This window comes from Calonectris borealis, chromosome 3 (genome assembly GCF_964195595.1).
Source record: "Calonectris borealis chromosome 3, bCalBor7.hap1.2, whole genome shotgun sequence".
Classification (NCBI taxonomy): Eukaryota; Metazoa; Chordata; class Aves; order Procellariiformes; family Procellariidae; genus Calonectris; species Calonectris borealis.
The window spans coordinates 5,799,801-5,857,014 of NC_134314.1; the positions used below are offsets into that span (position 1 = coordinate 5,799,801).

The window sequence follows — 57,214 nt, forward strand, 5'->3', positions numbered from 1 at the left end:
TTCTAAATATGTATACACTTTCTCATGTAAGTCAGCATAAAGCAAGCAAGTACTTAGTCTGGTTTTCCTGATCCTACATGTAGCAACTACAGAAAAGCTTTTAATCTCTCATAGGAGAATAGAGACAATCAGCTCATGTCTCATTAAGAGTACCAGCAGCTTGTAAACAAAAGAACAAGTGTTTGCACGGTAAGTCTTGCTAGAGCCTATACTGTGTGGTAAAGAGCACTGCTGTCTTCTAGCAGGTAATTTGACTGGAGAAAGCACTTTGTAATAACTGAATCTTTTAAGGGAGAAGCTCCATCATGGAAAAAATAGAGGACAAATTAAAGAAATGGGAAAATAGACTTTTGACTTCATTTTCTTCCGCTGAAGAATATCTGACAGTTAATGAAATATAAGGTGAGTACACAACTTTGAAAGTAGAGCTTTGCTCTACAATGTTCTTTTCTGCTTTCCCCAACCATCCGGATAAACCAGGTGTGAATGTCTTTTTCTTTTTTTTTTTTTTTTTTTAAGCAGTGAATATGAAAATGTAAAAAAAATCCTGTACATTTGATTAAAATTATTCAATTTCCTGCCATGGAGGTTTTTTACTAAAAAATGGTAAGAAATTTGAACAAGGGATTTGCAACTGAGCATTATATAACCACATTTTTATTATGTGTTTCAGGTTTTAACTCCAAAACAAAAGTTAGTTTGGTAAGAGATACTGCCTTTGCCAATTTACAGATGTGATATAAAAGTCCAAATATAATGGAATATATTGCCTTATTCTATAAGAATGCCCAAACAAACCCAGGATCCATTCCCCTCCCTTCTCCTAAGACAGTATATATCATCATTAGAAGTCATCACAGGTCCAAAAAAAAACCCCAAAAAACTTTGACTGATCACTTAAATCACTAAAGTCCCAGAATGCATCTACAGATCTATATACCAATATTCATAGAAAATGTTTTAACAGAAACTCAACAGTCACAACAGAAAGCCATTAGGAAGAAAACACTCTTTCCATGATCAGCATGCTACATTAACACAGAGTGCTGGCCTAGGTTATCTTCTTCAAAGGAGACTCCATATATTTCGGTTTCTCAAAGGAAGTCCACCTTCTCATAGGTCTTTTCAATGAGGGTTAACATGTTCTTCAAGTCAGCTGACTGCTGAATAGTGTTCATGTCCTTTAAAAGACCTTTCTGATTTTTTATCTTCAAAATTTCTTCCTAAAGAAGGAAAGAAAGAATAATAGACAACAAATAAAAAACAGCTTTCATTGAGTCCAACAGAAATTTCACTTTCATGCAGCCTAACTGTACCTAAATACAGATAAAATAAAAAGGATTCAAAGACACAGAATGAGAAAGTGTTCCTTTCATCGCTTACAGAGATATATTTCAGAAATGATTACAGGTTCCCTAAGACCATAGAGTTCCTAGGAAAAGACATGTGATCCTTTAAATGGCAGGGTTTCTAGGGTTTTGTTCTGTTTTTAAGACGTAAGCACATAGTTCTCAATGAAAAGGAAAAAAAAAAAAAAAACAAACAAAAAGAGAAAAAAGAGAAAACTCTCAACTATTTCAGAATTTTCAGAATTGCTCCATCTGGCAGAGGTGAAGTGATAAAAGCACATTCTGTTGCCTTTCTTCTCATAGCCAAGGTGTCTCTGAAAATGTATTCCATGCTCACCTGCAAAGTGGGTGCCTGTAAACTGCGCTTGGGGAGTTCTGGAAGGTGGAGTGCTCCACTGCCATTTTCCTGGAATACCTAGAAGGGGAAAAAGAGGAACAAAACAAAAAAAAACAAAAACCAAACATCAGGCACACACGTAGGAAAATAAACTGGCTGTCATTATCCAACTTCTGAAAACTAAACTTCTTAATTTTGCAACTGAAGTAGGAAAGATTGAAAAGATACATTCCCAAAGGCAAATAAGGCCTTCCTTATATGACGCTCTCTGCAGAAACAGCTTGGACACAATAGCTCTTGAAACACATTCTCTTCAGAGGAATGCAGCAACATCCATTGAAAATACCTTCCTGGCCTTTTTTTCATCTTCCTCTAACTGGTTCTTGAGCACCTGGATTTTGTACTGCAGTTGCTGTATAGTTTCTTCAATGCGTTCTGCTGATCTCTCAGCTTCATTTATTTCTTCCTAAGTCAAAATAGAGACAAAAACAGAACAAAATTTACTTTAGAGACAGTGAGCCTTTTGCATATAAGATACTGGTAATCAGCATCAGCTGAGCCACTGAAAAAACATCCAAAAAGACACACTGCTTTGTAGCGAAGGTGGGTGACAATGATGAACAGTGGACGACAACTCCACAACAGCACAGGCATAGCCAGCAGTCCATCTAAAAAGCTACAACACACTGAGCAAAAGCAGATGGGTCAGATATTTTCTTCCCTTCCTTGCCTTTCGTACCTGCAATTGTACCAAAGACTCTTCATTTGTCTCAAGCATTTGTTTCTCTGCCATTTGAAGGCTCGGGACATTCTTCAGGCTGCCCAGCTTCCCTGGAGGCACCTTCAAAGTCTTGAAAAATCTCAGCACCCTTTATTATAGAAAAAGGAAAGCATGACTTGTTTGGAGTTCTTTGCAGAACAAAAAGAAAACTGACTAATGACTTCTATGGGGAAAAACTAAACTCAGTTTAGCCCAATTGCTGCCAGTGAAGTAAAAGGATCCAGACAGGAAGAAAAGCTGTCGTTAATTGTTTTCCAAAATCACGTGGAATAGATGTCTAAGGAAGGAACCAGGAACAAGAAATCCCACCATTCTAACCTTTGCTATTTCGTTGTGTGGTTTTTATCCCATTGGCCTGTACACTCCCTGACTGTAAATTGACATTAACTGATATTTTCCCCATTCTGACCTTTCTGCTTTTCAAAGTAAAACTAAAGTTCTAAAAGCAGTATTTTTAACTGCTTCCAAACAAAGATCATTTTAGTAAAATCTGTAAATGCTTTTCTGAAACATGAATAGTTTTATGCCAGAGGAAGAGTTCTAGCTTGCTCTCAAAGGTCCTTCTGATTCTGAGGAAGACTTGAATTCTTCCAAGTTGGACCTGTCTGTTAGATACACCAAACTGCCACAATTTCCATGCATCTCAGCTGAAATTGCAGGAGTTTGGCAACTCAGAAATTAAACGTGTCACAAATTAAACATTAAAAAAAAAAAAAAAGAAAACCATTTATGAAAAACTAGCTCCTCATGTTTGAATCTTGAGGTACTGCAAGAACAAAGAAAACAATGTATAGGCTCAGGTTCTATGTTGGTAAGAGCCTGGTATACCAACACACATGTACACAAAAATTCTCAGACACTCAAGCATACGTAATTACTCCCACAATGACATAAAAATGCTAGTTATGCCCCAACATAAAATTTCAATTCTCTTTGAAGTAACTTCAACAGTCAGAAAATGAATTAGCATTTAAGAAAATTTAGCTATAACTGCTCCCGCCACTTTCATAAAATGATAACAAAATAAATAGCTGCCCACAAATTTAAACCCTGTATGAAGAGTACAAAGCTGATTCAAGGAGCTCTTAGGAATACCTTCCAGGTTCTGTACCTCATATAGAAGTAGTTCAAGTGGGTCTTTCAACAACTTTTGCTTGTCCACATCAATCAACATACCATCAAGATATTTCCCTCCTGGACTTTGCATCAACTCTCCCTTCCAAGATTTCCTAAATGTGATTGCTCCCAGGAGCAATTCTGTAAGCACGGTACAAAACAACTGGGTAAACTAAATCCCTTCTCTCCCTCTTTTTTTTTTTTTTTTTAATTATAATTTCTTACCTTCCTTTCAGTAAATTGAGGTGCTTCTGAACATCCTCTTTTCTCTCACTTTGTTGGCACAAAACAGATCTGTAAAGGAAATAAAGGCAGAATTTTCATCACAAAGCCTGCAAGCACAGAGAACACATGAAGTGATTCATCACGTCACACATCAAGTGAAGTGAACAGTCAGAACATCTCTGGCTAAAAATTTCCAACTTCAGATAAAAAGTGTTATATTATACCGGACAAAATATACACAGCCAGCCATATTGCCTGAAAAAGCTCCAAAGCTTTTCCAGTTCAAGCAATGTTATGATTTTCACTTTATTCCATATTGCCTGAAAAAGCTCCAAAGCTTTTCCAGTTCAAGCAATGTTATGATTTTCACTTTATTCCTTGTGGAAACAAAGAAGAACCACCAGGATATTTGGCACTTACAGTACTACTGAATCCATTACAGTTTCCAGAAACTGCCTACTGCTTTCTGAGAGAGTCTGCCAAGATCCTATTTTAGCACTGGTTAGCTTCACCTTTTTTGAAGAACCTTTTTCTCCTGTTAACACAAAGGAAAAAAGGAAGAGATATGATTTGTCAAACCTGGATAGACAGGTTTGTGACTCAATTCAGTCAGATTGTAGTGAAAGGTGTAACAGTTAAGATTTTTCCATGTCACAAAACTATCAGGTCAAATCTATCCACATCAGGTGGTACTTATTATTTGCAAGTCACAAGTTGTTTAAAAAGCACAAAATAGAACATGTTCTTTCTCACAGCAGTTTCATTCTAAACAGATACTTTCCCAAAATCATTGGTGATACAAGTGAGAAAACCCAGAATGAAATTAAAAAAAGAGTGGGAATATAGGTAAGCGAGAAACTCAATGCAGCAGAGGCCTCATCTCATTTGTATGTTCAATACAACACATGCCAGTCTTAAGACAGAAGGTTAAGAGAGAAGACAATGACCTCTGAAGAGAAAGTTAAAATGTTCTGGGTGCTTGTGGTGGAATTTTACAAAAGAAAACTACTTGCAAAAAAAAGTATATGATTAATATGTGCATATACAATACATATGATACAAATGCACACTGGGTAAGACTGTACTGCAAATACTTGCTGTTGCTGTTCAGAAAGAAAACTTTGAAACTTATTTCAGTGACATCTCAGACATCTATGATTTCAACATAGCAGTTACTACTTTTACTTTCAGTGTTTTTTCAAAACACTGAATTTGCACGAGACAAACATAAAGAAAGAATACAATCCTACCTGCAGGGGAATAGTCCCCATGTTCCTCAGCTTTCCTCTTGACTGTCTGAGTGACCTGCTGAAGAGAAAAATTTACAGCAAATGTGGTAATTTTGAAACATCCTCTGCTGTGCAATCGTTCATCTACTACTAGCAACCCACTATAAAAGCATGTTAGCACTTGACAGAGGTCTATGGACGTTGACCACAAAAAAAGGCTTTTTGAACTGTGAAACAGTAATTCATCTCAAGCAGGTTAAGGAAAGCAATTCACTCTTCTCAATTCCTCCCATTCCAAGAACAAGGTCATGAAATAAGAAATGCACAAGATGTTTGGCTATCCAGCCACATCTTGAGATCATGGCATCCATAAGTTCAATGGTTAAGCAAGCGCTCTCTAACAGAAAGCTGCCTAGGCCAATCCTGAGACATGCAGAGAATTTTTTCCAGAACTGAATAAACGTCACCTGAGCTAAATGAACTCTGACTTTATCACTCTGTTCAAACAGATGCTATGCAGCTCTTCAAAACTGCACAGCCAGATTGCCTTTTTATTAATCATCAGGCAATGCTTCCCTCTACTTGTCACAGGCCCAGTAGCACGCAACTAGAAATTCTGGAACCCAGGGAACCTAGAAATTCTGGAACCCCATCTAAGGCACTAGGTCTCAAAAGAGCTGTTACACTGGACATTCCTCAAGAGGCCTACATTTAGTTAATGAAATATTCTCTATAAATGCCAGTAAAAAACTGGGAAAAAATGCCTCTTTTTTTTTCCTTTGGTTGCTTTTCTAATATTTTTGATTCAAAATAATGATTACCTTTCTTTTTTGACCTTGTTTTCTTCCTTCTCCCTCTGTTCCTTTTTTTTTGCTGGAAGGCCCTTGTTCATTTTGTGATTTAAATGTTTTTTTTGCTGATCCCCCACCAGTGGTCTCCCCCATTTTATTGGAAGATGCGTGGCGACGTTTCATTATCTGTAAACCAAATGGAACAGAAGGAAACAAAACCAAAATTAAAATCCGGCAATTATAATCTGTACAGTACAAACCACACATTAACAAGCAAAACGACGGAAATAACCAGGGCTAAATGAGCCCAAATGTTTGCGTATTTGCTAATCCAAAGCCAAAATCTTACAGATTTATCTAAGTGCAGAACCACTAAAAAAGCATCCCCATTTGCCTTTTAGACAAGTCTTTGCATGTTGTGCATCTCATTTTAAACTTAAAAGCCAGCATGCCTGTATGCCAAAGAGCGGCAATGGCAATGCAAGGGTAACTGCACTGAGAACAGCCTAATTTGTTCTTAAAGGCCTCCAATAATAGAAATTCTGTATCTTTCTAATGCAGTTCAGTGCAGTCATCCTATTAGCAGAACTTTTTACCCCAGCACCTAACCATAACGTTCCCTGATGCAGTTTAAACCTATAGTTTGTTTTCTTACTCACTATAGAGGTGGAGGAAAAAGAAGTCGCACAGAAGAGAGTAATCATTACACCCCACTAGCCTTCTCTTTTCTAAGCACAACGACTGAGATGTATTCAGTTTTTCTTCCATCCCCTCAGGCCACTTCTTCCCTCACGCAGAGGCCCCCTCTGGGCTCGCCAGGCGACAGTCGCGACGACACCAGGGAAATAAGCCCTGCCTCTGCCCCGCCTCCAGTAACTACCATCATACGGAGGCCGTGGTCTGCTTCTCAGGGCGCACGTTAACGGGCAGCGCGACGCCTCGCCATGTCGCGACAGCGTCCGGACGCGACTCGGGTGGGACAGCATTCGCAGCATACCTCAGCGTGCGAGGCGCGGACTACAACTCCCGGCATGCAACGCTGCCCGCCACCGCTGCGGCACTGGCCCGCCGAGCGAAACGCATGCTGGGAGTCGTAGTCTTCACCACTCATGCCCCCCCGTACCCCCGAACTCCTGCTCCCCGTTGCTGCCGGCTAACACCGCGGGAACCTCCACAAAACCTCCCACCAGCTCATCCCGCCCCGAGACTCACCGCCCCGGCGCCTCCTCAACGCTCCCGCCGATTCCGCGTTAAACCGCCCAGCCGTTACTAATCCGTTTTCCCCGCGCATCCGGGCGCATGCGCACTGTCCTAGCCCCGCCCCTCTGAGAGGTTGGAAGGGCGCGGGGCGGCCCTGTGCGCATGCGCCCAGCCGTCGGGGGCGCATGCGCGCAGTGCCGCGCGGGGAGCGGGTGCCGGCGGAGGGGCCGACAGCAGGTAGCGGGGGGGCGGCCGGGGCCGGGGCCTGTCCTGAGCCCGTAGCCCGCCCCGTGCCTCCGTCCCTCGGGCGGGCAGGGCCGCGACCCTCCGGGGCAGCCCCCATACCGGTCCGCCGTCCCTACTGGTCGGCGAGGGGGCGTGTTGGGGGCGGGCTGTGGCGGTGGGGGGTGCTGGGTGCTCGGCGCTGCGCACGGGCGGGCCTGTCAGGGCCGTGTGGGGCTGCCAGCGAACGGTGCTTTCTGGTCCCTGCCTCCGTCCGGCTGTGGGTGCTGTGGTGTGAGGGTTGGAGGGAGAGGCGCGGTGACAGGGCAGCTTTGTGGTGCCTTGGGGCTACGGGGCCGGGAGATCGCGTTGGGACCGGTGCAGCAGTGGAGGCAGGGGTTACCTTCCATTCTGGCTGCAGGATCAGTCTCTGAGGGAACTGAATGCTCCTCTGGTGCTCCTTTGTGCTTGTATATGCATACAACACGTAGCATATATATTATTAAAGCACTTGCATGGAGCATGTTGCAGCAGCACCGTAACAGTGATAGAGTTGCTTTCCAGTTTTATGCAGACTTTCTCATAAAGGTGTCAGGGAAGTGTGTGTTTCCAGGGAGTTGTGAAGGAGATGAGGCAGAGAGGAGCTGCCTGGCCCTTGGAGCCAAGCTGTAAAGGTTTTGGATTGGGGAGGAAGTGCAGGGATAGGGTACAGGGAGCAGAAGCAGAGGAGCTTACAGCTTTCAGGAGTTACTGAACTTATCTAACCACCTCAATCTCCTGCACGGTGAGACGAGCTCTGCAACTAGTATTATCCCTGTGTTCTTGCATACCGCATTTTTTTTCTCTCTTTCTTAGTATAGCTCTGATTTTCATCCAGCCCAAGCCACCTTTTCCAAAGTGTATGACATGTCAGCAGTTTTCTGACAGTCTACTTCCTTCAGAGTCTCTCTTTGATGTTGAAGGTCCCTCTTTGACATAAAGGAATTCATAGATGAGAGAGAGGTGGGAAGGTGAGAAGGTAGCTAGACATCGCATCTTCATGCATAACACTGACTTTTCAGTGACGGATAAATGATGGTGCTGCTTAGGGACTGAAATAAGTTACACATTTCATACGTGGATATAGATGAGTTGTAGGAATGTTTTCCTTAGCTAGAAGAAAATGTAGGATTTTTCCTGAACTCTGTTTTATGCATTGTCTGGTTGAAAGTCTGTCAAATGAGTAAGTGAATAAATACACTTAGTTTTTTCCTGAGTAATCATTTTGGCTTTAGCAAACTGCTTAACCTCTCCATGCTCACTTCTCCCATGTCGGATATGTATGATAATGCAAAATACATGTTTTTATTTTCTTCAGCTTACCCCGCACTCGCCAACCAGTGGGGCAGACATGCTAAGAGCCAAGGATGCTCTCCTGCGCCTGCGGCCCCAGCACTGCACATGCCTGGCACAACTTCCAGCTTGCAGGCTCGCGTGGCGTTCGCTACACGGGCAGCCGCTGCACCCCGAGTGGGCTGCCCTTGCTGAAAAGCAGCTGAAGGGCAAGAATCCAAAGGATTTAATTTGGCATACCCCAGAGGGGATCGACATCAAGCCCTTGTACTCCAAACGGGACACGAAAGACCTCCCTGAGGAGCTGCCAGGGGTGAAACCTTTCACTCGAGGACCCTACCCAACCATGTACACGTACAGGCCGTGGACTATCCGCCAATATGCTGGCTTCAGTACAGTGGAGGAGAGCAACAGGTTCTACAAGGACAACATTAAAGGTAAGACAGCTGATTTGGGAAACAACGTTGCCTTGCAAAGCAATGGGGAACATTCATGTGGTGAATTACATGGCAAATGTGATTATTCCACCTTGTGAGTTTTGATTTCTGATAGGCTTTTCCCAGTGGTGCTGTATTTCTTTAGTACTGGGAAATTGGATCATTTCTGAAACTGTCCTTGCTTCATTTTGCTGTTGAGGTGGAAAAATGAATGCATTAAATGCTATTTTTAGTTATGCTGCCTTGACACTGACAGAGGCAAAATTTGGCTGCATCCCAGGGTCCAACCAGCAGAGTTTTTCTGTTGCTTGAAACTAGGCAGAAATTTAAATTTTTGTCTTTGTGCTTCAGAGCTAACACCTAGCTTTTTAGATCAAAGTCAATAGCTGATATCTGACAGTTAAGAACTCTGCTAACATTGAGAAGCAGACTTGCAAATGCAAATGCGGTAGATATAGTTACTTCAGGAACAGCAGTGCTGGTCAGAGGGTGAATGCGTGGGGTTAGTAGAGTTTCAGGTACTGCTTTCAGGTCGGAGCAGCAAGTCTGTCAAGAGCTCTAATTGTCCTGTTCCCTGCTTTATATGAGTAATTTTCTCTTACTGCAGATTTAGTAACGCATCACTTCACTTTAGGAATGAACAACGTATGTCAGTAGAGCCAGAATAACAATCAGTGTGTGTGTGTGTTTAATTTGTGATAAAGAGAAGGTCATGTGACATAGTTTATCACACTTTTGTTTCCAGCTAAGCTAAGTAGAGTTCCTGTGTATAAGCTCTGATACTGTCTGTCTATGCACATTTGTAACTTGTGGCTAAACTGTTATGCAGTAATTTGTTAAGCATGGTAAGCTGATTGTGTGGCTGAACTAGAACAACTATGATTTTTTTTTCTCAATTAAAAGTTTTTTCATTTAAAGTTTAAGACCAGAAGACCTTGGACAAGTTTGGGGAGGGAACAGCGTTTAACATCAAAAATTGGTTTGTCGTCCAAGCCTGGATGACTGGATGATGTAAAATAAAATTAATACATTCAGATCCAGTCCTAATGCAAATCTGTTTAACACTTCTGAATCTCTCTCTGTTGTTTTTTTGTTGTTTGGGTTTTTTTTTTCCTTTTTCATTTAGCTGGCCAGCAGGGATTATCTGTTGCTTTTGATTTAGCCACCCATCGTGGCTATGATTCCGACAATCCACGAGTTCGAGGAGACGTTGGAATGGCTGGAGTTGCCATTGATACAGTGGAAGACACCAAAATCCTTTTTGATGGAATTCCTTTAGAGAAAATGTCAGTTTCTATGACGATGAACGGGGCAGTCATTCCCGTGTTGGCAACATTCATTGTAACTGGAGAAGAACAGGGAGTGCCTCAGGCCAAGCTGACAGGGACAATCCAAAATGACATCTTGAAGGAGTTCATGGTCCGAAATACGTACATTTTCCCCCCAGAACCATCCATGCGAATTATTGCTGACATCTTCCAGTACACCTCAAAGGTATTCATTGTTTAAATGTATTTACTTCTGTTATTATATCTAGTTAACTATTTATGAGGCACTTTGGAGAACAAAGCAGAAGACGGGAAGACCTGTCATAGTAAAGAATGATGTGGTTGTGGAAAGGGCCGGGAGGAGAAGTTAAGATCCCAAATCACTTACGACATAAATTTTAAGATTTTTGAGTCAATCTAAATCACAGTCAGATTAAGATGAGCCTAAGCCTGAAAGGACAGCAGGAAACTTGGAGAAGAGGAACAGACAGTATTTTGCATTATCAAGAAGCCATGTACTTAAGAAGCATTATACAGCTGTAAGCATGATAAGAAATCTTGAAGGATTTCTGCTGCGAAATTGAGTGTGAGAAGCAGATAATGAAAGGAGTGAAGTCCTGAACTGATGAGTGGAAGTTCAGTACTACCAGTTGTTTTCTTAGCTGCATTTTCATTGGAGAGGTGGAAGCACTGCTTGACCTAGTGCTCCCCCAAAACAGTCCCTGAGGACAGTTCCGCAGTTCCAGGGACCATCATCGCTGGCAGTTAGCCTGCAGTCACCTTGTTTGGAGGCTTAGAGACAGTTTATTGGCATGAATGTGTATCGTTCTGTAGCAATTAGCATCAGTGTTCAAGAACATTCCCATGCTAGCCTGTAAACCACAAAGACTTATCATGGTGGGTGATAGTTTAAGCACAATGAATAGTGCAAAAAGATAAAAGCATGTAAAGTATACATCTGCAAACACCGTTTAATAGAGATGGGTTGTATTCGCAATCTACAAAGAACGGATTGTTTGTGAATGTTGGTAGAACAATTATCTGATCCTCCCCTCTTCTGCTGTCATAGAATCATAGAATGGTTTGGGTTGGAAGGCACCATTAAAGGTCATCTAGTCCAACCCCTTGCAACGTCGTACCATGTTGTCTTTTATTTTTGCAGTATATGCCAAAATTTAATTCCATTTCGATCAGCGGATACCATATGCAAGAGGCAGGAGCTGATGCCATTCTGGAATTAGCTTATACTATAGCAGATGGCTTGGAGTACTGCAGAACTGGACTTAAAGCTGGCCTTACCATTGATGAATTTGCACCAAGGTGAGCTAAAGAAATTTGCAAGTATAAAACTCACTTTTGGGAAAACCTCTAGAGTTCAATATCAAATTCAGTATTTTTACACATACAAGCAGTATTGGCAATGCTCACATTGCAGATAGGTTTTGTTTTGGTTTTGTAACACAGTTCCAGCAGTAGGAAAATATCTGGTCCAACAGACACTTAGACTACAGCTACGCTAATAAACTGAATAAAGCTCATGTACAAGCCCAAGCACTGTCAAGGACTGTTGTGACAGTTGGACTCCGGGTCAGAAAGAAGATCCCTAAGCTGTAACATGTAATACAGTTCTAGCTTTAGGACTGCAGAATGCAGCAAGAGCTCTCATGGTTCTTTTATATTGTAGTATTATTGAATTTTTTTCCATTAGTATTATTTTGAAATATTTGGGAAGAAATGCTTACCAAGGGGAAGTTCGGGTAGTTCAATTTACAGTTGCAAATTTCCTAAAAATAAAATTTATTTTTAAGCAGAATATTGTATTGTATAGTTACTGCCAAACTAAGCAGAGTCACAGTTTCAGTGGTCTAGTTGATTTACAGATTCCGTAACTATATGGTGAGTCTAAAAAGCGAAAGGCGTGGTTCATGTAGCCTGTTGTGCATTCAAACTATAGGAGTCAGCTGAATTAACCTGTTTCCAGGATCTGTGGCAAATCAAAGTGGATCATGTAGAAAAAGATACAGCCTTATTTTCAGACTTTCTAGTGATGGAGAATCTGTAAGAATCTTTGGCAAATTGTTTCAGTAGCTAATTCACTGTTAAAAAAGTGCATCTTTAGTATAGTGAGTTTTACTGGCTTTAACTATGCATGTTTACATTTATAAATCATAGAAGCTATAAGTAGGAAAAGGTAGATCAATCAGTGCCCTGATATGCTATTCAGTATTGGACTGATGTTTGATTTGGATTTTGATTAAAATCGTCAGGAAAAGAATGAAAGCATGCTTATAATATGTAATGTCTTCTCATTATAAGTAGTTTGTGAGCGTAACTACACTAGTAGATTGTGTCCAGGAGCATTCCCTGGCACTAGAGTGTTATTGTCTTTATTAGTGATTTGCTGGAACACTGCTTGACCTACTGCTCCCCCAAAACAGTCCCTGAGGACAGTTCTGCAGTTCCAGGGACCATCGTCACTGGCAGTTTGCCTGCAGTCACCTTGTTTGGAGGCTTAGAGACAGTTTATTGGCATGAATGTGTATCATTCTGTAGCAACTGGCTTCGGTGTCCAGGAACATTCCCATCATCTTAGGTTTGGGTTATATCTGTAAAAGTAAATTAATCAGAAATCTTGCTGTAGGACGTCTACTGAAACAGAGTTATTAGAATGATTTAATGTTTTATCCTGTTCATGTGCTCTTGTTACAGGCTCTCCTTCTTCTGGGGAATTGGCATGAACTTCTATATGGAAATAGCTAAGCTGAGAGCTGGGAGGCGGCTGTGGGCTCACTTGGTAGAGAAAATGTTTAAGCCCAAGGATCCCAAATCTCTTCTGCTGAGAGCTCATTGTCAGACTTCGGGCTGGTCACTCACTGAGCAGGTTAGAAATTGGACTCTCATCAACTTCATCATTTAAATATGTTCTCATGGTGTATATCTTGAAGGGGGCTGCTGGTTCTACTCATAAAGATGCAGCTTTCTGAAGGAGACAACCTGTCTTACTCTCAGTCTGACAAATGCACACACTAGCATTGGATACGTCTTTTTGCTTACGTAACACAAAAAGTCTTGCTAAGTGCCAGCAGCATTGCTTCCCGAAAGGCTGGTTTACGAAATACCTCAGTATTCTGGACTGCCCTGTAGCACTCAGGTAAAAGGGCAGAAACTAAAGGCTTGAGACTGTATTCACAAAAGGATTCCAGTAGGATGATAGGCAGAGTCTCTGTGCCTAATTTTTCATTGTCTGGCTTCATTTTCATTCTGGAATCATTGCCCTAAGCGTGTGTTCTCTCAGTCTAGTGGATACTGAATTGAGAATAGGATCCAAACCTGCTAAGTAGAGACAGAATTGCGGAGAAGTGCTTATATTAATTCAGGACTCAGAGGATGAAGCGCTCTCTTGAATTTGTTCTGTAAGTTATCGTTTCAGAATGCAGCTGAATAAGGAAGTAGAGGCTCCTTTTTCTCAAGATCACTGGCTTGAGAATTCATTTGAGCATCCAAGGAAGTCATTCATGCCCCTGTCTGTCACTGCTGAAGAGTGAAGTAATGGTTACAGCTCGTCTGCTCTTTTGAAACTGGGTGCACTTTCTGCTTTTCGTGTTGGTTTACATCACTTCACAACAAGAAAATAAATCATTGGACTGCGTATATAGTTTCCCAAGTGCGGTCAGAGCTTGGTTCTAGCTCTTACTCCAAGGCCTGCTCTGAATCAGTTCCATGCAATATGAGTTATTTTTAGATTGTGATTGCAACCATTGTTATTTGACTTCTGTGCCTTGGTTTTATTCTTTTTTTCAGAGCAAATGTAATGTTTACTTACATTACAGGAATGCAGTAAAACTAAAACAAGGGAATTTTTTGAACAGTAGCCTTTGCGGGTCCTCCAGTTAAAAGTATTGTATGAGTGCAAAATATTAATATTACAAAAATATGATAAGCCGTCTTTCAGTGTCCAGTGTAAATATATTTCTGGCCAAATCATAATGCTTTTTTCCTCTCTAAACATTATTTATCTTAATATAGCTCCTCAGTGCCCGGTGTTTGCTCCTTACAGGTTTCAGAAGGCAAATATATTTTCCTTTGGACTGCCTTTAGATAGGTATCCACTCAGAAATTAGGTTTTATGTTCTTGCTCATCCAAATCACATTTTTCTATAATTCTTTAAATTGAATACTTGAACCAGAGTTAGACTCCAGTGTGAGGAGAATTACCGTGTCCTTGTAAAATAGTGATATTAATTCAATTTCTTTACGGAAAATGATTTAATTCACAGATCTCATGATTCCTTTTGCCTTCTTGAAGGTCGTATTACATTGGTAGCTCTTAATTATTTTGGATACATTTCATCCCAACTAAGCATGTCAAGAACTAGGTATGCAATCTGAGCTGCTGTTGAGTTTCCTCAATAAACAAATGAAATAAGATGAGCAAATGCAGTGGGTGAATTTCACTCTGCCTCAAAACACAAGTCAACCCGTGGAGATCATGATAACTCTTCTTTGACTGTAAAGGCACATATATACAACTCAACTATCTAGATGTATGAAAAGAGCAGATAAAAATGTTGACCTAAAGGCTGAGATTATGTTTTGTAATACTGAGTCTATTTCTATACCTTGTACTCCAGGTTATCCATTTGTTTTGATTAATATCGCAGTTCTCCCATAGATATCTTCCAATTTTATAGCACCAGCAAATTTCAACAGTAATTCCTACCTTTGTGTAATGCTGTCATTAATGAAAATATTAAGCACATTTAGATTCAAAACGTATCTTGACTAGTAATCTGTCTGCCAGATGTGCTATTCACTGCTGCGAGACTTCTGGAATCCCAGGATAGAGGACATCGGGACTACCTGTTCCATCCTTTCCAACTTGGATTCATTAAGTTCTTTGAAACACCAGTAAATATAAGTCAGGCTTTGCTTTGTAACTCATACACTGATATTTTTTACTTTCTTTATGGATTAATCTTTTTGTCCGAGATATTGATAAGTGATATATCAGTTTGCTTGGATGTTTATTATTGACTGTTTTCTTTTTCAGCTTTTGTTATGTTTACAGTGTTTCTATTGGGAATCTTGCATTCATTTAATTGCAGTAATATATGTGTGATGAGTCTGCCTCAGCCCCATGGCAGAACTGTTGAGCTTCAGAGCTCTCCTTTTCCTTCCAGGATCCCTTTAACAATGTTATCCGTACTACAATTGAAGCAATGGCTGCCGTGTTTGGAGGGACACAGTCTTTGCATACAAATTCATTTGATGAAGCTTTGGGTTTGCCTACAGTGAAGAGCGCTCGCATTGCTCGGAACACGCAGATCATAATTCAAGAGGAATCAGGTATTCCTAAAGTGGCGGACCCCTGGGGAGGATCTTACCTCATGGAGTGCCTCACCAACGATGTCTATGAAGCTGCTTTAAAGGTCAGTTTGCATAACCTTTTATGTTTTGTGGGAAAATTTTAGGTACAGGAGTTTTGAGAATAGTCTTTTAAGGGACTATTTGATATGTTGGCAACTTCTAAAGAGGGAATTAGTTTACACTTATGCTTCAGTGATTTCTTTGTAAATGAACTTTACAAAAATGCAATGTATATTTAGAGAAAAAGAGACTTCAGCCTTCTAGTGGACTACATTCCAAAGGGAAATACCCCAATGTGGAACAAATAACCAAGCCCTGCAAATGGCTTGCACACTGAAGACTCCCAGTTTGCTGGGATCTCTGTTTTATGTGTAAGGAAAAAAAAGGGTTCAACAGAAGAAAGAGTCAAACCAACTTACTTAGTTACGTGCCTACTCATGCTTGTGGTAATCTGCTTGAGACTTTAAACTAGGGGTTATTGAAAGCTAAGTTTTATAGCCAAGCATGTAGGCAGACAATTGTCTGGCCATACTTGAGTATTATGCAGAATTTAGGAGAAATTTTTCTGTTGGATCAGAATATTTTTATTTTAATAATGTTTTCAACTGCCAGTCATTACTTGCATGTGAAAAGTACTGTGCAGGAGTAGTCTTACTGGTGGCAATCCTGCATAAAGATATATGCCTACATGTCTAGTGTACAGCTAAACCCAGTGATTCTCCTTTTGAGCAAATTCCTGCTCTTATGCGAAGTCCCAAATTAATAAGCTAATACAAGCCCAAACACTAGCCTGGGACTGTACAGACACTGTTAGCACATTGTCTGATGTGTTTTTTAGGTCCTTGGATGTGTTTTTGGTCCTAAGATGCTTCTAGACAGTGCCAGGCATGGTCTGATGGCCATTTTCAGTAGGCAGTTTGAATGCGGTCACCATGTTTTGGAGCTGAATAGGCTTCTGCTGTGTGAGAGCTGAACCATGCCACGCCACTTGTCTTCAGGATCAGAGAACTGACGCTGGTTTTTTTTCCAATTTATTTGTATTTGTATACATGTAATCATAAGGGCTGGTTGGCAGGCAGAAGTGAGTGCAGAGTCAAGGTCTCAAATTTTAAGCTTTTTCATCCACGGGTGTTACTGGTTGAACAATATGCCATGCACTGTTACTGAATTCATGGAGTTTTGGTAATAAAAATGCTCTTTTATTTGAGATGTCTCTTAATTTATACCAAAACCTGTAGTCAGAGACTCGGAGATAGGAAACACACTTTTAGAGCACCAGACTGTATATATAGCTATAATAAAAATTTGGACGGTAGTACAAGTGCAAAGCTCGTTTTATGAACCTTGTTATTACTCTACTTTCTAAATCCTCTTCATTTCTCAGCTTGTTGAGGAGATAGAAGAAATGGGTGGAATGGCCAAAGCTGTTGCTGAGGGGATTCCCAAACTTCGTATTGAAGAGTGTGCAGCTCGAAGACAAGCCAGGATTGACTCTGGTAGGGAGCAGGGAGATGAAAGAAGGGAAAACTGCCAGTAGAATACCTTTGTATAAAGGTTTTTTACACACATTTTCATTGTTTTTTTTCTTCTTAGTTTAGGAGTAGCAGATTGTGAGTGATAAAATGGTAATAGTTTTATGTCAGTGAAAGCTTCTGGAAAGAGATAGCAGTATGTGTGAAATACAGTACCAGAATGAAAACAGTCTTGCTTGACATATTTAAGACTAGATTAGACAAAGCACTAGAAAGACTATTTTAAAGGAGTATTTGGGGCGTTCAATAGTTAATTGCTTAATTTCTGATAGTATCTTTAAACTGATTCCTGAATTTAAAAGCATGATTGCCAGCAGATGGCGATACTGAATGTTTCTGGCCAAATTCCTGGTTTTGCTTGAGAACTGCCCATTTTTCCTGAAGACCAGAAAAAATGCAGTCATCTCAGATTAGAGGATTATGCAGCTCTTTGTTTGTGATATATATATGTATATGCATATGTACACATATAGTAAGCATATGTGGAGATGTGTATACATGTGTGCTTATAGCTCTGTTGCGCTTTTTGTAGTCTGCATTGCAGTAGCAGTAACAGAAACTAGGGATAATTCGATCATGCAAGAAGTTATATGAACTTTTTTGCTTGGAGGATAAATTTGAAGCAGGTCTTTAATTAAGACCAATAAAGAGTAATCAATAAAGTGTTTTCTCTCCCAAGGTAAATTACTTCATGTTGCTTTGGAGAGTGTAGTAATGTTATCAGGCACTGCAAATAAAAATGTTTGTTAAGTCCATACTGGCTTAAAGCTAAAATACAGTTTTCCAACATGATAAATTAATTTTTATTCACGTGGAGTAGTTTTAGGTAGGAACTTCACTTTCTTGTTTATCTGGTAAATCAGAAAAGTAAATGCAGAGCAGTGCAGGAGACCAGCACTTCTGCTTAATTCTGTAAGATTCAGTTATGTAAACTTAAAAAGAGAAAAATAGCTAATGTATATTAGTGACTCATGACTCAGTGACTCAGTTTGTAAGATAAATGTTGTTCTATTTCAAATCTTTGTTCTGGCCCAGTATTCACTGAGTTCAATGTTCGTACATCTAATCATCTCTCCTCATAAAACACGGAAAATACAGACTTAAGTCCTTCCTATAAGAACAAATTTTAAGTATTTGAAATGTATATAGTTATAAAGCAAAGCACTGCATTAATGCTCAAAATTTTCTTGTCCTATTAATATTGTGTCTTTTCACAGTAGTTTGCAAATGTATTCTGAGTTTCTGGTGTTTCCACTGGAAATAGGGTCTGAAGTAATTGTTGGAGTAAACAAGCATCAGCTAGAAAAAGAGGAGACAGTCGAAGTTCTGGCTATTGATAATACTTCAGTCCGTAGCAAGCAGATTGAGAAGATTAATAAGGTGGGAATTACCTTCTTAAAAATGAAAGTTCTTGTAATTGCAGATAGAACTTGGGTAAAGGTGGCTTGCCAGAAACTTGACCCCCACATTTCTAAGAATCCGGTCTAGTCTTTAGTGGAGAAGCTAGATTTCTGTTCAACTTCAGTGGAGGCTGATGGAAAATCCCAAGAAACACAGTATTAGAATCCAAACAAAAATGTTTTTGTTATGCTCATTTGGTTTTAATCATTGTATTTCAGATAGTCTCGTGAATATATGTCAAAATTGAGAACTTTACATTTTCTGAAAATAAGATAGAAAATAGCTATGCAATGTTTTGCTCTAAAAGTATGTAACAATATTTAATTGCTCAGACTATTTGGTGCAGCTTGCCAAGTGCTATTAAGGGACAGGGTTATGGAACCAGAAATCAACATCCACTTTCATAATTAGTAAAAATGTAGATAAAATTATTTTAGAGTTACTTTATGGACTTGTGCACATTTCAACGTCTGAGATGCCTTTTTACTTCTAATCTTGTTGAAATATATAGCATATATTGATAATGGACAATTCCATGCCTCCAGAATTAATATTTGAAGTCAGAAAGTCTTACACACACTTCTTCCCAGTTCACTTTGTAGTTTGTTTCAACTTAATATTTTTCTCCTCCGCTTTAGGTGAAGGCTAGTAGAGATCAAGCAGCAGCCCAGCAATGTCTCGCTGCTCTAACACAGTGTGCTGCTACCGGGGAAGGCAACTTACTTGCGCTGGCAGTGGAAGCAGCACGTTCAAGGTATTGGGGGTGGGGGTGAATATGCAACTGCTGTTTAAAAATCAATGGTTCATTTTCACCTTTTAACTGTTCTTGGGTATGGTGTCAGTGAGGTTGGTGTCTTGAGATGTTTTGGGTTTTCCTTCAGAGGTGGAAGTAAAAGATGTCTGCAATTTGGCATTCTCAGATAGACTTACATTTTACAGTCTCTTAAGGCTATGCTTTATTTCTCACAAAGAACAATATGGGTACAAAGAATCTCATATGAAATGTTGTTGTTCATACGCATTGTGTTGTTTACAGCTCAGACTCTTACCAGTTTCAGGACGTAACTAGGTTTATCCATCACCCTGCTGTTTCATAGGTCAGGGAGCTTAAGAAGTGTCTGAGATGTGAAAATGGATATTCACAATCTTATCATGGTCTGTTGCTTCATCCTTTCTTGCACCACAGATTGTGTGAAAACATTTTTTGATTGAAGGAGAAATAAGTTTGCTTAGTCAGGCAAAGATGTAAAAGATGCTCTTGAGTAGAGCAGTGAGGCATCCTTTAGAGTCTGGTGGAACATTTACTTTTTCACCTATCGTGCTTTTGAGACTGTTTTCATTCTTGCTTCAAAGTAAGCATCCATCTCTAGAATAGATCCTATCTGTCTGTTCCTTAATTAACTAAATGCCCCAAAAATGAGCAAACCAATTTCACTCCTTATTAGGGTGCTGTCCTGTTTCTACTGTGATGTCTCCAATTCCTTCATTCCCTTTCCTCGAACACTTTGAATACATTTTCTCCCACAGAGAGCTTGTCACGATTCTCCAGCAGCATGTCTACACCTGTCCTTGAACTGTAAAGGTTATAGGAGGGTAGTGTTGAATTTACCAGGGATTCATATATTCTGTACCAAAATTGACCAGTTAACTGCTAGCTTCTGTCCATGGTGACCTTGTTTTTATTATTTGTAAAGGCATTAATGGACTGCAGATCCAGTTTGTAAGTTGCAAACACAAAACTTACCTCTGCCCCAAAACTACAGGTGGGATGTGACCACAGAAAGAAGTTGTCATGGCATCTGATAAAGAGTGTTTGAAGGAGGATTGTGAGTTCTGTGAACATTTACGGGGGGCCCTTCTGTTAGGGGCAACAAGGGAAAAGGTTTTCAAGTGATCACGTTCATCCTTTACAAGTAGTAGACAAGTAGATGAGCATGACCATGCCTGTCTCCTACTGAATGGAAAATGATGGGATTTGAACATGAAGACAAGTAATGTAATTCAATTGAAATAAAAAGAGTAGCACAGAACTATGGAAAAGACTCCATGGACTAATACGGAGATTTCAGTGCTGACAAGCACAAGTAGAAAAGTCATTTTATTATCGTAATCAAAGCAGTAAGGCAGGCCAAAGGTGATAGGGAATGGGAGCAGTACAGCCTCCCTTCTGTGCCTCATTTCTCATGAGAAGCCACGTTACAGGAAAATGGGTGTAATTAGGTAGGGCTATGAGACAGATGATGCTAAGTTCTTTCTCCTTCATCTGCGGAGATGTTTTTCTGTCCCTCTCCAGACTTGCAGTTCCTGCTGTGCCAGCTATCGGTGATGGAAAAGGAAGGCATGAAGTGCAGTGTAGCATGTAGCGCTGCTTCTTTGTCTGCCCAGTCTGTGTCCTCATGGTACTTTGTCACCTGATTACGCAGTGCTACCTCTCATTACTGGTGAAATGCAGGGGCAGCGGCAGTAGTGTGAGACTGAACAGACACAAGGTGACAGTCCTAACAGGCACATTATGGTCATTGGCTTTCTTTCTTCAAATTCGTATTTGTGCAGCGTAGCCTCTACAGCTGGTTGTGAACCACTGAGAGAGTCATAGCACAGATTGCTAAAGGAGGTAGATTCTGTGCCTGATAGGACACACTGAATTGAGCAATATCCTCTCTGGCCATCACCGTGGTTGTATTTCATCCCATTGACCTTGTTGAATTGCCCAAAAGGAGCCAAGCTCCTCTTATTTGGCATTCCCCTGCTTTTGAGGAGGCTCAGGGAATCTCTGAACAGTTGAGGGCTCTGATATAGCACAGTTGGTCAGTAATTCTGAGCAGAGCGGAAGTTCATAAGATGCAGGCTACCGTTTATGTGCAAACTGTCCTTGTCACAAGACAATGCTGTCCTTGTCACAAGACATGTTGTAGGCTGATAGAACACAAAACGGAGAATATAGCTATCTTTTGGTCTCCACTTCAAAATTTTAAGTTTACTTAAAACCGCAGATTAGGTTGTAAATTACCTGCTATCCCAAACAAAGGGTGCTACCAAAACATGCAGTTCTGCACAAAGCAAATGTGAATGATAGTCAGATGAAGGAACAATAAAGGCAAAGTGACTTCTGTCAATTTTGCATAATTGTCTAGTAGGTTTTTATCAGCATGCATTGAAAAAACTGTAAATTAATAATAACTGTTGCTTATGCTACTTGAGTTTTATAATAGTGAGTTGAAAATGGTTGTCTCCAGAACAAAATTTTGCTGTAAAGATAAACAGAAATGGGAAGGTTTTTATGCATCCAGACTGTAAAGAACTTGTCCAATGTTATGACTAGCTGATTAAAGAAAAGTGTAATCATCATTAAAATATGCTTTTCCTCTCCTGTTAAGAAGAGAGGCTATATTCCTGGCCCCAGACAGAGATATTCCACTGTGGATGCATAGACAGCATGACCCACTGATGCAGCAGGACTAAGAACTAAGTAGAGATTTTTTTTTTTTAAAAATGTTTATTGATAAATAGTAGGAAAATATTCATGAGTAGTTTACAAGCCAAACTCCTATTATTACTTAGGAACTTTAGATTTAAATGGTTGCAGAATTTTCAAAATACTCTAAAGGGATTTCAGAAGCAGTATTTACAGAAGAAAGAAATGTATTTCATTTTTTGTGCAGTACACAAAGAAACTTCATCCCAGCCACCAGATTATACTTCAATAAAATTGATTGTCCAAACCCTTTATTTTTCACTTGTTACATGAAACTTTCATTCACTTTTACATAATAAGATTAGAAAAACACACCACAACTATATCTACATGTGCTGCGCTTTGTTTTAATACTGAAGTTATACTCAGATACTGCTTCTGCAAAAGAGGAGGAGAAAGGTTTATCTAAACTTACAGTTTTCTCTAGAAGACAAGACATGTGTTATGCCACTGTAAGCCTTCAGCAAACAGCCAGTGTTTACACAGGCGTAAGTTGTCAATGTTTAGGCATGGGGTGTATCTATATCAGGCTGCAATCTGTGATGTCTAGCACTGTGAGAGGGAGTCAGTATTTACAGATACTATTTTTAGGTCTGCTGCAAACTTGCTTTTTAACCTTGAGGAAGTCACTTAATCTAGCACTTATGCAGTTTACTTTTCAATTTTTTGTTAGTAATATCAGAGAACAGTAATATTAATAAGATTATTTAGATGTCCTGAAAAACAAAAAGATGATTATATAGCGAATAAGGTCTGAGAACTATTGTAACGCAGGTAGTGCTTGCTAAGATTTCTGAGATCTTACAGGTGCTGTAAAAATTAAGAGTATTGCATAGTGATGTCAATGGTTTCTGATGTAATCATGGACAGTTGGCTTTATAACTAATGCTTTCTAAATCATTACTAATAAATAAATTCAAAGAAAGTATCAGACTAAGTCCCATTCACACATAGCCATACAGATACTATAGGTTTGGTATTACTTTGTGTTAGCTGCTTTGCTAGACCATGATCCTCATAAATCCAGATATGAATTCCTTAGTGTGCTGAGGAAGAAAATGGATAAAAGCAGAGAACTTTAAAAATATAATTCCAGAAAGCCGGGGTGGGGAGATGACAAAAAGTAGCCAAGACTGTATCAATAACGTGACACAGTCTTAAAAATGTGTGTTCCAGCATGATAGCGTCTTCTAGACAAAGCAGGCCAACTGTGAAGAGTGATGATACCTAGAGATAGGAGGCCAGCTTCAGGCATATGCATTATACAGGTCTTGCCTATAAGCTCAAGATAGGATTTCTGCCATTTTACATTAGTGTAGTTACAGTTTATAACGATGGTTAAGTTTGCTGAGTATAAAAAACATGAGCTAGCGAAAGAGCGAAATAGCTGAGGGGTTACAGGAAGTAAAATATCTCTCTGAAATTTACTGAGGGATTCAGTAAGCAAAAATCCATCTTCTGTAATATTGGATGCATGGTAGATTGCATACGGTAGGAATCAGGTAATAGCTACTGAAACTGCAAACAGCAGAAGGAAAATTGAATACAATTCATTTGGCCATGCCCTTCTAAATGTATGTGGATGAGAAGTTGCATCTTGTCCAAACATCCTTTGAGCATTTTATATAAAAGCTTTAGAGGATGCTTAACCTAATTTTGCCTCAGAGTAGCTTATAGTTAAATGCAATATGACAGGAGAAAATGTGAATTCCAGGGGTTTGAAATGTGCTTAGCAGTAGCTGAATGGATGGGGTTTGGTCTCTCTATTTGTAAGCATACTTTTAAAGTGGTTTGTAAGAGTAGTATTTTTCTTTCCTTCCTTTGACAAAGTTTGCAGCAAGTTGTATTAATTTCTTAGTATATGCAAATTCTCTACTCTTTTCCTGTTCAAGTATAAACTAAAATATTTTCGTCAAAATATTTTTGATGAAAGATTTCATCAAGAGCTCAGTAGCATACCTTCAAAATTGTTACACAGTATGGAATCCCAGTTAATTTCACACCAGAAGTAAGAAGCTTGCTATGATGGAGCTACTAGCTGAACTGCTCTTTATCCACAGATGAGTTCTTTTTCCCTTCTAAGTAGGTTCCTTTCATCAAGTATTTGGTTATGGGCTCAACTGTAATTAGAGCACAGCATTGTTTTTTTGGTACAGTCTGCATTATAGATTTTACACTGAAAGGTGCAATCCATTAAGCATGAGATTTTTAAATGCTTTGGGACAGAGACTGTTATTTCTGATGTTTGTACAAGAAGACAGCACAGCCTAGCTTGCTTCTAGCACTTGTGCTACAGCAGTAAAATGTGTGTTATTTTGAACGGGCAGAGTTGTCTCCAATAGCAAACAAAGCTTGCGACTTGCATGTAAATGGATTTCCCAGATTCTTCTGCATCTCAATGGATAAAGGAACTATGTCAGGAGTAGAGGATAAGAATAATAAATACTAAAATATAAACATCAAGGGAAAGGCAAACAAATTCCACTTAAAAAGTTAGGATTCAGCCTTTTCTGTGTGTTCTTCCTTTTTTTTTTCCTCTTGATTTATATTTTGAATTTTAGTATGAGACCAAATGGAAGATCTTGCAGTCTGAGCCCCAAAAAATTCCCAGTTGAGAAAATTTGATGTCATTTCCTGAAATATTTTGCCATGCAGTGGTCCCCATTGCCTTGTCACTTGTAAAATCACTTCTCGCATCAGCAAAAGTGTATTTTCTTAAAAATACTCTTGCATGTTCTATTACTGGATGACAGTGGGGTGAGTCAGATGTTCAGAGTTGTAGCACCAAAGGGGAAACGAGTGTAAATGAATTTGTCCTGCAGCAAGACAAATAGTTGGGCCATTGCCAGTGATTTCTGTGTTCTGTTTTCATATAAGCCTTCTGATAGCATGAATACTTTGTTTCTGTATCTTAGGTGCACTGTTGGAGAAATAACAGATGCAATGAAAAAGGTGTTTGGGGAGCATAAAGCCAGTGACCGAATGGTGAGCGGAGCTTATCGCCAGGAGTTTGGAGAGAGCGATGAAATTCTTCATGCCATCAATAGGTGAGAATAGCTTCCCAGGAAGCCAAACAGTCTCACATTTAATCCATTAGATACATGTGCTACTCACTGTGCCCTAAAAAAGCGTTCCCCAAACCTGAATGACATCCCCAGAACAAAACAAAGACCTGCACAGTCATTCTCATGCCTGTAAGCAAGTAAGCAGAATGAGAAGAAATAAGTGCAATAAGAGAATAGTCAAAACTTAGTTGAACTTGTACTTGCTTGCAAACAAAATCCACTGAGGTGATGTTACGATTTGAGGATTTCGTTCGAATGGACTGTAAGGCAGCTGTAAGATTAAGAAGCTGAGAAACGTTGCCTGAAATCCCTGTACATTGGATTGCTTCTTTTGAAGACTCTGTAATAGTAATGCCTACAAATATTTCCAGCAATTCATATTTGCAAAACCTGGTTTTGGTCTGCCCATAAAGTGTCCTTGCAACTTCACCCTTACTGTTCCTAAAATTGTAAGGCTAAAATCTGTCTGGATATCCGCATACAACTTCCAGTCTACGGGTGTGACTTACTCGTATCACGAGGGAGAAGAGGTCAGAAGATGGTAGTATGTGTGAAAAGAGTGCCCATTTGTGCCTTTTGTCAGCTTCTGCCTCTGCTGCTGTCCTCCTGGGTGAGGAGACTGAATTGCTGTAGCGGGTGGTGATGTAATACGAATCGATACTCGTAAGTCCCTGCTGTGTTGGGGCTTACGCCTTGAAGAGTTACAGGATCTCTTAAAAGGGAGTTACTTGATGGCTTCACAATGGTGATGTTTAGCCTGACTTGAAAGTAGTTGTGCTGGGGATGTCAGCATCATTTTTTATTTTAAATACTCATTTTAAATTTCAGTATTTGTAATTATGCATTTACATGAAACTGAACTGAACTGATTCCATGAGAATCAAGCTGTAGCTCCCTTTTTTACATCCCTGCCTTTATGTCCAAGATGATATGTACCAGTTAGTGAACATGGTAATGAAACTGGATTTACTACGTGTCGCCTTTGCACAGGCCTTCAGAAGTGTGATTTCACACTTGCCCCACACTCCAACCAAGCCCTGAATTGCAGCGACTCAGGTGGGCTTAGACTGGCAGGCTTGGAGCACCTAGAGCTGGTCTTGTTGGGAGGGAGCCTGTGGGTGGGGAAGTAAGAGAACAAGAATGTGGAAACAGAAAACAATACAGAGAAAAGGATTTTAAGAGATCACAAATCAATTCAGATACCTACTTCACTGATATTCTCAGCAGTCCTTAGGAACAGAGAAGGCAGGCCCAACTCCTGTACATCTCAAACAGAAGCTTTGTCAGTCTGCTTCTTCAGGCTCTCTTGACATAATTCCTTTTTAAGCTGCCCCAGTTCTTATTTTTCCTTCTTACATGATGCATGTTCCTGTCCTGGAATCATCTCCTGAGGCTGTTCAAATCTGTGCTGATAAATGCTTTATCTAGAGTCATTCTTTTCCCCAAGCTAAGCCATGGGATTCATACAGTGATCATCCCAGCCAGGTCAGCACATGGTTTCAAGGCGCACCAAATCCATACAACTCAGTCATTAACAGAATGCTCAGAACAGTACAATATTAAAAAAAAAAAAAAAAAAGAAAAAAGGAAAAACTTTTATTTCTTAGAAATGGTAGTCATAGCGTCCAACCGAAGGACAGATACTGGCAGTACATGCATAATGAGAAGTAAGATGAAAGGTTAATCTCTGAGGCTGTGGTTACACAGTCACTTTTACTCAACAGAAATCTGAACTGCCACTAACCAGAAAAAGGGAGGCACTGGAATGAGTGCACAGAATGGGGGATACGGTAATCCTTTCCTGCACAGGCGTGTGCCCAGTTGAATGATGATGCACAGTATGATGTCTAGGATCCATCTCTATAGCCTGTGTGCCATGCAAGTACTTTTGAAATCATTGGTTGTAATTATTCTTAAAATCTAAAAATTGTGTTTTAGTTGTAATTCAGCTCATTAAACCCTCAGAGAATTCAGTGTTTTGTCCGTTACAAAGCAGAAAAGTAGTGGAGTGGTTTTCTTTAAAAAAGAACGTTTTATTGTTCAGTATAGTAATTGCAAGAAATTGGTTAATAATGATATAACATGAATATTAACATAGTATGCCGACTACATAGACAAACCATGACTTAGAAGATCTTTTGATTTGATGTAGAGAAATGATGCTACGGTTGCAGCCAGTGCTTTTTTTATTTGTGGAAATACTTCTAATGACTCTCAGTGACTTACAATGATACAATATGTGTTTTCAACCAGTGTTAACAAGTTCATGGATCGTGAGGGGCGCCGGCCTCGCATACTTGTTGCAAAGATGGGTCAAGACGGCCATGACAGAGGAGCTAAAGTTATCGCTACAGGATTTGCAGACATTGGCTTTGACGTGGACATAGGTCCCCTCTTCCAGGTATGACTGATTGAGTGGGGTCCAATATATTTCAAAAGCAGCGATTTTCCCTCTAACACTTGCTCAGCAACCAGGCTGGGGCTATTGCTTGTCACATAATCCTCTTCCCATACAGACACCTCGAGAAGTGGCCCAGCAGGCGGTTGATGCAGATGTGCACTGTGTTGGTGTGAGCACACTTGCAGCAGGTCATAAAACTCTTGTGCCTGAACTCATCAAAGAACTCAACGCCCTTGGCCGGCCAGACATTCTTGTCATATGTGGAGGCGTCATCCCACCCCAGGTACGGGTCAACATCATTTCCATCAAGACTAGGAGACTGCTTTATTTCTGTCTGTGCTGGTTTTAGCTATTTCCTATATTCTGTTAACGTCAGAGGGCATTTACAGCGCTGAAGGCTACTGTGTACAATCACCAGGGTCAGCACAGATCTGCAAGATGGTCTCAGAGCGCTGTCAGGTCTCATTGATCTGGTTTTCTGTACACCATGTTCTGGTTTAACTTACAGTGTTTGTTGGATGGAATATTAAGTTGTGTTGTGAAAAGATTAGCCTCAGGGAGATGTTCTTTATGCTCTGTTGTTTCCGATTACCAGTACTTTGCGTACTACTGATAAAGGCTAGCTCCTGTCTTAAGAGACTTTGTGACTTCCAGTAACAGTTCAGAAGAGCCAGTGACTTAGCTAGTGACTAAGACACCTGGGTGGGTCCCAACACCAATAGGCTACACATCTCATTCACTGTTTAACCTCTCCTTATGTTCCCCATCATCAGGCCTCAGTGTTGCCTCTCATTCCCTCTGCTTTCTCCTAAACTGTTGAACAGTTTGTTGGATTCCCTTGCAGTCAGATCTGTGCTTTTGTCTTAAAATTTTCTTTAGCTTATCCACAATTTGCCTGGCTGTATCACCTTTAGGGTCATCTTCTGTCTAGAGAGATTCAAATTGATTTTGCATATAAATCTCCTGCTACTGCCTTTTCCCAGACTTCTTCCTTTTCTAGCCAATTAGGTAAGTGTTCAGGAGTGACAGACTTTTAAATTGAACAAACAAAACTCGTAGTATTTTTCTGGGAGACAAATTGTGTTCTGTCCAGTATCTCTCAATGGGATGCTCCTAACCTGTGGTTGAAAAAGGTATAATATATCCTATACAGAAGTAAGAGAGAATACGTAACTGCTTCCCAGGTCTTTCTGAAATTTCAGGACAATCATAAAATTAAAGTAACTTACATTGCAAGAGACCACTGGCAGTCATCTGGTCCAAGCCGTTGTTTAAAGCAGTATTTTCAAAATTAGAAGTTAGATCAAATTTAGATTAGGTTATTCAGGGTCACATCCCGTTGACTTCTGAATATTTTCCAAGGATCTGACATTAGTCTGATTCTAAACAAATAAAATCTTTCCCGTGGATGTTTTTTTAATATTTCTTTTTTCCTCCTAACTACCGTATTTTTCCCATTTTCCTTGATCTGTGCTACCTCTTTCTGGGACTGTTGCATATACTTTCGCAGGCCCAGCAGACAGGACAGAGCATACACCAATAAATCAATTACCAATTTTCTGTTGCACTATTAACTAGAGATCTTAAATTTCTTTCTGAACAGGATTACGACTTCCTGTACGAAGCCGGCGTTACCAATGTATTTGGTCCAGGGACTCGTATTCCAAAAGCAGCTGTCCAAGTGTTGGATGATATTGAGAAGTGTCTGGAGAAGAGGCAGCAATCTATGTAACGCTGAAACGTCACACACCGCAACCAGCCATATACTAATCGCTTACAGAATGTAATCATCAGCATACCTTTGGTTCCACTGCCCTGTGGCCTGGTGTTTTGTGCTTTCTAAGAAAGTTGTAAATTCTCTGCTTGTTCTGTCTGAGGATTATTTATACATGTACCCACAAGAAAATTTTATCTCTAGAACTATGACTTCACGGAATGAAGGGAATTCAGTAGATGGGTTTGGGTTTTTTTCCAGATATACTGATAAAATATTGGTTCCAGCTCTTTGGTTGATCTTTTTTGCATGCAGAGAACTTCTTTTGAATTTTTTGGCAGGCATTGTAGAGCTAGAAGTCTTCAGACAAAATCACTAAAGTTCAGCAGAGATGTGATTGAATCCAGCAGCACTTTGATTTTAACATTAACCTGACTTAACTCTCTTTAGAGACATATAAGTAGATAAACCATAATTTTTCAAAGTTCATGGTTTGTTTAATGAGATACAAATCCTGGCAGTAACCCGTAGAGAAGCAGCTGTGCACCTCCGCTCTGTCTACATCACTGCCCTTCCCCAATACTGCACCATTTCTCACGTGACGTTCATTTCAGTGCTCATTCTCCCTTCCTTAGTTCTGTATTTTTGTCCAGTATTGTTCTTGCTATCCCTGTCTATTTAGCGGTTGGACTTTCTTCAGCTAAATTGATCCTAAATTCTCAGCATTTTTGTCTCCCCTCCAGAAGGAATTTGATTTATACGTGTGAAAAGTCCTTTGTGGAATTCATACAGGGCAAATGGGGTGTGAGGGTCTTTTGGGGGACGGTACCTGGCATTATGGCCCTATCCCGTTCACTTCATTTTGCCTTGCTGCTCATTGTATCCTGTCATAAAATGAGACTACAGCCTTCCTGGGATAACGCTTGTATCTGCTTGTCATGGTGGAAGAGGCTCTAGCACACTTTTAAGAGCCTCAGCACCATCATACTTTATTCAAAATGAGATCTTCTGCAGTTGGCCCGGAATTGCAGATCCAGTTAATAGCATTATATCCTCACTTCAAAGATTGCAATTGATGAGATCTTTACTTAAAATAACTTATTTAACGGGGCACGTAGTCTCACACTGCTCGGAAACAAGGAGGTTAACTGACTTGCTGTTTTCTTTTCTCTGTCTTTCTAATTAAGGTTCAAAGTACTGATCCCAAACCAGACCTTTGCCTTTAAAACTCCTTGGGGGTTTATCCTCAACTCTTTATAAGTATCTGATTCCCTCCAAGAAAGATTGGTATGGTTCAAACCAGGATTACAGAAAGTAACAACAATAAAAATACTCCCTTATGTCTTTTCACAAGCTTTCTTGCCTGCCAGCTGGAAAGATACATAGTCGAAGTGTTGGTGACCTCTAAACTTTATAATGACACTGGTTTCATTAATTTCTTTCTGTCTATGGTTTCTCTGCTCTGTGATAACGTGTGTCATCTACCTGTGTTTGACTTACAGATTCCGCTTTTTTTAAACTCTAATGATCCTTAAAATCTACATCTTGTTCCCTTGAATTCAATAAAAAAATCCCCACCAACTTCAATTGGAATTGCTCCAGCCCTTCCATGCCTGAAGGAGGGCCCTTCAAAGCTCTCGACTGGACTGACTAACGTACGTTGATTCTCTCTTGTCATATCAAGGTTGGAAAACAAAATGGTGAGTCTAGGGAAAGAATAGTTTTCTCACCCGGCACACAGTGTATTGGGCCCTTTAAGGAAAGAAAATACTAAAGCCAACAGACTTTCCTTCAAGCTTATCGTCAGTTCACTGCCTAAGTAGAGATTCCTTATGGGATGACAAGCTAAGATGGAATATGCTTTTCCCATATGTTCTCTGCTGCTGGAGCAGCCTGGCGATGAACGCAGTGCCTACTGACAAGTTGGCGTCAGGTTGTCGGCCCTCATTGGTAACGGTGAATGGTTACCAACTAAAATCTCAGATGCTGCACACGCTCCTTGTCAACCTGGCTGCTTTAGAACTGCACTGCTCTTCAGGCTGGTGAGAATTTGGGTTAGTGCAAAACCAAGTAGGTACTCTGCAAATGCGCTGAAACATTTTGCTTCAATGTAAGTATTTTTGGCATGTTCCAGGACAAAATGATAACTATAAACCATGGGACTAGACACTGAGGCTTTTCCAATAGGAATGAGCAAGGTAGCAGCAGGTTACCGCATGGCTAAGTCATTTCCCTTAGGAAGTTCCAAAATAGATTTTTTTCTATATGTAAGACGTGTTCTGTTTTGCAAAGGTGCAAGGAATACAGATGGGACAAAGGGCTGGAGATCTGGAGATCCTAATTTACACATAGGAATTGCCTTACTGCAATGCATTGTCTTTCATGACAGAAGCTATGACAAAGCGAGAACTCGAGCGTAGCACCAAGTCCCAGGCCGGTGCCCTAACTGTGAAACAAACTTTCCACTTGATTTTCAATTGTAACGTAACCTCCCGAGCACGGTAGATGGTCCAGAGGACAAATTACTGTAAGGGAGTAGCAGTCCATTCTTCATTCTTAGCGTTTCACAACCTTCAGGATTGATGCTTTTGCACTTCATTAAGCCGTTCATCAGACAAGCGGTGCTTTACAATGATGAGCATCTCTACTGTGTGGGTAAGAGGAGAACCCAAGACAAAATTTTAGTGGTTTCCCCAAAGTCGCACAGTACAACTGACAAAGTACTCCGGTCTCCGCGGCGTTAGCCTCATGGTCTAACTGCTAGAACAATGATCTCCCTCAAATAATTGATCTTTATTCTGAAATGAGTCACATTTAATTTAACAGATGGAAAATTGACCATTAATAGAAGTGACCTAGTTCTGTAAGTTATTCCTGTGCTGAGATGGACAAACTGCCTAGAAGGTTTTTCAAAAGTAAGGCACTGAATTCAAATTAATTGTAATGCAAATCAGGGTGCTAGTTGTGTTACTTAACTTTATATGTCATCATCTGAGTAGGGAGCTCCATTTTTCCACAATAGAAAGAAAGGAGCCGAAGGTGGCTCGCTCAGGGGTGGGTGTCTGCATTGTAAACCGCCACAGTTTAGTGAGAACACTCCTCGTATGTGGGCAGGTTAGACGCTCTTGGAGTTTTTACCTTAAATATTTGTACTGGGATGACTGCGCTGGTGATTGCAAACGTAAGATGCCCAGATTTGCTCCTGAGGTAAGTGCTTGCATTCTGCTTCAGTGTCTTAGAAAATCACTTAATTGACAACACGGTCCAGGGCTGGGCAGGAAATACCATGAAATTAGAGTTATAATTTGACCATAAATCAACTTCATGAAACTTAAGAAAAAACTCGTCCCCTATATTGTATGTTATACTTCCTTTCCTAGTTCTCTGGTCAAGGGCAGCCCTGCGTTTTAAATTTTCTGTATATACCATAAAACCATCTAAAATTTAGAGTCTCTACTAGGGAAGTTTTGATTTGCTTCTCACTGAGTCCGAAAAATGAAAAAGAGATTTGAGCCTATCTGTATTTGATAGACAAACACCTGGACTTTGATTTTTAAAAATGAACTACATAAACAGGTAATAAATCAGGCTATTAAAGCATTATACTTAAACATTAACAATATACAGATCTTTTGGTTTTACAGAGATTTTGTCTGTATTGTAGAGTGGCATATTTTTCATATTACATACACTTTAAAAGCATTTACAAGTGGATGCGGACCTGTTCTGCTCCTAAATTTTTCACAGAGGAAGCTCACGTTACATTACGTTATTAATGTGCATCTCATTGTTCGTTCACAAATCTGCAATTAGCAGGTGGGAATGTATATTTTGCTATTTATTTTAAACACCAAATAACTGAGCGAGTGAAAGCAAAAACTCTGAGGTGGAAGATGATTATTAAAATACAGTTTCATTTTCCTATCAGGCTATTTTTTAAAGCTGAAAAAATGCTGATAATTTACATTTACCATAACGAGTCCCCTTCCAGCACGTTAACGTTTTCTCCACCCGCTGCCGCACTCCTCCGACCCCTCTTTTGTTTTCCACTACCGTCCCTTTCGCATTTCCCTCTGCCGTCTCCTCGCCCTCCCCACAAGCACCCTTGCGTAACACTCTCCTGCCTCTTCTCCTCTTCCCAAATATTTTCCTTCAGCTTTCACATGCTCCCCTCTCAGTTGCTCGTGTTTTCTCCTGCTCCCCACACTCCTCTTCCCTTTTCCCATTTTCCTGTGCCGTGGGCTGTCGGAGGTGACTGTTTCCCAGAGGATGTTTCCACCTCTTTGTATCTGGGACAGAAGACTGAGTGCAGTCTCATTCCCTGTGGAGCATCTGTGAGTGACAACCCAGGACAAGAAAATGTCACCCTGGATGCCAACTTAATTTAGGAATTTTTCACAACTTTTTACAAATAAACCTAGTTTAATCTAGTGGAATATTTATGAGAGTTGGCGACACTGACAGTGGCAGGAGTTCGGGGGAAGGCAAGCTCCTTAAAGTTTCCTAACCCCTGACTTAGTAATTAATTTGTGCCTTAGCGTATGTTACAGCTCATGGCTCGTTTTGTTTGTGCTTTTGTAATCCACACTCCAAGTAACAGAAATTCCCATAGCCACAGAAGTGTTTAAGCCCATCTTTTAATCCTCTTCTTGGCTTTAGCTGTAGTTTATAACGAAACTAATTCTTAGGGTTTGAGTGTGGTAGAAGTTTTCAAGAACTCAAAGTCCATTCGCTATTGTTTTAGATTGTTGTTTAAAATCTGTGCCAAATCTGCCTGTGATTTAACTCTCCTTGTCTTCACCGAACCGAACGCAAAGGTAGATGTGGTCAGCTGAGCAAGCAGGGGAAGCCAGAACTGCTGCAGCTATCAAGCCATATTTTGTACAACATTTCAAACCCTAAAGAGCTGTGTTTATGTCCTTCAAAATCACGAACAGTAAGTCAGAGAGAGATTTGAACTGTAGGAGCTCATCATTTCCACCTCAGAATCTCCTCTGTTAAAACTGGCTAGCAGGATGATGTTACGGGTGTACGGATGCTTTAACCCCAATCAGCAAACTCTGTTCTCAGTTGCCATTGTGTCAGTGCTCCAGCCAGCGCAGAACTCAGTATCTCAGGAGCTCCCGCGGAAGCCGTGAGAGCCAGGACTGCATCTGCAGGATTACTTGCTGCCGGGCGGGTTATCCTGGGGATCTCTTTCGGCATGCTATACAGAGTGCTCCTCCAGAAAACAAAGCCTCCGACAGCTTTCCTGGTAGAAGAGCTGTTATACCTCAGCAAGCAACAGCGTAAGTTCCTTTTGCTAAGAGGTTCCTTCGCTTCCCGTCGTGCTATTTGTGATACGCGGAAGGCATCCTTCGCTGACTGCCACATTCCCACCTACCCTCTTCAGACTGAGGCTGCTCGACTCCTTTTCGAGCTTGTGTTTTGAGGAGTTGGAATTATACCTCTGACAGAGCAAGGAACTGTAGATCTCTATAAGCCATTTTGATAGCAGCCACTTTATCATCTTTTCCTGGCAGCGAATATTTCTACTTATATGGTTTTCTGTCTGTATTGCTAGAAAGCTACACTCTCAGCTGTATTTATTTGGTAACACTTTGTCTTCAACCTACGGTTTTCTCTGATGGCTGTTTTACTGATAGAGCCAAGAGTTTGCAGATAGATTGCATTAAAAAGTCAAAAGCATAAGAAAAAAAACCCCACAAAAATAATAAATCCTCTTTTAATTATAGCTGTTTCCCTGAAAATAAGTTTAGTTTACATATTTTTATGTTTAGTACGTAAATCTATTTCCTCTAAAGTGGAAATTCTTGAAAAAAATAGTGGGTTTTTTTGTTGTGTAGCTTAAAGACGATATTTGAGAGTTGCTTAAAAATATATACTTAAACCTCTGTAGTCGACATAAGATATGCAGTGACAACCCCACGTGCTGCATTCCTACTCATTTGGACCCCTGAGTGAGCCCAAGTTTCGCCCTACGTTGTGAAACCGTCGCTGCGTTTCAGCGAGCCGCAGCTCCCTGGTTCTCCACCTTTGCAGCTGAAGAGAGACGGACGTTGTCTCTCCCGCTCCACATCATCGACACAGGATTTTCAGCAGAGTTGTCGGTGCTGAAGAAATGAACTTGCCAGCCACAGCAACACTGCAATTGTTTAATTTCACGACGGAAAGTTTTGCTGAAGATGTAGTAAATGAAAGGGTTATACGCCGTTGAAGATTTGGCAAACAGACAGGGCAGGAGCGTAACAATGGGCTGTAGGGAATCGCTGGAGTTAAATATGGACCAGAAGCTGGCTGCTGCGTACGGTGTCCACGAGCTCAGGAACCCGACCGAGATGAGCACGGCCATCTGAAAGGGAAACAGGGCTTCAGTTTGCACCGGCTGGGTCTGATAACATGGTGAGTGGATGAAACCACACTTGAACCAGCTGAAATACCTGAAATTATGCTTGCTATGTTGTGACATGAGCACGGGTAACACGGGACAGTGCATATGTGCTTTTATTCCCACCTAGCAGATCTACACGGTGGGTTTCTTATGAGGCACTTGTTGTTTTCATCTCCTTCCCTGGCTCTGGCTGCAGTATGTCATGGGAGACACAGCCCAACCAGAAAGCATAGCCTGTCAATAGATTGGCCTCTAGAAAGCTTGGGTCAGTTCTGCTTTTCCATAAGAAATGAGCAGCTGAAGTGCTTATTTGAAAAAATGTTATATTAAAGAATCCTGCTTCCATACAGAATTTCTATGTAGCTCTCACTCAGAATAGCCACTCAGTCAACTAAAAATACCTGATGACAGAACAAGACCCTCACCCCAACTATAGCACGAATGGATTCAATAGCTACTCCAGCATGAATGGAAATCTCCATCTTCATGCAAATCATGGGTACAACCGCCTCAAGAAGGTTTAACAAGCTGTGTTGTACCTACAATATATAATCCTGATCAAGCTACTGACTTGACAAGGTTTCCAGGAGCCCTCTGCTCCCCTGAGGAGTGTAGAGTATGGGTGAGACTGGAAACACATCTCCATCTTTGGTCAATACCAGACAAAAGCAATGAAGGGTCATCATGAGCCATGCATGAGCAGAGCCAGTTCTCTGCAAGCTCCTGATTACTGCAGATGCTTCTCATCACTGGGATAACTCACCAATGTCAGCTTCTTCTCCAGTTTAGCTGCATTAGGGATCCTGTCAATATTCTGGATCTCTTGGTACGCTTTGTGAACCTTCCAGGCAATTCCCAAGTAACAGGCAACGATGGTCAGTGCAGGCAGGACTGTGCACAGGAGGAACATGCTCAGGATGAATGAAAAGCCATTGGAGGAGTTGTGGAACTTGCTCCAGGCTATTGTACAGGAGATGCCAAATGGCTCAGGACCATAGTAGCCCCAGCCCACCAAGGGCAGAATGGCCCAGAACAAGGAGTAGAGCCAGATGAAAGTAATCAAGACGCGAACAGTGTTCTTGGTGATTTTGTTACCTGCAACAAAGAGGAAGAGCAAGCATATATGGACCTCATCTCAGCGACACGGTTTTTGCCATAGCTTCTCCAACAGAAGAATGGTGGCTACAAATATGCCTGGGCTGCTGCTGCAGTTCCCTAACCTTTGGTCTTCTTGAGAAACGTAACAGAGAGTGCCCATGGATTGGGTGAGACCTGAGTGCAGCCCTCAGTGCTGATCTGAAGTTTGGTATAAGTCAAGATCAACTTGACCCAAAATGCGCCGTGCTCCCAGCCCAGCAATGAAGGAGAACACTCCTTCCTCTCAAGTTTCAGTATGTCTGCTTGCACACGAATAGGAAGATAAGACAGTCTGGTCCAACAAAAAATTTGGGCTCTGCACCCTCAGGTAGTTTCTTGGTATTACTGAGAAGTGAGAAGCCTCGCTGTTTAATAAGGAATTTAATCAGATCCTTCTAGGAACATTAGAGGTTTGATACTGGACTAAAAGTTGAGGCTTATTCCTACAGTTATTGAACTGGTACTCCATGCCATATTCAGCAAATATCTCTCTGAACATAATAGCCCAAACGCACCACTACAAGGTTACCAGAAACGTAATTACTTACTGTTAGATTTGGACGAATTGGTAACAAGGAATCGAATCACGGCCATGGCGCACAGGGTCATCATGCTGCAGACACCAAAAAGGAAACCCATCAGGGCATAATATATGCAGGACGCATCTCCTCCCAGCCAAGCGTGGTTCCAGGCAGATGCAATGGCCAGCGGATACATGCTGATTGCCATTCCAATATCTGCTACTGCCAAGTTGACTGTAAGCAGCTCCGGAGACTTGAGGAGGGAAGAGCGCTTCACAGCTGTAGCAAGGACGGCTGAATTTCCAAGGATTGTCAAGATGGCTGGAAGAGAAGAATCAGCACAGACAATAACGTCACATAGTTAGCACACCTGTGAAATGCTTATATGTAAAAAGGATGTGAAAAATGCCGGTCGTTGGCCTGGGACTAAAGTCTAGAAGACAGGACAGACTGGGAGACTAGCCAGAATTCAGCATCTCCCAGGCCAACGCAGTACTGTGCTGGTGCTTTGAAAACACGCTGGTGTGTATCTGCTATGAAACCTGGTTCTTCTGCTGGCGAGGAAGCTTGTTCTCTTAGACAGCAGATAGGAAACACCACCTGGATGGCATTTCTGAGAGCTGCCCCACAGCTCGGCATCCTCACCACCGCATCCGCTCTTGCTTCAGCCAGCTCCTGGGTTTCAATTCCTGCCTCCCCGCCAGACAGGGACTTCCCAGTCAGGCTGTGTTTCCACTGTGGACCTCCTAGAGCAAAGAGCGCTTCACATTTCTGTTCGCAGCCTCCTGTGGTGCTGGCCAGCCTCACTGACGGGGGGAAATTTTGTCATATGAATAGTAGACCGTGTCTTTACCCTTCCTATCACCACACTCTAGCTCTTCATTTCCATGTCACACCCCCCTCTCCATGCACTACATCCCACCTATTCCCCGAGGCTCCTATCATGTCAATAGCCCACACCCATTCCCTTCACTCTCACAGGATCTGGCACAACATCCTGCCAAGTAAAACGGGCCTATCCACCTTCCTTTTTCCCGGTAATATCCCTGCTTACTTCTCCTTCCTACTGAAGAACTCCAGCTGTCCTGCCTGCTTGTCCCCTCCTCCCACCTGGTGCCCTCCACCTCCCACAGCCTTCCCTCTTCGCAACGTATCTCCCACCGGAGCCCCAGCACAAGCCTCCTGGTCTCTGAGCTGCCTTGATAGTCGATATGTTGCTGCAGCTCAGGGTCCTCGCTGGTCAAGCGGTTGAGAATCACTACGTGCCGCCGTTCAGACACCCACATTGTTGTGGGGGTCCCTGGGTGCAGTCAGGCAGAGCATAGAAATTGTTTAGCCAGCGGCACGCAGCAGACCAGAGATTGCTTTGCAAAAGGACCTGTCAGACATACATTATTCAGATATGCCACGGGGCTTCAAAGCGTTCATGACAACAGTGTCAAAAGTACACGTAGCAAACATCTCTTTTCTTTCAAGTGAACATCGTGCTGGAGCTACGTTTTGATCAAAGGTTTTCCTGAGAAGGTGTCCTCTAAAGTCAGAAGTGAAATAGGGAAACAGAAAAAGATTCTGTCATGTTCCCTTGTGGCTGTGAGAGCAGAAAGGCTGCATTTGCTCACAGACACCCCATAATAAAGTGCCCACAGAGGAATTAATAAAGGCACATGCAACAAAATGGAATAAATACATTGGCATAAATCCAAGAACGGGAAGAGATGCCAAGAGAAAGCCTTAAACAGAACAGAGATACAAATCTGAGACCCTGCATCCCTCATTCATTCGCTTTCTAACCACACACACTCACTTGGCACCTCTGGATATGCTTGAAGAGTTCCCTGAGCTCTCAAGAATTCTCTGTCTGCACACGCAGAGATGCCCATGGTGGCTTGGCATGGGACCTCTTGCTGACAGAGAGCAACCTGTGGCTTGGTGGGAAGAGCACTCTCCTGCCAAATGAGAGCCGCAGGCTGGGACATCCTCAGGCTTCAGGAGGAAAATGAAGCCACCTCACTGCCTTCTGAGAGAGCCCCAACCACCACGCGAGACGTAAGAAGTAGCTCTTAGTCTCACCATTAGAGGTGGACATCCAGGCCCACCCTCTCTTTTACTCTGACAGATGCTATTCCCCTCCATCCCACTCCCATTTGGATGGCACGGGACAAAACTCCGCAAGAGTGGGCTAGTATCAAAGAGCAGAGAGGCTTGTGGCGAGTGCTGCAGCCCGTGCCTGGCCTTGCTGTTCCCTAATGAAAACGTAATTTCAGGGGACAAAGGTGGCAAAGCTACGGATAAATACAACACGGTTTCCAGTTAAGCTCACTGCTTCGTATATGGGATGTAGTGAGCCTGGCTGCCGCACGGAGCTCTTGAGCCAATGCTGGAAGCTATGCCTGAAGCTTAGGAGCCTAAAAGCCCTTTAGGAGAGGTGTGAGACTGTAGCTTGGTGGCCCAAGAGCAATGTCAGCACGGGGAGCTCCAGCTCCAGCCTCCAACCCCTCCAGTTGCTGCCCCGTCCCATTACCCTAACTGCATCTACATATTTACGTTGTGAGAAGGGAGCTGGCATCCTGACTTGGATTAAAAGAAACCCCCTTCGTTGTTTTGCAGATAGTGATTTTTCTGACCCTGAGTTGTACTCTCTGCTGTCAGCACAACCGCGGGGACAGCACGGTGCCGCGCAGCGCAGGGAGAAGCGTGCAGGAACCGGGGGGAGATGCGAAATGGTAAAGCCCAGCGTTGCTGCCCAAAGCCTTTCTATTAAAGCACATAAAATTATATGCTTGTTCTTCTTAAATGCACCTCAACCAGGGTTTTCAAATGAGCTGAAGGGAGGAAGGTACTCGCATCTTAGCAAAATTCAGTTGGACTGCATGCCTAAACCAATTCCGCTCCTCTCCAAATCTACACCGATAGTAAACAAATCACCTGGGTACGTGCAACAAACAGACAAGGAAGAAAACGCTTAGCTAAAACCATGCTGGAGCAGACTTGAACATATCCCCACTTGTATTTCATTGTAAATCTGCCTTCAGCAGGGCAAACAGGCCGTTATGAAAACCAGAACTGCTATTCGGAAACTCTTTGCTATTTTATACCAGTTTATCCTACCAAGACACAGCTGCTTTTCACACATAATGAAACCCCCCGCCAAGGGTCAGACCAAAGCCGCTCTCCCCTGATCAGTCTCATGAAACGGGCTGCCTCATCTCTCCCTTCACAGGGCTGAGATGCCAGGATAAGAGGTAGACAACTTATTTTGAATACTTCTGACGCCGCAGAGGCAAACTTCTGCTGGCAAGTCTTCAGCATCGAAACGAAAGATTGCAAATCTGAGAGCGGAGATTAATCCTGGCAACCAACCGACTCAAAGGCAATAAGCAGGAACCTGTGCGGAAACAGATTTTCTACCATTTCCCTCCAGCTTCCTCTGGCTGACGGCAGCACGGACGGGGCAGCCCTGGCGTCTGCTCCGAGGCTTGAAGCAAAGAGGCAGGTTGTGATGGCAGAACTCACCTATGATCAGAAGAAAGACCCCAGCTCCATAATCCACTACCGGGTGGAGTTTGGAAATGTATTGCTCCTCCATTGTCCCTTGTGGAAGTGGGTGAAGGTTTTAAATCAAAGGCGAAGTGACTGTAGGGGCAAAGAGACCCTTCCTCATGGCTTGCCTGCTGCAGATGTGAGCCGGGCAGTTGGGTGCTGTCTGTGTGAAAGGACCCTTCTGCTTTCTCCTCTCTCCCTCCCTCTGCGTGGCAGGGGAGAAGCCTGGAGTGAGAGAAAGGCTCCCTCCCAGGGGAGACAGAGTGAAAGCCAGGCAGAGCCACTGCCAGAGCGATCCCGCCTGCCTGGCTGCCTGGCTGGCAGAGCATCTCTCCACCCACCCCCTCCTCTCACACCGCTCTGCTCCTTGGCTTGTCAAGCAACTTCACAGTGCAAATCCCTTCAGACTGCCATCGCTGAGCAAAAACAATCGTCGTTCAACCATCGGCAGCCTTGGGAAATAAATCCAGGCTGAGGGATCAGGCAGGGGAAGGAAGGTTGGGAGTTTTGTTTTCCAGCTTTATGGCTGCGTATGGGAAACACAAGGTTGGAGTGGGGGGATCTCTATGTTGAAGTGTTAGAGGAAAGCTGTTTGCTGCAGGGGTTCGGAAGGAGTCCTGAAGGCAGGACTTTCAGAGCAGCTCCAGGGCAGAGCTGGAGGATGCTCAGTCCGGTGAGCGCAGCTGCAGAGCACCAGAGCAGAACCAAGCTCTGAGTTCACCCTAGTGACACTCCAGTGTTTTTACTTGGCAAGCAACCAGAGCAACGCCTCACATCCAAGTTTACCTTCTCCTTATAATATCTGAGCTTAAAATCATCATAATGCTCTCTCAGTCTTTATAAACAATGCTAAGTTTTGCTCCAGGCTCCAAATATGTGTTACAGGCTCATCTATCAATTTACATACGCAAGTCTTGATTTTGGTGCATGCAATTTACAGCTCTGTAGTTGCAATGCCATTAAGTTGACTTTTAGCCTGGACAGCATCCAGCCAGCATATTGAAGAGCTGATCTATTCTAAATTATTTAATTCCAGTACCTGGATATGCTAAGCTGCATTAGCATCATTCTCTGCTTGGCCTCTTTTACTCTGTTCAGACACAGGGAATTTTAAGATCCCCAAGAGCACGTAGGCACCTCATGTGCAATCTAGATGGAATTTAGATGCTTAAATATAGCAGTAACCGCCTAAATTCTGGAATCCTCAGGAATCTGAGAGACTTTAAAAGCTTTGAGTTTCACCAGAAAGCAAAACTGGCCATGCACAGATAGGCTGCCACCTCAGCTTTGGTGCATGTCTCTGTGCTTGTTCCCTGCTGAAGCTGTCTGGGATTTTACACACCAGGGATCCCTGCACTGAAAACTTTGAGGAGTTTAATTCAGCAACCAGGTACATGCCACACAACACATATAGCACAGGGCTCAGTAGCACTCACAGCCTTCTCAGGGCACGTTTGTCCTAAAAGCTTAGCCATCCTCCCTGAAACGGAGAAATCGGTTTCCTCCTCTGGGTTCAGAGGCTTGAATACATGTTTTTCCTGCAAGGGTGTTTTATTCTGCGGTTTATAGATGCATTGGGGTGAGGAAAACGCCGTAACAGAAAGGTGCTTTCCTCTCCAGTTGAAGCTGGACTGCACCACACCTAAGTCACAAGATTGGAGGGAGAGAAAACAAATGGTATCTGACTCCCCATGATGCTGAAGAGAGCCCTCGCTCCAAAAGTTGTTAATATATTCCACAATGCACAGCTATGGCATAAAGAACTATGCAGGGGTAATGGTGGTTCAGTATTGGCCGCTAGCTACAGCCTCAAAGTGAACCAATCTTACAGAGGTGCTGCTCAGGGTATAGTTATCACTTCAGAGAAACAAAATCCCTGTATCTGGGACCACGGCCCCACATCAGGATTCCCCACTGTCAGCATGCTGGGTGTTACGAATTTTGTTCTCACTGAATCTGCCTCCAGCACTGAACAGAGAACTCGGATACCAAATTCAGCACTAATTCTGCTGTCACAGACACAAACCTCATTTTAAGGAGACTGAGCCCTACTAACAGTTAGGTGGTTTCACCAGCCCACAGCAATGCACTAGGTCCCAAGTCCTGCTGCCAGGAGCTGGATGTAGGCAAGATATAGCAGAGGAGAGCAGAGAGGGGATGTCTGTTTTTCCATCAGAGAATAGATATTGCACCTCCTACTATTATCAGAGTGGAGGTTTCAAGAGATATTACAACCCAGTGATTCCCATCCTCAGAAACCATTTTCCTGTGCTAAACTACTTCTTGACTGAGGCTTATGTGTAGTCAGCTCAAGTGTTTCTGAAAAATTCCCCTAACCCATCCCATGTTGCTCCAAAGTCAGCAGAAGCACAATGGAGTCTGCATGTATTCGTGGCATAGATAAGTTCAAGGAAATGGAACGGTCCACCGGTTCTTCTCCAGAGCTTATAAAATTCCAATTCAGTGATAGAAATTGCTGGTCTGAAAAATCTGAGCAGATAAGACAAAAAGGTTTCAAAGTTCCTGTTTAAACTGGACAGCTAGGAAGGCATGAGTTATGGGTAGAGGGAAGACAAAACGAGCAGGAGGCACTTTGACTCTTATCTGGGGGAAGAGAGACTGATGTTCCAAACCTTGATCCAATGAAAAGAGCACACAGAATCACAGAACCACTGAGGCGGGAAGGCACCTCTGAAGATCATCTAGTCCAAGCCCGCTGCTCCAAACAGGATCAGCTACAGCAGGCTGCTCAAGGCTGTGTCCAGTTGGGTTTTGTGTATCTCTAAGGATGGAGACTCCACAACAGGTGGAGCTCCTCTGTGGGCAACTTGTTCCAGTGCCCCCCTGTAGTCTCATACAAAGTCTCATATGGTTTTTGAATAATGACACCACCTAACTCAAGAAATCAAGCACCTACTCGTTAGCTGTTCAGTGCAGATGTCCTTCACCGAATGTTCCTTGGCAGCAGATAGTCAGCTGAATGTGGTTGGTTGCTGCAATGCTTCTCAAACCTCGGGTGTATAAGCAAGTGAGTATCAGTTTAGACTAGGAAGGTAGGATACATGCAATATTTATTATAAAATGAAGTTCTCATATCAGAAAAGGCTAAACAGGGGAAGATATGATGTCTCAAAAACATGCCCAGTAATGAGAGTCTTAAATAGCTCGATCAAATCAGTGTAGTCTGTTCAAGAAAGAGAGGTTACCATTTGATCCCAATTTGGGGAAGAAATGTCTGCTAGAGTCAACAAAAGACACAGTAAATCCTGTGACAGAACGTAGAAGATGGCTGCATTCTGACAAGTAATCCAGTATAGTGCACACAAAACCATAATATTGGTAAATTAAACAATGCCAGATCACCACAAAGATGCTGGAATTCGACCGTTCACCTTGTTAAATTGACAGAACAGTTGCTGGCACTGCTAAAATGGGCCCAGGACCATTCCCAGTAGGCAGTAAGGTCATCGGTTTTGAACGAAGTGACACTGTTTAGTTCCCTGGTACAGATGTTGCCCATGCGTTTTGCTCTTATCGTCGGTGCAAACATTTAGCTGAGAAATAGACTCTGAAGGTGCAGTCATTAGGATTGTTAGTGCTCAAATAGAGCTTATAATTCTGATAAAGAAAATTCTTTGGAAAGTTTCCCAGCCCGTGCTATGCAGTCAGCTCACCTAACATTTCTTTTTGGCCTTTCTTGGTGAAAACACAACCGAAGGCTCAGTTCAAGGAGCCTGATGTCACCCAATCCAAGCCAGAACTTCTGCTTTCCCATTTGTTGCATGGTCCATCCTCTCACTACTGAAATAAGATATTAAATTTCTTCAGGCAAGCAAAGAGAAACCAGAGGCAAGATTAAAACATTTTGCTGAGAATTTAATTACTCCCTGGAGACCCCATTGGCTACATCAGGAGCCCAGTCCTCTTCCAACTTTTGTGGGCACCTTAGATTACACTGTGTGGATATTTCATGCTGGTTTAGATGGCATTTCATTTATTGTGAAACCCTGAATTTAGCATTCACATGGGGTAGGATTACATCAACAGTTCAGTTACGAAATGGAAGAAAAGAAAATAAATGATTAAAAACAGAAGAGTTGACTGATCCCAAACCGAGTGCATTATTCATGTGTCATTTAACAATAGCAAGTTGTACCCAGCATTATCTTTCTGCACTTCAGATCAATCTAGATTATCTGTTTACAACCAAAGCACAGTCAAAGTTTATACATATTGACAGACCCAATTTTTGGGGATCATATTTTAGAATTGTTTTGTGAAATTTCCCTTCAATTTGAGAAAGTACTCTTTAAAGTAAACAGATGGAAGAATAAAGTTGCTACCTACTCACTTCTGAAAGGTTATGTGAAACTTTAAACAGAAACTGAACTCACCATGGAATCATACATACATATTTGATGTAAATATATACATATATATAAAACAAGTTCCTATTGTTTATGTAAAAACAAGGTATGGGTTGACTAATTACTCGATGTTACCAATTTAGAACATCCTACAACTTTATGCTTCCCTTCCACAGAAAAGCAAAGAAAAAAAAAGAGTATTCGGAAGGCCTGAAAGTCTCTGAATCTGTAGGATCAAAGGAATTGTTCTTAATTACCAGTTTGCCAGGATGTGGTAGTTAACGTTGCAGAGATAAAATGTCTCAAGGTTTGGAGCTGTTTCGGCCAAGAATACTGGGTTTGGTTTGGTATCATATATCAATATAATTTATATCTCCTGATATCTGGAGAGGGCTATGAATCTATATCCATATCTGACAGAATTCACGTCTATCAAAAATAGCCATGTACCATTTAGAAGAGGAGCATGGCTTCGCTATTCCTGTTTATCTCTGGCTGCTCTGTCCAGATCTTCTCTTCTGTGAAGACTCCAAGACTTCAAGCTGAGCAGAGTACTGCAAACAGTCTATTTGGACAGTCCCTTTTGGGTGCCTTCTCCTTGCTTTAAAATAAGTCTGCCATGATGCACACTCAAGCTTTTTCACTAACAAATCCCACCTTTTTCCTTAGAGGAGAGAACTTCATCATATTCTCCAGGAATTCCTATAACTTCCTTCCAACTATTAGGCTATTTCTGCAGTCTTAATTTTGGAAGCTCATCTTTGAGCTGAGACCTCTAGCTGAGCTTCTAGCTTTCACCTCCATTTATGAAAACCAGAATCGGCATTTAAGTTGAAGTCTCAGAGTCTGCTCATGAAGTTGTATGTTTTCAACAACCAAATCTTGTTTAAGCTGGTATTTGCAACCTCAAGCATAGTAATTTGTAAATTGTTTTCTTCTGGATGTCTGCACTGACTTGCATGTTATTGCCTGAGGGGTTATTTACAAAGTCTAAATTTGGTCTAGAGACACCAACCTCCCTAGCTTCCCTCTACAGTAACTGAAGGTAGCTGCCGCCTTGAAGAATCCAGTTTGGATCAATAAATTTCGCTCTTTCACTAAAACCATTTTTACATATAATACTTGGCTGTTGGTTAACCCAGTCAACATGAGTACAGCTTTCCACCGTAGCAGTTAGAGACTCCCCAGGAAGACCTGAGTAGCAGCTGTTATTCTGGTGAGTGTTTGACCCCAGAGCAGAAAATGGATTCCAAACCCAAGACCATCTTGTACGCACAGGACTGAAAGATGATTTTAAGACTTTTTACACCACTTTTATTCTTCACCTTTAAGAGTCGTTCACTGCTACGGGCAGTTTGAGGTGAGAGCAAATAGCAGTTTAACACCAAGTGAATGACCAGGGATTGAGATATGAGGGAACAAAATCTTGTACAAATTCCACACTAGCACTAGTAAGTATATCATGGAACTAAAGCCAGAAGCACACATTTATTAAACAACCATGTCATCATTGGTTTGTAGCTGATAACCATTGATACTCATTCTGCATTGGTGAAAAGGAGAGGACAAGATGTACAGCTGTGAGGAAAGTCGCATGTGGAGTAAAGATGTGTCGTGTCCCTGACGTGACAAGCCAGCTCTTTTCAACTGGGCAATAGGCTGCCCTTTCAGGGACAATTTTTTTAATTTTTTTTTTCCCACAGTTCCCAAATATGAAATGAAAGGCACTAATTTGAGAAGCAATATGAAAACAAGAAAAAGCAGAAACATAGCATGAGGTGGGAAGGGAAAGATGGTAATGAGATACGAAAAGGTTAATTCAACATGCAAGTATGAAGCATATTATAGCTACTTCTTTCAAAGGTGTGAGACGACTGACACTAATACACTATGAGTGGGAAGGAAATGGCACCAAAGGTGCTAACATAAAATGAAAACTACTGTTATGTCAGGAAAAGAGAAGAACAAAATGTATTACCCATGGTGTGGAATTTGACAATGCAAACCTGCTCATATTTAATATGGTGACAGTGTTCCCAGACCTCAGTTAAATAGTAGTATGAACTAATCCTCTCGTTTTCAAGGTTTCAAAAGCAAATTCACATCCCGTTATGCTGGATGTTGCACAAGTAATCATGAGGGGACACTTGCTTGCAGTTTAAGTAATTTTTCAACCATTTCTTGCCAGTAGTTTTTGGTAGCAAGCTCTCCTGAATTTTCCTTTGCATTTTGGTCCTGCACTCCATTCATTCATGGTTCCTTTGTGTCATTCAGACCATGGGACAAAGTCAGACAATTTGTAGAATGGACCGCCCAGAACTCTATCACCACAAGAATATTCCTGTGCAGTAGCTCTGTATCATCACCCTCTGCACACCTCTGGGCAGACTGCATGCAGGAGCGTGGCTAAAGAGAAGGATGAACTGGGAAGCAATGCATTGCAGCCACTCTACCCACCAAAAAGCCAGTGAACAAATTGAATCATTTAAGACTCTCCAGTTGTGTGTAACTGTAGCATGGTGGCAATAAAGACTTGACTGTCTGTGATCCTAAGCTCAGAAGTGTCCTGGAAGCAGCAAAATAGCAATCATGCCACTGGGAGTCAGACATCAGAAAGGGATCACAGTGTGTAGGGTTGGGGCCATACCTGCCCAGATCCCTCCAGCAGCACTGGGAGCAGGAAGGCCAGCTCTTCAGGAGTCTCCCCAGCTTCAAGACTAGTGCAGCTCTGCTCCTTCTTTATCTCCTTTTCATATGACCTAGTGCTGATTTGGACTCACTCCTTCCTCTTTTGAATGACAAAACGCAGTTCTCTCCACTTCGTTGGGAAATCTGGAACCATGCTGAGAGGTAGCATCACCCCAACAGCACAGGTGAAACTGGTCCTTCTCTTTGTTCCTTAACTTTGGTAGCAGGATTAGGATCTGGCAGAACTGAGTCAGGACAAAACAGGCTGTGGCAGTGATGGCCACAAATGGGGATGTTTGGCATGCAGGGTCATAGGGAACGGCAAACACAAGAGGGCCCTTTTGAACATAGGGATGAGGACAATAAAATCCACCCAGTGCTGCCTCTAGTAGATTCCATTGATTGCATCCTTGCTTGTGTTGGTGTTGCATGCTTCACTGGAGGAGGGAAAGTGGTATTTGTTTTGAGGGGAGCTTGTTAGCTTTATTTAAAGACAGTCAGAAGAAAGGTTACCAGAATGGGGGATAAGAGATCAAGGTATTTTTACTATCTTTGGGGACAGAGCTGTGTGACACTCAAGTCACTCAGCCCTGCGGAGAAGGACTTGGGGGCACTGGTGGATGAAAAGCTGGACATGAGCCGACAATGTGCGCTCGCAGCCCAGAAGGCCAACCGTGTCCTGGGCTGCATCAGAAGCAGCGTGGCCAGCAGGTCGAGGGAGGTGATTCTGCCCCTCTACTCTGCTCTGGTGAGACCCCACCTGCAGTGCTGCGTCCAGCTCTGGGGTCCTCAGCACAAGAAAGACATGGACCTGTTGGAGCGGGTCCAGAGGAGGCCACGAAAATGATGAGGGGGATGGAACACCTCTGCTATGAAGAAAGGCTGAGAGAGTTGGGGTTGTTCAGCCTGGAGAACAGAAGGCTTCAGGGAGACCTTATTGCGGCCTTTCAGTACTTAAAGGGGGCTTATAAGAAAGACGGGGACAGACTTTTTAACAGGGCCTGTTGCGACAGGACAAGGGGGGAATGGTTTTAAACTGCGAGAGAGTAGATTTAGACTAGATATAAAGAAAAAAATTTACAATGAGGGTGGTGAAACACTGGCAGAGGTTGCCCAGAGAGGTGGTAGATGCCCCATCCCTGGAAACATTTAAGGTCAGGTTGGACGGGGCTCTGAGCAACCTGATCTAGTTGAAGATGTCCCTGCCCATGGCAGGGGCGTTGGACTAGATGATCTTTAAAGGTCCCTTCCAACGCAAACTTTTCTATGATTCTATATTTCTATATTCTGATATTCTTTATCCAAATGGTGTAACCTAGTTGTGTTCACACCATGGAGCCTCTGGACACCGTTTGGGTTTACAAACACTGTCTGCAGGACTGAAGCTCCCAGGTGCACCCGCCTCTACTCTCTCTTCCAGTTTCTCCACAGAGGCAGGAACACAGCAGACCAGGGCTGTGATACCAAAGCAAGCACGGCTGTGTACCCAGTGCAGACAGAGTGGAGTAGGGTTCAAGGGTGCAATCCTATGGCACTACAGATGAACTCGACGGTACTGCTCTGGCCCTGCTATTGCCTACTGTGTGACACTCATCAGCTCCCTTCCTTCCTCTTTCTGTCTCTGATTTATCCAGTGAGATCGTACATTTTTCAAGGTCTGACTGATCTCCTACTATTTCTGCTTAGTGTCTGGTAACAATGCAGTGCCATTATTGGCTTGTGCCTCTCAGCACCATTGTGATATAACAATAGTTTTAAGAAGGAGGCCAATTTTCTTTCATATTAGGATTTGGCTAATTTTACCCTTACTAATTTCTAAAGGGACCCACACTGGGAATTCAGAAATGCCAGGATTACAACTTATTATTTAGAGAGACTTGGAAAAGAAAAATAGCTGAGAGACTGAATCCTGTGGAATATAGTGGAAAATATGAGTGGAAATTCATGGAGATGCTTCTCTTGGATGGAAAACAACAGGTTTCCTTGTTCAATCTAGAACACAATGTTTAATGGAGAAAGAAGACAGAAAGATTGGGAAACAAAGGCGCAACAGAGACTTGATGATAACAAATCTCTTATTAGGTAGAATGGGGAAGACAAAACTTCTGTTCTACAATAAGCTGTGGTGGCATCAACAGTACTTTTAAAATGACCCTGTTAAGGACAGCATTCAGCATAGCTGCCTGCCCGGCAACAACCCACTGCGAAGGCAACTTCCCCGGATCTTAACTTCATGTGAAAGATAATGCTTGGCTGAGTGAGTTTAAGGGTCCTGAGCAGCAGGGATGGCACCAGAAGCCTCATGTGAAGACCCTCTGTTGCTTTCGAGGTCTTTATCAAATTTGCAAAATCATGTTCAGGTCTTTTTTTCAGCCTTCAGATTATATTTATGTGAGTGAGAGAAGTCACAGCTATTCTGTCTTGACTTCCTTTCCACGGCCTTTTGACCCTTTAAGCCAAGTAGTGTTTAATCCTCGCTATACAAAACTGCCAAGCTTCAAGCTGGCTGTAAATATGGCACAGAGTAGGATTGTGAGGCCAAGAAGAGAAATTACTGTACTACTTTCTCCATGTTATTAGATATCAGGCACTAGCATTTTAATTGCTTGAGTTTTCCAAGTTAACCAAGCTGCAGCTACATGTTGCGTTCAGAGAGCACATCCCACACCTCTGCGTTGGAAGGTGCTTTAGGATTTACTTCCTGGCATTTCACTCCCTCTTTGCAGTGGTGTGAAATGCCCTTTGCCTTAGAGATCATCTAAGTTGCAAAAAATAATTCCCACAAGTGTTATTAACTTGCAGTCAGGTGCTCTTCATACTTGATAGGAAACAAAAGTGGGATCAGGGGGTAAGCTAAATATTTAGTGGATATTCCGTGTATTTGCACAGAGAAATTTTCACCTATTTCCTCTATGTTTAAACAGCGCTCAGCTATGCGTTGCTAATATTGAGTTAACCCTCTGATTACCTTCCAGAGGCCACTCTACAGTGAAAAACTAGTAAGAAGACAAAAGGCCTCAGAAAAACTATGCATCACTGTATCCTTCTGCATCTCTAGGTAGGTATGACACAAATTCCTCTGCTGCTTAAACAATCTGCTGTATATCGGAAAAAAGATTGTCTCACTTTTAAGACACTGGTTCAGATTATTCTGTAATAGACCATGCTTAAAAACAGCAACAGCGACTGTGAATACTTTCTGCACTCAATTACACTGAAAAAACAGAGATGAACCTAGCCTCGGAAAAAACAACCAGTCTTGTGGCGAGGGCCCTGGGGAGTGCTGGGTTCAGTTCCTTGCCTTGCCACAGTCTTCCTGTCTGCTCTTCGGCAAGTGATTAAATCTTTCTGTGCCTTAATGCCCAAAAATTAAACTGTGGATGTCAATAAAGCTTTCTTCTTCTTCTTTATATCCTTTAAATCGCTAGCACACTTTGTGGCAGAGTTCTGGCTTGTGCAAATCAGCATTGTCTCAGGAACGTCTGGACACGATTCAAAGGATACCAGTGCGCCCAGGACCATTCCTGGCGGGCAGTTTCCCTCCTGTGTTGGAAGAAGGTTCAGGCAGGTAGATCTGAGCCCTGCCCTGCTGCTGCTCAGAGCACAGTTGATGCCTTGTTTTGCTCACATAAGCACAGAGCTTGGGGGCAAAAGGGGCTGTTGTTGGGGGCTTGTTGAACTCACATCAGCACATGGGGGCAAAGGCCCCCATGGCACACTGGCTTATCTGGAAGTAGAGATGCTTGTCACTTGGAGAATCCCTCCCCAAGAGCATTTTCTATTCAGTCTGTGTTGCAAACATGTTTGTTTGTTTGTTTGTTTGTAGACTCCATTTCCTCATTAGGAGAGAATCTCTGTATTCATTCCGAAGGGAAAATTCTAGGCCATCTTTATCCATTACGGTTATTTAGAAAAAATCTGACAGCGTGAATACAACAGGCACAAGAACCATGAGGTAAATAAAGAACCATAATTATGATGCTTTTTTCACTCATCGTTTCTGTGATACTGACTTGTGACCACTTTAATGCGTGGAGTTGACAGGATAATATTAATCTATTTTTGCCTGTAACTGAATATATTAAAATATTTGTCTGTCACATGTATTTAAATGGATTTTATAACCCTAACATTAGAACAGAATTTATTTCAGCTAAATAAAACTATTTAAAAGTTTCAGATCTAGTTTAAACTGGTCATCCAGACTTCTTCTAGAGTCGATGGTGAAAGACAGGCACTCTTGGTGGAGAAATATGCACCTTGTCTGAACGAGATCAGTTGCCATTTGGAAGTGCCTATTACAGGGACCCCAGAGAGGTGTCTTAAACGAGCCACCTGGTTTGAGGTGGCTAGATTTGGTTGAGCTGAATCCTGTCCTGACAAACTTATTCTAGGCAACACAAGAAATCTATAGGAAAGGATGAACTGGAACCTAGGTGTCTCAAATCTTGAGTTAAGGCTTTAAATTTTGCATATATTCTCCTTGTTTCCATTACTAGCAAAACCTGAAATTCCTCAGACCATGCAACAGCCATGAATCTGTTTGCTGTTTAAAATGAAGAACTATTTTAGCCGTCCAACTTTAATATTATTTTCCCAAAGGTTTTAAATTACCAGTTTCTTCCTGTAGAAACACGATTAGGACAATGATGTTATTAGTATTTGAATGCTCACAGTTTGACTGTGAAAGTCATATCACACTGACCTGGACAACAGGGGGAACATGAGTTTGCCACTTTGTTGTGGTAGAAAATTATTGGTACCTGTAAGGTTCTGCTAGTAAGGCAACAGCATTTTCTCTGAGGCATTCTCCAGCACAAGAGTAATCTTTCCCAGAAACTGAAAAGGAAGATTGGAGCAGTGGGGTGAGTAAAAGTATAAGTATTGCAAAAGCACCCACAATGCCACAAAAATAAGACAAATACTTAAACCCTCATATTTTGTCTCCGAAGTCTTCACTTGCCCAAAAAGCTACAATGTCCTTTCATGTTACTTACTGTTGATTAATGAAGTTTCAAGCTTCAGTAATACAGTTCAATAATGTATTTCCTCTTATCAGTTCTCCTTCATATAAGCAACACCTCTGCCTGTCTGGCAGAGAGGAAGAACATGCAGTTTTATCCCAAAAGTTTTGTCTACCTTGAATTCTTATCAAAGGTACTTTCAGTCCCTGCATCACCAGAGGTAGTTTGTTTAATCCACCAGACTTGTTACTGAGATATAGGCTTCAAGTTGGTCAAATGATGAAAGCATAGAGATTGTATGTCAGGGAAACAGTTAGTGATGTATTCACACTCTGGTTCCAGTCCTGTAGAAGTTAGTCGCCCACAGGGACCCCTTACAGCACAGTCAGAGACAGGCACCCTCCATAGGAAACATCATCCCACCTCCCTTCAGCTGGAGGTGACCTGCCCTTCACAGATCATAACGAGAACCTATGTAATCAGTTTAAAATAGACCCCCTAACTTACTCCTGTCTCTGATGCGCCAGCTGACCAGCCTGCTGGAGCTCTTTGAGGAAGGCAGTTAACACTCAAATTGGATGGGAAAGCCGTTCTTTGTAAACCACAGAACGGTGGTGGCCTTGGATTAGATGGACAAAGGGATTAAGTATTGATTGCCGTGATAATGAAGACTGTGGACTAGATCGACCAAATCAGAGGAGACTCAGGTACTAAGGGAAGGGATTGTTGTGCTAAAGTATACTAACAGGGAAGCATATACACAGCCTTTACGACTGAGTGAGCCCCCATATTAGTTTATGACTCACTTTGTTCTGCCAGCTCTGCTGCGACCTTTGGCAAAACATTAATAATAAAAACCAGAAGAATGATGTTATCTTGTGGCACCTAGCTGCTAAATTAATGTATGCCAAAACCCTAGGGTTTGCAAAGCCCGCTGAAGCCAGTGGAAAGATTCCCGTTGACCTCAGTGGGCTGTGAATCATTCTCAAATGGAAATGCAGCTCCAGTTCCAGTGGCTCTTCTCATCTCCATGCAGATTAGTCTTGGGACAGATCCCATATCAGCCATGGGTTTGTTGGGTGATAAAGCTGCTGATAAGGCAAAGCATACCCTCATTGTACTCTGAAGCGGAGATGGGATGAGTTCATCTAATCCCATTAGACATCTACATTTAAGCTAATCACCCTCTGCTTCTCTGGTACTCAATGGAGAGAAGTCAGCATTTCATCTGCAACTCATCACTCCAAAATGGACATCTAAAATAGGTCAGATGACTCACACTCTAAATGCCTGTTTCTTCCCATTGACAATAAAGGGAGCCTGAGGTAATTTTCTCAGATTCAGACATTGACATGTGGTCGGAAGAATTTCACTCCAAATATCTTCATTAGACAAGCTTCAAAAATGTTGTGTTTTTATATCTGATTGCTAAATCAAACAGCTAAGTCAATATAAGATCCTAGTGGAGACAGGTTCAGGTAAACCCAGTCGGCTTTGAGTTGTCTTGCATGAACTAGAGAGCTTTGCCTCAGTAGGATTTTATATTAACAGCTTAAAAACATACCAAGTTTTTTCAGTGACAAGATAACCCTGCTTTGGTTACATGTTCTGGATGACAGGTCCAAAATGGTCTCAAGTATATTCCAAAGATAATAATATTAAATGGACAAAAGGCTTCAAATTATTGCCATTACTTTGTTCTCAGAAAGCTCTCATCCCACTGGTGAACAGTATAGGGTGAAATTCAGCACCAGAGTCAAACCTAAATGTACATGTCTACAACAGAGTCTAGGCTTCCGTTTATACTTACTGGAGAACTAGTCAATACAGGCAATAGAGAGTGGAAAGCAATTCACCTGCCTAAATGTAGGTCTCTACTTTAGAGTGACTTGGACTACATGCTAGGCTGTAGAAAATCCCTCTCCAAAGCAGGAATTTGGCCACCAGCTCCAACGTAGTCACTACATGAAGAAGATACCTAAAATTAGGTAATTGTAGTTGAATCCCATCCACTGGAAACTGCCCACTTGGTTGCCCAGTAATAACATCCTTACCTGGACAGGATACAGTGTGATGAGATGTGCCATATCCTGGACCACTAGAACTGTTATGTCAGGAGATAATGAATTAATACAAAGATAAAAAGAACCCAAAATAAGCTTTGAAGTAACAATTTCATTTTGAAGTGAAGTTTCCTGTATACATACATAGATATATATACATACATGGTTTTTTAAAGCAACACTTTTCTAAATGGGCAGGAAAGCTTTTATACTGGTGGTTTTGTTCACACTGAGAATGAAAATATACTGTGAAACATCGACATTTGCCATGAAATGGAAATGCTGAGTTTCAGACAGCCCAAGTAAATTCGATAAAGCCCTGCAGAGATGAAGTGTACAACATCTTTAGCACAACCAAAACCATAAACTGGCTCCACAAGGGGACATGTAAGTATGACTGCCAGTCTTTGTTGTGTCAGTCTGATCCCCTTCCACCAGATGGTTCTCGGATGATAGTCCAGACACACCAACATAAAGCTTCTCAATAAATTACCCAAAACATAATAGAGTCCTTGCGTATTTGAAAAGCTCTATTCAGAAACACAGCTTCTAACTTGGCACTTATGCTCAAAATATTCATGATTGTCAGCAGCTATTAAAAACAAGAATAACAATGGCTATTTCCATAATAGCTGTATTTTGAAATCTCAGAGCACTTTGTGAACTTAATGGACTTATCTGAGATGTACGGACTCATATCATCTATTAGGGAATGCAGCTCCCTCTGGGGCAAGAACTGGACTTCTGTTCTCAAAAATTCTGTAAAGAAATACAGATAAGGCATGAATACAGATTTCTGAAAATTGAGCCCAATTTGGATCTTCAGGTAGGCTGAATATGAGTTTTGCTCTCAGAATGTGCCTAGAAACTATACTTAACCTTTGAAAGAGTGGAATGATTTCTTTTTTAATGAGCAGCAGTAAGTAGGATTTCTCTCTTTTGCACTAGAGAGATGGCATAAGGTTTTGAAGTACTGCAATATCAGGCAAGGGAACTGGTGCAAGGAGATAACATGGGCTGCACAATTATGGGTGCAATAAACAACATTAACTGCCCTTTGTGTTCCCATTGATACAGCACTGAGACGGCACCTGGGACACCAAGACTGTGTTCCAGTTTTCTGTTTAGGCAAGACAGTCCTCTGTGTTTTCTTTTCTCCATCTCTAAAATGAGATCTCTCCTTTGTAATATCTTTGGTGAGAGGCCTATCTAATAGAAATATGGTTTTGTTTACTTCAAGTGAACCACAGCTACTCCAGGTAACTTTAGTTAGGGAGAAGTCTGTCAGTGTGAACTTCGCCGCTTCTGGAATATGTGCTAAATGTAGGCACAGCAAATGACCCTCTGGAAAAATCCCAAGTGCTGTTTTTGTCTGCCAGGGAAAGAATGAAGTGTCTTCCTATAGCATGTCACAGGTTGGTCTCTGGCGAAGCACCACAAGCCAGTGGCTTGCGACAGTTCAGAGAAATCATGTGTGCCAATTAAGTTTCTTCCTAGCCCCTTTTCTTGGAAAGCTCCTTCAATTTAGTATTATGTGAATTGTATTTTTCAGAGCAATACTTGCTTATGGGTCTCATCTGTGCTTAATTACAACATAGCCATTGCAAATATAATGCCTTTTGACTGATAAAGACACTCTAGTAATCACCCTACTCTAATGAGAAATCCATACCACTTGGTGAAAGCCTCAATCCTCAGTGAAAGCCTCAATCAATTCTACCATGCTGTGTAACTGTCACTTATGCAAGACAAAATGATGGAAAAAAAGAGTATTTTATACTTGCATTAATGGAATTTGCTTGAAGCCAGACTTGGTAGGGGGGATGCAGGGGAAAATCAATTCTGGAGAGAATTTTTGTATCACATAAAATGCCCCATTATTAAAAGTATAACCTAAACTCTTTTAGGATGGAATAATCTAAGCTGGAAGGAAAATACAAAAATAGGCTAGGAGGGACCTGACATGTTTAGCTGGGGAAAAAGTTGCAAACACAAAAAGCTTTGGCTTTTCCTATTCCATAATTTTCAATCATTTTCAATCTTGTCAGCATGAATAATACAGTTGATTTTTGCTATGATTATGAAGCAGCTGCAGAATACATAACAAAGTTGAAAGACAGCTGAAAAATCATTTATCTATTTTGTTTTCAGTTGAGACACTCCTCCAAACTGCAGAGAAGTAACCAAGCTGACTATAACTCCATAAGCCACATCTGATCAGCATATAGTTTAGGTTTTGGAGGGAATTTTTAAGAAATCTTATGAAACAAACAAAAAAAAATGCTACTCATATGTTATAGT

The 57,214-nt window shown here is 41.7% G+C and overlaps 3 protein-coding genes across 8 annotated transcripts; 1 reads left to right on the forward strand and 2 right to left on the reverse strand.

The window, feature by feature from the left end:
- Positions 1–491: 491 nt before the first annotated feature.
- Positions 492–7,136, reverse strand: CENPQ (centromere protein Q). 6 transcript variants are annotated; one of them, XM_075144892.1, is made up of 9 exons: positions 7,041–7,136; positions 5,859–6,014; positions 5,059–5,116; positions 4,229–4,343; positions 3,809–3,877; positions 2,426–2,555; positions 2,033–2,152; positions 1,687–1,764; positions 492–1,223 (listed from the first exon to the last, which is right to left on the reverse strand). In XM_075144892.1, exons 2-9 carry the CDS (start codon positions 6,009–6,011, stop codon positions 1,095–1,097), a joined length of 852 nt encoding a protein of 283 aa, XP_075000993.1. In that variant the 5' UTR covers positions 6,012–6,014; positions 7,041–7,136; the 3' UTR covers positions 492–1,094. The 6 variants fall into 6 exon arrangements, with proteins under 6 accessions (XP_075000993.1, XP_075000995.1, XP_075000994.1 ...); XM_075144894.1 differs by having other exon boundaries at positions 5,059–5,113; positions 7,041–7,127; XM_075144893.1 differs by lacking the exon at positions 7,041–7,136 and adding an exon at positions 6,747–6,838.
- A 69-nt stretch (positions 7,137–7,205) lies between these two features.
- On the forward strand, positions 7,206–30,829 carry MMUT (methylmalonyl-CoA mutase). The gene is made up of 13 exons (XM_075144895.1): positions 7,206–7,265; positions 8,608–9,019; positions 10,146–10,513; positions 11,450–11,607; positions 12,997–13,168; positions 15,468–15,716; positions 17,039–17,150; positions 18,451–18,566; positions 19,226–19,341; positions 24,978–25,109; positions 27,381–27,528; positions 27,644–27,811; positions 29,132–30,829. The coding sequence occupies exons 2-13, from the start codon at positions 8,641–8,643 to the stop codon at positions 29,258–29,260; spliced, it is 2,247 nt and encodes a 748-aa protein (XP_075000996.1). The 5' UTR covers positions 7,206–7,265; positions 8,608–8,640; the 3' UTR covers positions 29,261–30,829.
- A 4,417-nt stretch (positions 30,830–35,246) lies between these two features.
- On the reverse strand, positions 35,247–39,171 carry LOC142079933 (opsin-5-like). Its single transcript, XM_075144611.1, has 4 exons — positions 39,096–39,171; positions 37,319–37,612; positions 36,397–36,728; positions 35,247–35,594 (listed from the first exon to the last, which is right to left on the reverse strand). The coding sequence occupies exons 1-4, from the start codon at positions 39,169–39,171 to the stop codon at positions 35,247–35,249; spliced, it is 1,050 nt and encodes a 349-aa protein (XP_075000712.1).
- Between the last annotated feature and the right edge of the window lie 18,043 nt (positions 39,172–57,214).

Excerpts from the sequence above, each read along its gene's own strand:
- CENPQ (XM_075144888.1), bottom strand. The coding sequence starts at position 6,532 with ATGATTACTCTCTTCTGTGCGACTTCTTTTTCCTCCACCTCTATA. Across the intron at positions 3,878-4,228 it reads GTAATGGATTCAGTAGTACT|ATCTGTTTTGTGCCAACAAA; the intron begins GTAAGTGCCAAA and ends TTTCCTTTACAG. Across the intron at positions 2,556-3,808 it reads CTCAATTTACTGAAAGGAAG|GGTGCTGAGATTTTTCAAGA; the intron begins GTAAGAAATTAT and ends TCTATAATAAAG.
- MMUT (XM_075144895.1), top strand. The coding sequence starts at position 8,641 with ATGCTAAGAGCCAAGGATGCTCTCCTGCGCCTGCGGCCCCAGCACTGC. Across the intron at positions 13,169-15,467 it reads GCTGGTCACTCACTGAGCAG|GATCCCTTTAACAATGTTAT; the intron begins GTTAGAAATTGG and ends TTTTCCTTCCAG. Across the intron at positions 17,151-18,450 it reads ACAAGCCAGGATTGACTCTG|GGTCTGAAGTAATTGTTGGA; the intron begins GTAGGGAGCAGG and ends CACTGGAAATAG.
- LOC142079933 (XM_075144611.1), bottom strand. The coding sequence starts at position 39,171 with ATGGGCATCTCTGCGTGTGCAGACAGAGAATTCTTGAGAGCTCAGGGA. Across the intron at positions 37,613-39,095 it reads AGCATATCCAGAGGTGCCAA|CCATCTTGACAATCCTTGGA; the intron begins GTGAGTGTGTGT and ends CTTCTCTTCCAG. Across the intron at positions 35,595-36,396 it reads TGGAGAAGAAGCTGACATTG|ATGGCCGTGCTCATCTCGGT; the intron begins GTGAGTTATCCC and ends TTTCCCTTTCAG.